The following is a 72,089-nucleotide window of genomic DNA, read 5'->3' on the forward strand; positions in this document are numbered from 1 at the left end:
AGTCGTGTGAAACTGTTCTAAATACAATTGTTTCAGATGGGGAAAAGGATTCCCTTCTCCGGGAGGACATTGTAGAGGAGCCATTTGGAGGAGAATTTAATGGTCTGTAAACTCTCACATCTGTTGACAGCATCTCTGTGTTGGGAAAGGAGAAAGGGAAATGAGAGGAAAAATGGCCTTGAAAATCATTCTATCAAATGATTAATTACAACTAGACACCTCACCCAAATGCCGCTAAATGGAGAGCTGTCCACTGAGTGTGTGATAAAAGGCTTCTGTGTCCTTGGCCCTGCTCAGACTGATGCTCCCATTATGTCCCTAATACATTTTGGCAAAGGTTCTCATGCACCCTTCCCCCTCTTCGGGTCTGGGTGTGTTGTGTGGATTCACTTCTCCACCCAGGAGAGGACAATTGTGCTAAATGACACAAGCAATCAAATGTTGGTATTTATTGCATGCTTATCTGTTCACAGAGTGCTGTATTTAGCACTTAGAAGAGCCCAATACAGTGGACAGATACGATCCCTGCCCTCCAGGAGCTCTTGTATTTTCATAGCCCTTTCCTTATGCCATAGTACTTTCATATGAATTGTCTCTGAACATCCCTGTGAGGTAAGACAAAACAGAGAGTATCATCCCCGCTTTACAGATAAGAAAACTGAGGCCCAGAAAGGTTAAGAGACTTGCCCAAGGTCATACAGTGGACCAGCGGTAGAGCTGGGACTAGAACCCAGGTTGCTTGAGTCCCAGTCCTTCGCTTTTTCCTTCAGGTCATTTCCCGGCTCTCCTCCAACCCAGAGGCAACCCCTCCCTTTGTGGCATGGTGAATCAATCAGTGGTATTTATCGAATTCCTGCAGAGGGCAGAGCGCTATCCTAAGCACTGGTGAATATTATAGTTTCACAGTAGGCCACGCTGTCTCCCAGCATAGGGAATTCTGCCACTCTTATGCCCATAATGGATTCCTAATTACTTGTGATTTGATAGTTTCCAAGTGACTGGAAAAATAACGAGGCAGCCAAGTCAACTGATTTTGTACTAAGATTACACCAAAATGGCAGTTGGCGAATTATTAGATCAGTCGGTCAGTCGACAAGTATTTACTGAAAGCTCTCCGGTAAATAGCAGTGGGCTAGTTGCTTGGGGCGTGTGCAGAAAAAGGAAAGAATAAGCATGGTGGGGTGTGAGGGGGGAATGAATGTCGTGGAGGGTTCCCTGACAGCCTGGCAAATGTCACTTCCAGATGAAGGGATATTCACATGGAATTTGAAAAAAGAAGCAGAACCAGCATCAGTGCTCTTTGGCGAACGGGTGAGGCCAGCGCAGAAATCTGGATTTTAATAATGATTAATGATTATGGTATTTGTTCAGCACTTACTATGTGCCAAGCACTGTTCTAAGCACTGGGGTAGATACAAGGTAATCAGGTTAGACACAGTCTCTGTCCCACATGGAGCTCACAGTCTTAATCCCCATTTTCCAGATGAGGTAACTGAGGCCCAGAGAAGTCAAATGAATTGCCCAAGGTCACGCAGCAGACAAGTGGTGGAGCCTGGATTAGTACCCACATCCTCTGACTCCCAAGCCTCTGCTCTTGTCTCCTAGGTCTCAATCTGTGCATACCCACACTCCCCATGTAGGTGTTTTTTGAAGCAACACAGCAAGTTGCTAAGTCAATTGCTCCCGAGTTTGGATGCAAAAGCAGGGAGTTTTCTCTCCCCCCTCCACCAAAGTGGGAATATTATGATCATCAGTAGTTTTTACTGAATGTTTACTTGTGTGCAGAGCTCTGTACTGAGCTCCGGGGAGAGTCCAGTTTCCCAAGCAGGTCAGTGGTAGCAATCACATATATCTCTGGCTGCAGGGACTAAGGACACATTGGCTTCCATTAAAACCTTCCTTCTGGGTGGCCAGTCTCACACATGTACTGCGGTAAACCCACACTGTGCTGTTCCTGTTTATTGATAATTATCTCTTACATATCTGAGTAAGCTTGTGTTCCTGAAGGTGTAGGGAATGCCCTAGAGGAATAACTTGCAAAAATGAACACTTCACTGCACATCCTAATTAGGATTTAATTAGGGAATTTAAAAAATGCCGAGCACATGTTTTTAGCAAGTGCATAATCACTGACTTATTGCTTGTAGGTTTTTTACATATTTTTCATTGTAAATATCCAATTATAGTTGTCATTCAGGTCAAATTTAAAACATCCAAAATCCTATTCAAAAGGATGAGAATTTGTTTTTGTCCCGAAGCAAAATATCTCTACTGTAATTTTAAATTTCATTTTCAGATTCACAGTCTGGTCCCTGACCATAGTTTTCAAGACATTGCCTCACAGAGACACTCACGTGTAGCAATGTAATCTCACCATGAGTTGCGCCATCTTCAACAGTTCATCCAAGATGGGTGCTTTGACTGAACAATACGCCTAGAACGTCGGAAGAGAATTTCAAAGGGTTCATTTAGTGACATAAGCCTGTTTGAACCCATGATGCCATGATGTCAGAAGAAATGGTTGTGTGCATGCCTTTCAGACACGAGTACCAAAATGCAACGTTATTGTATTAGGAGAACTGGCTTTCCCTCTCTCTATCTCTCAGTGGTCAGGTGGCTTGGGGGATCTGGGTTCAATTCCCAATTTTGTCACTGACACCGGGCAACTCAATAAACCTCCCTGAAACTCAGTTTCCATATCTGTAAAATGGGGATGTTGTGAAGGTAGAATGAGATAATTGATGCAAAAAGTATTTGGTAAAATAAAAGTGTAATGCAGATTCCAGGTACTACCATTATCATTATATTAATAATAATAGTAATAAAATGAATAATAATAATAATGTTGGTATTTGTTAAGTGCTTACTATGTGCAGAGCACTGTTCTAAGTGCTCGGGTAGATACAAGGTAATCAGGTTGTCCCACGTGAGGCTCACATTATTAATCCCCATTTTATAGATGAGGTAACTGAGGCACAGAGAAGTTAAGTGACTTGCCCACAGTCACACAGCTGACAAGTGGCAGAGCTGGGATACAAACCCATGACCTCTGACTCCCAAGCCCAGGCTCTTTCCACTGAGCCACGCTACTTCTCTGCATAAAGTGATTCTCCAACATAGTATCTCAACTTCTATTTATGCATTTAGGAGAAAGTCCAGCCAGGAATTTCCCTGGCCATGTGCATTAATCACGTTTTGTCTTTAAACCTGTGCTACTATTAATACGTTTAGTGCTTAACTCAGTGGTTAGGATGGGAAATTAAATTCTAATTTGGAGCCGAGGGGAATAGAGCTACATTGGAGAGGAATCGGAGAAATCTGGGGTTTGAAAACTGCTGCCCTTTTTGACTCCAGTGGTGAAATGGGCTTGCCTCAACCCATTCTGGATAATTTCTTTTGACCATTCTAGTTATAAATATTTTGATGTCTACATTTCCCCTTTGGAATGATTGCTCTTGTGGGCAAGCATCACATCGTATCTTTGCTTTGTGCTTCCAAACTACTACTACCATTACTGATGCAACAATTACTACTAATCATAATAATAATAATGGTATTTGTTAAGCGCTTACTATGTGCCAAGCACTGTTCTGAGCGCTGTTCTGTTGCTATTACTACTGCTACTACTGCTATTACTACTGCTACTACCAATACTATCAGTCAGTGGTATTTATTGAGCATTTAATGTGTGCAGAGTGCTGTACTAAATGCTTGGAAGAGTATAAAATAACAGAGTTGGTAGCCACGTTCCCTGCCCACAAGGAGCTTATAGTCGAGAGACAAGCTTAGAGACTCTAGAAGCTCTCCAGCTCTCTCTATTTTACATGCCGGCTCACTCCATCTGCTTAGGGAAGCAGCGTGGCTTAGTGGAAAAAGTCTGGGCTTGGGAGTCAGAGGTCGTGGGTTCTAATCCCGGCTCTGTCACATATCAGCTATGTGACTTTGAGCAAATCACTTTACTTCTCTATGCCTCCGTTACCTCATCTGTAAAATGGGGATTAAGACTGTGAGGCCCACGTGGGACAACCTGATTACCTTGTACCTACCCCAGTGCTTAGAACAGTGCTTGGCACATAGTAAGCGCTTAACAAATACCATCATTATTACTTCCCATTTTACACCCTTACATCTTCCAAGTTCACCTACTTACTTTCCCTCACACTCACCTCTTCCTCTTCTGGTGCATTGCTCACACCCTAATCCCTTGACAAACACCAAAATTATTATTATTATTACCCCCTGCCTAGATCTCCCATCCTCCTGTCTCTCCCTGCTTCGGTCTATACTTCACTCTGCTGCCCGGATTATCTTTCAACCTTCGCATGAAGCAAAAACTCCTCACTATGGTCTTCAAAGCTCTCCACCACCTTGTCCCCTCCTACAGCCCAGCCCACACACTCTGCTCCTCTGCCACTAACCTCCTCACGGTCCCTCATTCGCGCCTGTCCCGTCGACCCCTGGCCCACGTCCTACCACTGACCTGGAATGTCCTCCTTCCTCACATCCGCCAAACTCTCTTCCCCTCTTCAAAGCCGCCTTCCCAAATTGAGCCCTCCCTTTCCCTCTGCTCCTCCTCCCCTCCCCATTTCCCCAACTCCCTCCCTCTGCTCTAGCCCCTTCCCCTCCCTACAGCACTTGTGTATATTTGTACATGTTTATTACTCTATTTTGTTAATGATGTGTAGATATCTATGATTCTCTATCTTTTTTAATGGTACTGATGCCTGTCTACTTTTTTTTGTTTTGTTGTCTGTCTCCCCCTTCTAGATTGTTGGGTAGAGATTGTCTCTATCTGTTGCCGAATTGTACTTTCCAAGCGCTTAGTACAGTCCTCTGCCCAGTCAGCGCTCAGTAAATATGATTGAATGAATGAATGAATCTCCCTTCCCATTCAAATTCACCAGACCACTGCCCTTCCCATCTCCAAAAATCTCTAGATTGTAAGCTCACTGTGGGCAGGGAATGTGTCTGTTATGTTGGTGTATTGCATTCTCCCAAGAGCTTAGTATAGTGCTCTGCGAATGGTATGCACTCAATAAATATGACGAACTGACTGATTGTCCCAGGGGAGGGAGGTCTGAGACTTTAGGTCCTATCCCCTGCCCCTGCTCTCTCTTGCCAATCACCTCTTCAATTGTGTTTATTAAGTGCTTACTGTGCACACTGGCATACTCACCTCTGTCTCTCCATTAGCTCTTCTGGACACATCTTTAAAAAAACTCTGTTCCTTCCCCCTTCCTGTAATTCATTTTTGTGTCTATCTCCCCCTCTATTTTCTTCAAGGGCAGGTACCGTGTTTCCAAACTCCATTGCCCTCTCTAGCTAATAATAAAGATAAATGTGATATCATTAGGGAAGCATCCTGGCCTAGTGGAGAGAGCATGGGTCTGGGAGTCAGGAGGATCTGAGTTCTAATTCTAGCTATGCCACTTGTCTACTGTGTGACCTTGGGCAAGAGACTTCACTTCTTTGGGCCTCAGGTACCTCATCTGTAAACAGGGGACTAAGATTGTGAGCCCCACCTGGGACAGGGACTGTGACTAACCTGATTTGCTTGTATATACCCCAATGCTTAGTACAGCACCTGGAATATAGTAAGTGCTTAGCACATTAAAAAAACAAACAAAAACAAACTTGTGCTTTTGGTTGAGTGCTTACTGTGTGCCAATCACTGTGTTAAGTTCTGAGGTAAATGCAGTCATATTAATTGAGCACTTACGGTCTGCAATCAATCAATCATATTTGTTGAGCTTTTACCCTGTCCAGAACACTGCATTAAGCACTTGGGAAAGTACAGTGTGGGAAGCAGGGTGGGAGCACTATGGGAAGCAGCGTGGCTCAGTGGAAAGAGCCTGGGCTTCGGAGTCAGAGGTCATGAGTTCGACTCCCGGATCTGCCACTTGTCAGCTGTGTGACTGTGGGCAAGTCACTTCACTTCTCTGTGCCTCAGTTACCTCATCTGTAAAATGGGGATTAATTGTGAGCCTCATGTGGGACAACCTGATTCCCCTGTATCTACCCCAGCGCTTAGAACAGTGCTCTGCACATAGTAAGCACTTAACAAATACCAACATCATTATTATTATTATTATTACAGTATAATAAAATTAGTAGGTTCATTCCCTGCCCACAAGGATCTTATAATCTACAGGGGGAGACAAGCACTAATATGAATAAATTAATTAGGGATATGTACATAAGTCTTGTGGGGCTAAAAGTGGGGTGAATAAAGGGTGCAAATCCAAGTCAAGTCCCTGTCCCACATGGAGCTCCCAGTTTAAGGGGGAGGGAGAACAACTACTGCTCTTGGTATAGTGCTCTGCACATAGTAAATGTTCAACAAATATGATCAATTGTTCAATTGATTGCTTTTGCCATTGTTCTCTCTCCTAGTTCCACAGTTTGTAAATAATTTGTTTCTGCCCATTTCTCCCTAGATTGGAAACTCCTTGACCAATTAATCAATCAGTTGTATTTATTGAATGCTTACTTCGTGAGGAGCACTGTACTAAGTGCTTATGGCAAGGAATGAATGTGTGGCTTGCTCCTGGCATACTCTTCCTTGGGCTTAGTACAAAGTAAGTACTCAATAAATGTCATTGATTGATGGTAGATCCCAAGGGGGGAAGTTTAAAGGAGGCAGGAACAGTACAGCAAGACATTAGAGACCAGAAATCCTCTTCCTTGGTGTCTTGCTGTATCAGTCAATCAATGATTAGGAATTTATTGAGTGCTTACCATGTTCAGAGCACTGTACTAAGTGCTTGGGAGAGTAAAATGTCAGAGTTGGTAGCCATGTTCCCTCCATGTCTTGCAAACAGGCCTCTGTGCAAGCACCATTTGGGGAAGGTCAGGTGGTCCGGGATTGGGAAAACAGATCAGAAAGGCTTTGGGAAGAAGCAGTTCTGGCCATTAGCTCCCTGCCCGGGGAATTTCTGGCTTTGCTCCTGGCTCTCCTGGCTTGGGAGGACGTTAGCTGGCCTGGAAGCAGCAGGGAAACTGGCTGAAGCCATCCTGGGAGTTCTAGGTTCTTCAGCAGATATTTTTTCCTCTGATACTTTCCTGCCTTCCCTGACTACGCCCTCATTTCCCCTCTCCACCTTCCCCGCTGCGCTGATCTGGCACTTGTCCATGTACTGCTGCTGAAACTGCCTGGCATTTTGGTGATATTTTTCATTTTCATGGTCTTTGTTAAGCGCTTCCTATGTGCCAAACTCAGTACTAAGCTCTGGGATAGATGCAAGATCATCAGCCAGTCAGTCAATTGGATGTATTGAGTGCTTTCTGTGTGCAGAGCACTATACTAAGCGCTTTGGAGACTACTATACAATATAACAGACACACTCCCTGCCCACAATGAGCTGACAATCTAGAAGGGGAGACAGACATTAATAGAAATGGATAAGGTCATCAGGTCAGACCACGGTCTCTGTTATTCGGTTATACTGCAGGAACCATTCAACTACTGGGGCTTATGTTTAGAGATCAATCGATCGTTTTGATTCAAAAGTCATTAATCATTAATGTAGACTATTTTCAGTACCCAGCAGTGTTTCCTTGTGAGAGGTCAACTACGTCTCAATGCAATTTTTCCATCAATGTTCAGGATCCCCCTCTTTATATGCCAGGCTGCCACTCTCCCCACCTTCAATGGCTCATTAAGGTCACATTTCCTCCAAAAAGCTTTCCCCAATTAAGCCCTCATTTTCCCGACTCCTTCTCTCTTCTGTGTAACCTGTGGGCTGGGATCTGTTCCCTTTGAGCCTATGGAATTCACTCCACCCTCAGTCCCACAGCACATATGTATGTCTATAATTTATTTATATTAATATCTGTCTACCCCTCTAGACTGTAAGTTCCCTGTGGTCAGGGAACATGTCTACCACCTCTGTTGTATTGTACTTTCCCAAGAGTTCGGTACAGTGCACTGCAGACAGTAAGCACTCATTAATTCCATTGATTGATTGATGACAGATGTACTCGACTATATTAATTGCAACAAAAATTCCTTACCATTGGCTATAAAGCACTCCCCCACCTTGACCCCTCCTACCTGACCTTGCTACTCTCCATCTACAACACAGCCAGCACACTTCGCTCCTCTAGTGTTGACCTTTACACTGTGTCTCGATCTCACCATTCTCACTGCTGACCTGGTCCACGTCCTGCCTCTGGCCTGGAACCCCCTCCCTCCTCAAATCCGACAGACAATCACTCTCCCCCTCTTCAAAACCCTACTAAAATCACGTCTCCGCCTAGAGGCCTTCCCAGACTATACCCCCTCTTTCCTTTTCTCCCACTCCCTTCTGCATTTCCCTGACTTGCTCCCTCTGTACTTCCTCCCTCGCAGCCCCACAGTACTTATGTACTTATCTGTAATTTATTTATTTGTATTGATGTCTGTCTCCTCCCTCTAGACTGTACTCTAGTTGTGGAGGGGAATGCCAGGTGCCTAGAATAGTGCTCTACACAAAATAAGTGCTCAATAAATATCATTGGTTGATTGATTAATTGACTGAGTTCCAAGGGAGGTTGTGAGTACTTAGGTGTGTTGGTGGTATGAAAGTCCTGACATGGGTTTTGGGGCAATTTAGGATGGAGAGATGAGAGATTAATCAGGGAAGTCTTCCTGGAGGAGATGTGATTTTAGTAGGGCTTTAAAAATAGGGAGACCAGTGGTCTGCCAGATGTGAAAGTGGAGGGAATTCCAGGCAGGAGGGTGGGTGTGAGCAAGAGGTCAATGGCGGGAAAGGTGAGAATGAGGAGCAGTGAGTGGGTTGACTTGTGAAAAATTTCAAGTGTGAGATGGTATGTAATTAGAGAAGAAAGTAGTTAGGAGGAGGGAGAGATCTACTGTAATAATAATAATAACAATAATAATGATGTTGGTATTTGTTAAGCACTTACTATGTTCCGAGCACTGTTCTAAGCACTGGGGTAGATACAGGGTAATCAGGTTGTCCCACGTGAGGCTCACAGTCTCAATCCCCATTTTACAGATGAGGTAACTGAGGCACCAAGACGTTGTGACTCGCCCAAAGTCATACTGCTGACAGATGGCGGAGCCGGGATTAGAACCCATGACCTCTGACTCCTAAGTCCGTGCTCTTTCCACTGACCAATGCTGCTTTCAGGAATGCTTTCAGGAACTGTGGCTTGATGGGGAGAGAAATGGACAAGTATTTCTTTTAAAGTTAAGAAACGTACAAGGGTGATACGTTAAAGAGGAAATGAGGAGAAGAAACTGGCTCATTGTGAATAGTGAAAACAGAATCAAAGTTAGGTCCTCAGCTTATTTATGAAAATTCCGAAAACCTCTCGCTCAACCAACACAGCCTACTTTTTACAAAATTGACTGAACATATTTAATTCACCATCTCTACCTCCCAAATCCACAATTACTCAGTATTGCCCATTTATCTCTGCCTTTTTCTCTCTCGTTCTTCATACCCTTTTTGCCTGCATCAACCAACTCAACTGCTCTTAGACGTTTTGTAGAAAGCAAATAGCAAGAATGGATTAATGCCATTAAGCTTCCAAAAAGCAAGAAATTATAACTAGTAGCTTGGTTATGACACAAACAGGCTTCTAAAAAGTATGTATAATAAAATAAAGCACTAGGCCATGCTGCTTCTCAGAAAAGCTATTAGGAAAGCAGCATGGCCCAGTGAAAAGAACCGTAGCCTGGAAGTCAAGTGACCTGGCTTCTAATTCTGTCTCCACCACTCACTTGCTGTTTGACCTTAGGTAAGTCGTTCAACTGCTTTTTGCCTCAGTTTCCTCATCTGTAAAATGGGGATTAAATACAAGTTCTCCCTCCTATGTAGACCATGAGCCCCATGTCAAATGGGGCTGCGTCTAATCTGATTATCTTGTATCTCCCCCAGCGCAAGTATGGTGCTTGGCACTTGACACACAGTAAACTGTTATTCCAAAACCATTATTTCTATCTACCACAGTGGTTAAGAATTACTCTAAACATTATTATCATTACTAGTAGGAGGAATGCAAGTGTGTGATTACAGTCTCTTTCTGGGCAAAAACATGCTGCCCCAGAAAAACTGCAAGTTTTCTGGATTCGGCTCTTCTTTTCATCTCTCTGGGCATGTCACTCCCCTTCTTAAAAACCTCCAGTGGTTGCCTATCAACCTCCGCTCAAAACAAAAACTCCTCACTCTAGGCTTCAAGGCTCTCTATCACCTTGCCCCTTCCTACCTCTCCTCCCTTCTCTCTTTCTACCACCCACCCCGCACGCTCCGCTCCTCTGCCGCCCACCTCCTCACCGTCCCTTGCTCTCGCCTATCCCGCCGTCGACCCCTGGGCCACGTCCTCCCACAGTCCTGGAATGCCCTCCCTCCTCACCTCCGACAATCTAATTCTCTTCCCCTCTTCAAATCCCTACTTAAAGCTCACCTCCTCCAAGAGTTCTTCCCAGACTGAGCTCCCCCCTTTTTTCCCTCTGCTCCCTCTACCCCCCTTCACCTCTCCACAGCTAAACCCTCTTCTCCCCCTTTCCCTCTCCTCCTCCTCCTCCCCCTCTCTCGTCCCACCCCCTCAGCACTGTACTTGTCCGCTCAACTGTATAGCTCTTCATCACCCTATTTATTTTGTTTAATGAGATGTACATCACCCTGATTCTACTTATTTGACATTGTTTTTGTGAGATGTTCTTCCCCTTGACTCCATTTATTGCCATTGTTCTTGTCTGCCTGTCCCCCCCGAATTAGACTGTAAGTCCTTCAAAGGGCAGGGACTGTATCTGTTGCCGATTTGTACATTCCAAGCGCTTAGTACAGTGCTCTGCACATTGTAAGCGCTCAATAAATACTATTGAATGAATCTCTCATCAGTTAAACAGTGGAGAAACTGCATGGCCTAGTGGATAAAGCCCAGGCCAGGGAGTCTGAGGACCTTGGTTCTCATCCCGGCTCTGACAATTGTCTGCTGTGTGACCTTGGGTAAGTCACTACACTTCTTTGCACCTCTGTTCCTCAGGGTGGGACATGTGGGACATGGATTGTGTCTACCCTGATTAGCTCATATCTATCCAGTGCCTGGCACATAGTAAGTGCTTAACAAATATCGTAGAAAGAATGAAACACTCATTGGACAACCTCCCTCTACGCAGCACAGAACAAAGTAATGTATGTTTACCTTCAAACACTTTTGAAAGAAAGAAGTTGGGGAAAAGGGAGAAGAGTGAGAATCTCCACCCCGGTCCTATACACAGGAAAATGGAAGTAAGCATACTGGTTCAGACCTAATGATGGTTTTATAAAGTCTTCATTTAGGGTAATTATCTCAGTTATGTTGAATAGCCCTTGAGTCTAGCTCTCCAATCATTTTGCCTAACATTGCTGCTTTTCATAGGAATTTCACTAGAGATTTGAAACTGTCAGAAATCTGCCCTGCTATTCTGATTTGTGCTTCAGAGACCTACAATTATTTCATGCCACCTGGGAGTTTGGAATTAAAGATGAATGAAAGGCTTTCAAAGGTCAAAAAGCCCTGCTAATCTGTTCCTGCCATCCAAATCCCTGGAGGCGAGAAAAATAAAATCTCCCTTTAATCAGAGGGCTGGAATCCTTTCCAAAAAATTTTCTGTTTGTCAGAGGTTCAAATTTGGACAAACAAGCTCGACGGTGGGTGAGAGGCCAGTTAGTGACCGAGAATGCCAATCAAATAGTTTCTCCAGTTACCTACTAGTTTCCTTTTTATGGGAATCTGCGTGGCCTAGTCGAAAGAGCATGTGCCTGGGAGTCAGAGGACTTGAGTTCTACCAATTGCTTGCTGTGTGACCTTGGACAAGTCAGTGAACTACTCTGTACCTCAGTTTCTTCAACCACAAAATGGGGATTCAATACCTGTTCACCTTCCTACTTAGACTGTGAGCCCCATGGAGGACAGGGACTGGTGTCCAACCTGTTTAATTTTTATCTACCCCAGCGCCTAAGACAGTGTTTGACACATAGTAGTCACTTAACAAATGTAATAATGATAATGATTTATTTTGTTTTGTGTGGTGTGAAGGCAGGGTCGGCTGTTCATATTCATGATGGCACCCTTCTACCTATGTGAACGGGTCGAAGGAAGGATGCCGAGATACCCTGCTGGGTTCCTTGACTTACCAGTGCTTCCTCCTCTGCTTGCTTTCCCATCTTTCCCTGCAGTCATTCCCAACTCAGGTGCTTTGCCCTTTCCTGAGCGTGCTTCCTCCCCTCTCCATCATTTCCTATTCCACACTTTTCTCCCTTCCTTCATTCTATAGAGGACTCCCAGAGCCCTCTGGGTCTGCCTCTCTGCCCCATTAGATTGTAAGGTCCTCGAGGGCAGCGACTGAGTCTTTTACTTCTATTGCTTTCTTCCAAAATGCTCTTTACCCAATAGATGTTCAGGACAGTGCTCTTTAGCCAGTAGCTGTTCAGTACAGTCCAATGCAACGGTGGAAGTTCAGTACAGTGCTCTGTACCAGTAGATGTTCAGTACAGTGCTCTGCCCCCAGTAGAACCATTAGGGAAAGTGGAGTTCATAGGCATGGCCTCAAGGGGGTGGGATGTGGAAGGGCCTCCTGTGAGGGAGAAAACATTCTGTAACCCTACCTGGAGCCTGGTAATGGGAGAAGAGGGATTGATCAGAGTTGAAGCCTGCCGGAGGCAAAAAGAATTCATTTAACTGCAGGACATGCTGGGGACAGAGGAGGGGGGGAAAGAGGGAACAGAGAAAATAGGGACAGGGAAAGAAGGAGGATAAGGAAAACGCTCTGCCACTTATATGCTGTGCAACCTTGGGGAAGTCACTTAACTTCTTTTTGTCTCAATTCCCTCATTTATAAAATGGGGATTAAGACTTTGAGCTAATAAGACTACCCATTCCATTCCTAGCTTGGGCAGTGGCTAGTGAGTAGAAGGCAACCTACTTCAAGTCAAAGCTTACCTATGCTGGGCAGCAGAGGCATGGGAGAGAGTCGAGGGTGGAGATTCGAGTTTGCTGCATGGTAGGCAGCAATGGTAAACCACTTCTGTATTTTTATCAAGAAAACTCTTTGGATACACTACCAGAATGATTATGGGGTGTTCTGGGAGAGATGTATCCATGGTGTTGCTATGGGTTAGAAACGATTTGATGGTATAAGACAAGACCTTAAAATTTAGTACAGTGCCTGGCACATAGTAAGCAATTAACAAATACCATTTAAAAGCAAAAAGATTTGACCCGTTAACGGGACAGAAGGTCACTGCTAGTCTGAATGCTTTTTCGTACTCCAGCTTAAAGTATTTTTGATTAATCCCTTGTTTCAGTCATACATTTTTAATATGTAGTATATCATAGGAGCAGAATGCATGGAAAAGCATGCCCTATGGTCCTGTATAACACTCTTCTGGATCCAGTATGTAAATTAGAAAGCTCTACTCCAAATCTCACAGACAGAACACTTATCTACATTTAATGTTGCCCATGTGGGCTTTCTTGTATAGAAACGATCCCAGTTTTCATGTGTTTCCACGAAACTAAAGTCCTTGTAATGCTGAAATGTATTCCATTTTTTGTCATAGAATCTGCAGCTAACTGAAAGTCCATTGGCCAGTAGTCCCTTTTAACTGTCAGGGTACTTCAAAGCTCATTTCGGGGGGCCCTGTTCTCCTCACTCTTTCCTTTAATCTCTTAAGATTAAAGGAAGACTTGCAGCAAATCAAGCAGGGCAGGAGCAATAACATCTTGCAGCAGCTCCTGACCCTGATGCAAGTGAGGTCGAAGGAAGCCTACTTGGTTATATGTAAATCCAGGAATGGCTCAAGCCTGATAGAGGTTGGGACACTAAAATGGAAGAGATGCAACCCAATCATGGTCTAGTGGCAAGAGCACGGACTTGGGAGTCAGAGGACATGGGTTCTAATTCTGGCTCCCCCACTCGTCTGCTGTGTGACCTTGGGAAAATCATTTAACTTCTCTGTGCCTCAGTTACCTCATCTGGATAATGATAATGAGAATCAAGACTATGAGCCCCGTGTGGGACAGGAACTGTGCCCAACCTCATTACCTTGTAGCTACCCCCAGTGCTTAGAATAGTGTTTGGCATATAGTAAGCGCTTAACAAATACCATAGCTATTATTAAATTACTTCATCACTGAAGGAGCTTCCTGACCCAGCCCTGTCAAGGACTGGGAAGCAGCATGGCCTGGTGGAAAGATGACCTGGGTTCTAATCCCGGCTCCACCGCTTGCCTGCTGCATGCCTTCTTTCTGCCTCAGTTACCTCATCTGTGAAATGGGGATTGAGACTCATAGCCCCATGTGGGACAGGAACTATGTCCAACCCAATAAACCTGTCTATACCCCTACGCTTAGTAATAATTACGGTATTTGTTAAGCACTTACCTGACTCTGTACTAAGCACTGGGGTGGATACAAGCAAATTAGGTTGGACAGAGTCCCTATCCCATGTGGGGCTCACAATCTTAGCCCCCATTTTACAGATGAGGAAACATAGGCACAGAGAAGTGAAGTGACTTGTGGCAGAGCCAGGATTAGAACCCATGAGCTTCTGACTCAGAGTTGCGGGCTCTAGCCACTAGGCCATTCTATTTCCCAAACCCAGTGGGTTGGAGATTTTCCTGCCACGCGGGATGAGGTGGTACTATCTCGGCTGAGTAAGGGTGAGACAAAAGGATGGCGATCCCCAAAATCACTTTTCATACCAATGGTTTTCATAGAACTCAAAACCGAATGTAATGATCGGCCTTTAAAGATAATAATAATAATAATAATAATGTTGGTATTTGTTAAGCGCTTACTATGTGCCGAGCACTGTTCTAAGCGCTGGGGTAGACATAGGGGAATCAGGTCGTCCCACGTGGGGCTCACAGTCTTAATCCCCATTTTACAGATGAGGGAACTGAGGCACAGAGAAGTTAAGTGACTTGCCCACAGTCACACAGCCGACAAGTGGCAGAGCTGGGATTCGAACTCATGAGCCCTGACTCCAAAGCCCGTGCTCTTTCCACTGAGCCACGATGCCATTTTCAATGCGTCTCACAGTGGGTTGCAACATCCAATATCTATTTCTAGAACTTTTGTTCTTCAGTTTAGTTTGTGGGGAGTACTAAAAATTTAAGCAATGGCAAAACAAAACAGAGGGCAATATTTAAAACCCAGTGCGTTACTGTAGGCACTCTTGTTTTGGAAACCAAGGCAATGTCAGACATTCAAAGCAAAGCAATTAAGATCTAGTGCTGTGCAGACTTTCTGTTTTTATAGCCAAATGTAGTCTATTTTTACAGTTTATGCTCTAAAGTATGGAAAGAAGAAAAACACAATTAAATACCTTGAACTAGTTCACATTTTCAGTTTATGTGCAGAACAGTGAACAAGAGAACCACAAGATACAATGGGGTATTGGTTCTGGAAAATGGGGTTTTATCATGAATAGCCCAATTTGGGGTAGATTTCCCATGAACTGACATGCCTGACTCCTCTCAGGGTTGCACTTGGAGAGTTTCCAGTACTCTATCAGTCTCGGCTATGGAAGGGAGAGTCAAGCAGAGGCCTACCCAATCCATTCCTAGATTGACCAGTAGCTAGCGAGTGGAAGGCAATCTTCTACAAGTCAAAACTCACCTGTGCTGGGCAGCGGCAACATAGGAGAGAGTTGAGGGTGGAGACTCAAGTTGACTGCACGGAAGGAGGCTATGGTAAACCCCTTCTGTATTTTTACCAAGAAAAGTCTATGGATACACTACCAGAACAATTGGAGATGGAGAACAGGGTGTTCTGGGAGAGATGTGTCCGTGGTGTCACTATAGGTCGGCAACGACTCGACAGCATAAGACAAGACATGCCTGAAATTAGAATCTCTTCCAGAACAGATTTAAAAACAACATGGCCTAGTGGAGAGAGCACAGGCCTGGGAATGAGAAGGACCTGGGTTCTAATTCAGTTTCCTCCACACTTCTGCTTTGTGATCTCGGGCAGGTCACTAAACTTCTCTGGGCCTCAGTTACCTCATCCGTAAAATGGGGACTAAGACAGTGAGCCCCATGTGGGATAGGGACTGTGTCCAACCGGATTAGCTTGCAGAACTTAGTTCAGTTCCTGGCACATAGTAAGTACTTAATAAATACCAGAAATAACAACAGCAACAACCTCTGGAAAAGTAATCAGAAATAAATGTATGTGTTCCTTTCTGGACTATATGATCCCTCTAGATTTTAAGATCCTTGTGGGCAGGGAAGGTGTCAACCAACTCTATCATACTATACTCTCTCAAGCATTTAGTACAGTGCTCTGCACACCTCTAGTGCTCAATCAATATGATTGGTTGGTTGATCTATTCTGTATTGATCAACAGCCCCAAACACGTTTTAATCTCTGGAAGTGTAATTTAAATCATGGTATTGAAAAGCAGAGGAAGAGGAGGGGAGGCTGGAAGAATGGTTTCAGGGAACAGGGGTGGGAAGGGAGGGAGCAGGGAGAGGGAGAGGCAGTTCTGTATAATATCCAATTTACAGCTGGGGAAAAGCCTCCTCAGAGCACGGGATTGGGAGTCAGAGGATGTGGGTTCTAATCCCGAGTCCACCACTGTCTTCTATGTGACCTTGGGAAGCCACTTAACTTCTCTGTTCCTCAGTTACCTCATCTGTAAAATGAGGTTTAAGACCGTGAGTCCCATGTGGGACAACCTGATGACGTTTTATCTAGCCCAGAGCTTAGAACAGTGCTTGGCACATAGTAAGTGGTTAACAAATACCATCATCATCATCCAGATAAAGAGACCGAGGGAAAGGCAGTGAGAGTTTCCAGATGTAGACATAGGAGCAGCTTGGCATAGTGGAAAGAGCACGGGCCCGGTGGGCAGAGAATATGGGTTCTAATCCCACCCTGCCACATGTGTGATGTGTGATCTTGGGCAAGTCACTTCATTCTCTGTGCCTCACTTCCCTCATTTGTAAAATGGGGATTAAGGCTGTAAGCCCCAAATGGGGCAGGGACCATGTCCAACCTGATTACCTCTGTATCTACCCCAGTACTTTGAGCAGTGCTTGGCAGACAGTAAGCACTGAACAAATACCATTATTATTATTAGATTTGCAGCAGGAACTAGAACCCAGGAATGCCAACACCTAGTCTTGTGTGAAAAGGGCAGTGAGGCTCTGCCCTGTATATTGTCAACTCCTTGTGGGCAAGGATTGTGTTTTCTAACTCTATTTTACTGTACTCTCTCAAGCACTTAGTATATGGCCCTTGCCCAATGTGGGAACAAATTCCATTAATTGATTGAATGAGCAGTGTGTTTTGTGAAAATCAATCCATCAATCAATCAGTTGTATCTACTGAGTGCTTACAATGTGCAGAGCACTGTACTGAGCACTTGGGAAAGTACAGCATAGCAGAGTTGTTAGATATGTTCTCTGCCCACAACAATCTTACAGTCTAGAAGGGGGACACAGATATTAGTATAAATACATGAATTAGAGATATGGACATAAGAGCTGGGGGTGCTGAGGGAGGGATGAATAAAGGGTGCAAATCCAAATACAAGAGTGACGCAGAAGGGATTGGGAGAAGAGGAATGTAAGGCCTTAGTCAGGGAAGGCCTCTTGGAGGAGATGTGATTTTAATAAGGTTTTGAAGGTAGTCTTTCAGGTGTGAAAAGGGGATTTCCAGGCCAAAGGCAAAATGTGGGTGAAAGGTTGGCAGCGAGGTAGACAAGATTGAGATACAGTGAGTAGGTTGGCATTAGAGGATCGAGGTGTGTGGGCTGGGTTGTAGTAGGAGAGGAGTAAGATGAGGTAGTAGGAGGCAAGGTGATTGACTGCTTTAAAGCCAAAGATGAGGAGTTTCTGTTTGATGTGGAGGTGGATGGGCAACATAGGCCGTGTCTCCCCTAGTAGACTGGAAATTCCTTGTGGGTAGGAATCACATCTACCAACTCCATCATATTGTACTTTCCCAGGAGCTTAGTAAGAACAGTGCTCGGCACATAGTACACACTTAACAAATACCATCATTATTATTATAGCGCTCTGGACAAAGTAAGCACTCAATAAACACCGCCGATCGGTGGAATCACCTTCACCACCCAATCCCTATTTTTCACAGAAGCAATTGTTGCCACTTGCCTGCCGCGTGATCTTGGGCAAGTCACTTAACTCTGAAATCCCTCTCTCGGACCATAACTTTCTCACCTGCCTCCTCTCTCACACTCCCCCTGCAAATCTGTACTACTCCCCCACAGAGACCTCCACTCTTTTGATCCCATCCATCTCTCCAAAAGCATCTCTCCCCACCTTGCCCCCCGTCCTCTCTTCCCACTCTCAATGATCAGGTTACCGCTCTCAACTCCACCCTCTCTACGCATCTCAACTCTCTCACCCCCCTTTCCTTCCGCCGCTCTCACTCCACTAACCCACAGCCCTGGGTCACTGCCTCTGTCCGCCTCCTACGCTCTTATGCTCGAGCAGCTGAGCGCTGCTGGCGAAGGTCCAATCACCAAGCCGATCTTATCCATTTTAACTTTATCCTTTCCTGCCTTAACTCTGCCCTCTCCTCCTCCAGGCAAAACTTCTTTTCTTTCCTCATTGACACCCATGCCCGTCACCCCCGCCATTGTTCCGGACCTTTAATTCTCTTCTCAGGCCCCCTCTTCCTCCCCCTCCCCCATCCCTCACCCGCAACGATCTGGCCACCTACTTCATCACGAAAATTAACACAATCAGGTCTGAGCTCCCCAAAGTCACCCCTCCCCCTCTTGCCTCCCCCCCGCCCCAACCCTCTCCCCTACTTTCCCATCCTTCCCTGCAGTATCCTCAGAGGAGATCTCCTCCCTCCTTGCAAGTGCCACCCCCTCCACCTGTGCTTCGGACCCCATTCCCGCTCACCTTATAAAAACCATCACCCCTTCCCTCCTCCCCTCCTTAACTTCTAATTTTAACCGCTCACTCTCCAATGGCTTCTTCCCCTTTGCCTTCAAACATGCCCATGTCTCCCCCATCCTAAAAAAAGCCCTCTTTCGACCCCACTTCCCCTTTCAGTTATCACCTTATCTCCCTATTACCCTTCTTTTCCAAGCTCCTAGAACGAGTCGTCTACACTCGCTGCCTAGAATTCCTTAACTCCCATTCTCTCCTGGACCCCCTCCAATCTGGCTTCCGTCCCCTCCACTCTACCCAGACTTCTCTCTCAAAGGTCACCCATGACCTCCTTCTTGCCAAATATAATGGCTCCTACTCTATCCTAATCCTCCTTGACCTCTCAGCCGCCTTTGACACTGTAGACCATCCCCTTCTCCACCACAGCTTATCTCACCTTGGATTCATGGACTCCGTCCGCTCCTGGTTCTCCTCTTATCTTTCTGGCCATTCATTCTTGGTCTTCTTCACAGGCTCCTCCTCCCCCTCCCATCCTCTAACTGTAGGAGTTCCTCAAGGGTCAGTTCTTGCTCCTCTTCTGTTCTCCACCTACACTCACTCCCTTGGTGAACTCAATGGCTCTCACGACTTCAACTATCATCTCTATGCAGATGACACACAGATCTACATCTCCGCCTCTGTCCTCTCCCCCTCCCTTCAGTCTCGTATCTCCTCCTACCTCCAGGACGTCTCTACCTGGATGTCTGTCCGCCATCTAAAACTCAACATGTCCAAAACTGCGTTCCTTATCTTCCCTCCCAAGCCCTGTCCTCTTCCTGACTTCCCTATCACCGTGGACGGTATGACCATCCTTCCCTTCTCTCAAACCCGCAACCTTGGTGTCATCCTTGACTCAGCTCTCTCATTCACCCCACACATCCAGTCCGTCACCAAGACCTGCCGGTCTCACCTTTATAATATTGCCAAGATCCACCCTTTCCTCTCCACCCAAACGGCTATCTTACTGGTACAGGCTCTCATAATATCCTGGCTGGATTATTGTGTCAGCCGCCTTTCTGATCTCCCTTCCTCCTATCTCTCCCTGCTCCAGTCTATTCTTCATTCCGCTGCCTGGCTCATTTTCCTGCAGAAACGCTCTGGGCATGTCACTCCCCTTCTTAAAAATCTCCAGTGGTTGCCTATCAACCTCTGCACGAAACAAAAACTTTTCCCTCTAGGCTTCAAGGCTCTCCATCACCTTGCCCCCTCCTACCTCTCTTCCCTTCTCTCTTTCTACTGCCCACCCTGCACACGCCGCTCCTCTGCCGCCCACCTCCTCACCATCCCCCGTTCTCGCCTATCCCGCCGTCGACCCCTGGCTCATGTCCTCCCACTGTCCTGGAATGCCCTCCCCCCTCACCTCTGCCAAACTAATTCTTTTCCCCTCTTCAAAGCCCTACTGAGAGCTCACCTCCTCCAAGAGGCCTTCCCAGACTGAGCTTCCCCTTTTCCCTTTGCTCCCTCTGCTGCCTCTCTGCCCCCCCCCCCCACCTTCACCTCCCCTCATTTAAGCCCCCTTTTCCTCCCCTTTCCCTCTGCTCCTCCCCCTCTCCCTTCCCCTCCCCTCAGCACTGTGCTCGTTTGTATATATTTTTATTACCCTCTTTATTTTGTTAATGAGGTGTACATCTCCTTGATTCTATTTATCGTGGTTATGTTGTCTTGTTTTTGTCTGTCTCCCCGATTAGATTGTAAGCCCGTCATTGGGCAGGGATTGTCTCTATCTGTTGCTGAATTGTACATTCCAAGTGCTTAGTACAGTGCTCTGCACATAGTAAGCGCTCAGTAAATACTATTGAATGAATGAATGAACTTAACTTCTCTGTTCCTTGGTTTTCTCAGCTGTAAAATGGGGATTAAATGCCTGTTTTCCTTCCACTTCAGATTCTGATTCCCCGTGTCTGATCTGATGCCACGGTATGCACCTCAGGGCTTCACACAGAGGCTTGGCACATGATGAGTGCTTAACAGATACCATTATTATTATCGGTACGCTGATCATTGCAGTATGATTTGTGGATAACAGAGTTGAAGTTGAGTTGAGTTGAGTTAGGGTAGTAATGAAGCACTCACTCAGTGCTAAGGGCTGAGATAGGTTCAAGACATCAAGGAATGTAATGTCAGTGTCATGGGTGAATTGCCTGTTCTTATCAAATTGTTGAAACACAAAGGTCTGCCTTTCCCAGACTCCCAATGTGCCAGAACCTGCAGGAGTCATGACCCAGAATATTCCAAGTAATGATCAGATTGTGATGACGTGCATCACCTTTAGTGACCTGTCAGAAGAAGGAGGCATGCTGAGATGGGTTGATTAGCTAATGCTCCTATTGGAGCACAGTCTCAACCATCAGCAGCAGCGTCCAGCATGGCCTAGTGGATAGAGAACGGGCCAGGGAGTCAGAAGCACCTGAGTTCTAATCCTGACTCTGCCACTTGGCTTCTGGATGACCTTGGACAAGTCACTTCACTTCCCTGGGCCTCAGTTTACCTCATCCATAAAATGGGGATTAAGACCTTGAGACCCATGTGGGACAAGGACTGTGTCCAACCCGATTTGCTTATATCTATCCCTGTGCTTAGAATGGTGCCTCACACATAGTAAGTGCTTATCAAATAGCACAATATTTATTTTTAAGCAGTATTGCCCAGTGGAAAGAACACAGGTTTGGCGGTCAGAAGACCAGAGTTCTGGTCCTGGCTCTGCCATCTGCCTATTGTGTGACCTTGGCCAAGTCATTTCATTTTCTGAGCCTCAGATTCCCCATTTATAAAATGGGGAATTCTATTCTCTCTTCCTCTTAGATCAGGTCAGGGATTCATTCATTTATTCATTCATTCATTCAATAGTATTTATTGAGCGCTTACTATGTGCAGAGCCCTGTACTAAGCGCTTGGGATGAACAAGTCGGCAACAGAGAGAGACAGTCCCTGCCGTTTGACGGGCTTACAGTCTAATCGGGGGAGACGGACAGACAAGAACAATGGCAATAAATAGAGTCAAGGGGAAGAACATCTCGTAAAAACAATGGCAACTAAACAGAATCAAGGCGATGTACAATTCATTAACAAAATAAATAGGGTAATGGAAATATATATAGTTGAGCGGACGAGTACAGTGCTGTGGGGATGGGAAGGGAGAGGTGGAGAAACAGAGGGAAAAGGGGAAAAAGAGGTTTTAGCTGCGGAGAGGTAAAGGGGGGATGGCAGAGGGAGTAGAGGGGGAAGAGGAGCTCAGTCTGAGAAGGCCTCTTGGAGGAGGTGAGTTTTAAGTAGGGTTTTGAAGATGGGAAGAGAATCAGTTTGGCGGAGGTGAGGAGGGAGGGTGTTCTAGGACCGCGGGAGGACGTGGCCCAGGGTTCGACGGCGGGATAGGCGAGACCGAGGGATGGGGAGGAGGTGGGCGGCAGAGGAGCGGAGCGTGGGGGGTGGGCGGTAGAAAGAGAGAAGGGAGGAGAGGTAGGAAGGGGCAAGGTGATGTAGAGCCTTGAAGCCTAGAGTGAGGAGTTTTTGTTTGGAGCGGAGGTCGATAGGCAACCACTGGAGGTTTTTAAGAAGGGGAGTGACATGCCCAGATCATTTCTGCAGGAAGATGAGCCGGGCAGCGGAGTGAAGAATAGACTGGAGCGGGGCGAGAGAGGAGGAAGGGAGGTCAGAGAGAAGGCTGACACAGTAGTCAAGCCGGGATATAACGAGAGTCTGTAGCAGTAAGGTAGCCGTTTGGGTGGAGAGGAAAGGGCGGATCTTGGCGATATCGTAGAGGTGAAACCGGCAGGTCTTGGTAACGGATAGGATGTGTGGGGTGAACGAGAGAGACGAGTCAAGGATGACACCGAGATTGCGGGCCTGAGAGACGGGAAGGATGGTCGTGCCATCCACGGTGATAGAGAAGTCTGGGAGAGGACCGGGTTTGGGAGGGAAGATGAGGAGCTCAGTCTTGCTCATGTTGAGTTTTAGGTGGCGGGCCGACATCCAGGTGGAGACGTCCTGGAGGCAGGAGGAGATGCGAGCCTGAAGGGAGGGGGAGAGGACGGGGCGGAGATGTAGATCTGCGTGTCATCTGCGTAGAGATGGTAGTCAAAGCCGTGAGAGCGAACGAGTTCACCGAGGGAGTGAGTGTAAATGGAGAACAGAAGAGGGCCAAGAACTGACCCTTGAGGAACTCCAACAGTTAAAGGATGGGAGGGGGAGGAGGCTCCAGCGAAGGAGACCGAGAAGGACCGGCCAGAGAGGTAAGAGGAGAACCAGGAGAGGACGGAGTCAGTGAAGCCAAGGTGAGATAAGGTATGGAGGAGGAGGGGATGGTCGACAGTGTCAAAGGCAGCAGAGAGGTCAAGGAGGATTAGAATGGAGTAGGAGCCATTGGATTTGGCAAGGAGGAGGTCATGGGTGACCTTAGAGAGAGCAGTCTCGGTAGAGTGCAGGGGACGGAAGCCAGATCGGAGGGGGTCTAGGAGAGAATGGGAGTTAAGGAATTCTAAGCATCGATTGTAGACGACTCGTTCTAGGATTTTGGAAAGGAAGGGTAGTAGGGAGATAGGGCGATAACTGGAGGGGGAAGTGGGGTCAAGAGCGGGTTTTTTTAGGATGGGGGAGACGTGGGCATGTTTGAAGGCAGGGATTGTGTGTGACCAGATTTTCTTGTCTCTACCCCAGGGCTTAGTACAATGTTTGACACATAGTAAGTGTTTAACAAATCCCCTAATTATCACTTTTATTCTTATTACGGGTTACTTGATAGCATTGCCTTTCATACCAAATGCTTAGTACTCAATAAAATACCTTTGCTGCACTGGAACACAAGCAAGTCTCCCTTTGCCTTTCCATTGCATGAAATAGGGTATGTGTGTTTGTCTGCCCCAAAGGCACATCTACAAATGTTTAATAAAAAATTTCAGCAGAATCCATTAGGAGTAAAAATTTATTGAATTCCCATTATTGGTTTAGTAACTAGTTTACAGGGTCGCCAACTAAGCCTCTTGATTCAAATAAAGAAAAGTGTGGTTTGAAAAGAACTCCCACTAGTGTCCTGAAGAACTTGAAAGTTTTAGGTTTTTTTTTTATCTGCAGCACAGTTTGAGTCAGTAGAGAGTTGTCTTTCATATTCAGACGAGGCTCCGGATGGTTAAATTCATGTGTGTATGTGTTTATGGGTGTGTGCTTGTGACTAAAAGGTTCAGTGTGGGAGCCACTGTCCCGACTACATTTTGCATGCGCACACACAGACACATTCACACTCTCCTAGGTTGTGCCGTTGTGTTTGTTGTTTGCAATCCCTGGCACTATTTTTGTTTCCACCTCCTTTCGATCAATTGACTTTTGAAGCCCTGCACCTTTCTCGATTGCAGTGCACCATGCTGAATTGAATAATGATAATGATAGTGATTTTGATATTAATAATACTGTTTTAGTGTTTACTATCTAATAGGCACTGGGGTAGATCAAGACAATCAGGTCAGAAACAGTCCCTATCCCACAAGGAGCTCACAGTCTAAGGGTATTGAATCTAAGGGTTAGGGTATTGAATCTCTAACTTAGTACAGGGTTCTGAAGATAATAATAATAATAATAGCATTTGTTAAGTGCTTACTATGTGCAAAGCACTGTTCTAAGCGCTGGAGAGGATACAAGGCAATCAGGTTGTCCCACAGGGGGCTCACAATCTTAATCCCCACTTTACAGATGAGGGAACTGAGGCACAGAGAAGTTAAGTGACTTGCCCAAAGTCACACAGCTGACAAGCAGATGAGCTGGGATTTGAACCCATGACCTCTGACTCCCAAACCCATGCTCTTTCCACTGAGCCACACTGCTTCTCATAGTAAGCTCTCAATAAATACCACCGATTGATTTTACAGATGAGGAAGCTTAAGCAAAGAGAAGTGAAGTGACTTGCCCAAGATCACACAGAAGGCAATTGGCAGAGTCCAGATTAGTCAGTCAATTGTATTTCTTGAGTGCTTACTGTGTACAGAGCACTGTACTAAGCACTTGGAAGAGTACACTATAACAGTTACAATAACAACAAGATTAGAGTCCTAGTCTCCTGACTGCTCTTTTCTCTAGAGTAGTTTTCTCCCAGTTGCCAGCTGAGAAAAAGTTTTAATTTATGCAGATACACGAAGCTACTGTTTAGGTGCGTGCCAGTCCTACATTTCCTAGTTCCATTCATTCATTCATTCATTCATTCATTCATTCATTCATATTTATTGAGCACTTACTGTGTGCAGAGCACTCTACTAAGTGCCTGGATAGTACAATTCAGCAACAGAGACAATCCCTACCCAACAACGGGCTCTCAGTCTAGAAGGGAGGAGAACCACGAAAGCCTTTCTGGGTTGCGGTAGAGCTGGAAAGATCTGTGACATTTCCTAGAGCCGCCATATTGTCTTCTGTCATGGTGCTGCTTTTTTTTACTGGTAGTCGATCATGACTGATGCTGCTTTAGCGTCTGTCCCCTGGCCTCCCTGTCTAGCCCAAACCTCAGCTCCAGGTGGAGAACGGAACCCCCTTGTCAATTATTCACTCATTCGATCGTATTTATTAAGCACTTATCGTGTGCAGAGCACTGTACCTAAACGCTTATGTCATCAAATCCCCACAGCAGTCTGAAATGATCCCGAAACCTGGAAAAAAATCCAGATCCCACATCGATCGTCAACTTGTGTGACGGGCAGGGAATGTGTTTGTTATATTGTTGTGTTGTACTCTCCCAAGTGCTTTGTACAGTGCCCTGCACACAGTAAGAGCTCAATAAGTATGACTGAACACCTTGCAGACTGTCTGGCCTGATAGGCCAGCAATTCAGACGGCTTTACTCAACCTAACTTTCAGTCAGTCAATCGATGGAATTTATCGATCACTGACTGTGTGCAGAGCACTGTCCTAAGTCTTTAGAAAACTACCATAGAGTTGGTAAACCTGATTCCCGTCCACATGAAGTTTACCTCTTGCTTTAATCTGCCTAGAAGTCTCACATGCTGTGGACAAAAAAGTGTTCACCCTCACTGTCATTTCCTCAATTAGTGGTATGTATTGAGCACTTACTGGGTACAGAGCTCTGTACTAAACACTTGCGAGAGTGCAGTATAACAGAGATGGTAGACAAGTTCCCTGCTCACAACAAGCTGTCAATCAGTGGTATCAAATGTGGATTCATTGTGTGCTGGGCACTGTACTAAACATTTGGGAGAGGGAGTAGGGGAAATGAGGGCTTAGTTGGGCAAGGCTTCTTGGAGGAGATGTGATTTTTGTAAGGCTTTGAAGGTGGGGAGAGAGGTGACCTGTCATATATGAAGGGGAGGGAGTTTCAGGCTGGAGGGAGGATGTGGGCAAGGGTTGGCAGCAGGAGTGAAAAGAAGGATGTTCGGTGAGTACAGGCTGGGTTGTAGCTAGGTAAGGTAATAATAATAACAGTAATGGTGGTATTTGTTAAGTGTTTCCTATGCACTGAACACTGTTCTAAACACTGGGGTAGATACAAGGTAATCAGGTTGTCTGACGTGGGGCTCACAGTCTTAATCCCCACTTTACAGATGAAGTAACTGAGGCACAGAGAAGTTAAGTGACTTGTTCAAAGTCACATGGCTGATAAGTGGCTGAGCCTGGATTAGAACCCATGACCTCTGACTCCCAAGCCCGTACTCAGGTAGGAGGGGGGGCGAGCTGGTGGAGTGATTTGGAGACGATGCTACGGAGTTTCTGTTTGATGCAGAGGTGGATGGATAACAATGGGAGTATGGTGATGTGGACTGGACAGTTTTATAGAAAAATAATCCGGGTAGCAGAGTGAAGTATGGACTGAAGTGGGAAGAGTCAGGAGGCAGAGAGGTCAGCAAGGAGGTAATTGCAATAATCAAGGCAGAACAGGGTAAGCACGAGAATCAGTGTGGAAGCAGTTTGTATGGAGAAGACAAGGTAGATTTTAGGGATCCATCAACCAACTAATAGGAGGTATTGAGTAACTACTATGCGTGGAGCATTCAGAAGAGTCTCCCAAAGACCTTGTGGTCTAGTGGGAGAGAGGGACAAAAATCATTTACAACTCAGAAGGAGAATTGTTCAAGGTTTGAAGTCTGGAAATTGATACGTTGAAATTTCAACAACAGGTTTTAAGTGCCAAAGTGCTTAATTGGTGCTGAGCCGCTGAGAGGAGAGTAGAGAGTACATATCCTGGAGGGGAGAAATATTAAATCAGAGAAGGCTTCCTGGAGAAGGTGCGATCTCAAAGAGCTTTGAAGTTGGGGAGAACGCGGTCAGGAGGATCTGAACGGGGAGAGAGTTCCAGGTGTTCAGTCATCCCATTAACATTGTCTCCACAGCAAAAAGCTCTGCAGGATCCTGGACAGGAAGTATTTGGGCCATCAGGCACCTTTGAACCAGAAAGGAACCTAGAGGGAGCCAAGGTGGTGGCTCCACGCCTCACCTGAGGGCAGGGTGAACTCAAGCTATTCTCATCCCCCTCCAAACTTCACGTGCCGCCCACCTATAGCAAGCGGCAGAGATCTACTCCTGCACTTGGCTCCTTCAGTCCAGGCTAAGGATATAGTGGCACCGGAGGCAGGGGAATTGACCAGTTGACCTCTGGAAGTCACAGCTGGGGGATTGTATACATTTATGAATGGACCTAGGAGAAAGCTATCTTCCAGAAAGTTCCCTGGGAGACCATTTTGCAGTACTTGGACTCAGAATTGTTTCCCATTATATACAGCTGCTGCCCAGAAAACTCCCTGAGCACAGATCTTCTGGGTGTGCTTGCTGTAAAACCCAGTTCTTTGGCCTAGTTAACTGAGTTCTCTAAGACCTCAGCTAATTATCTCATGCAAATGTTCGTTTTTCATGGGCTTTTCAATGGAAACCGCACCAGGACCGTGAATAAAACTCTTTTTAATCACATTTAAACTTGTAGGACCAATAGGCAAAAGCCCATTGTGACAGCAATCATATTACAAGATTTTTATCACTTTCAGTGCAAAAACTGTGGGTAAGGGATCTGTGGAATTAGCCAAATAAATATGGGCTGGCTGTATGTTCGTAAGGAAAAATGAATGTATCAGTGAAAGAAATCAAGAGCAGGAGGTTAATTGCCAATAGCAAGGGGGAATTTCAGAGAATGAAAAACAACTTAGGTTGGAAGTATATAGAGAGCAAAATTGTGCAGAGTTCCCATTTGAACATAGGAGAAGAGAAGGATAATTGAAACCAGAGGGATACTGTGGAATAAATCTTCATTATACACCTCATTCAGATATCATTTGGTTACTAGTGCCATAGCGGCACAGCTTTGTGGGATACCTAGAAAAACAATGATTTTAGTAAGCAGTAAACAGTAGAAAGTCTGGATGGGTAAAGTAAATAATAATAATAATAATGTTGGTATTTGTTAAGCACTTACTTTGTGCAGAGCACTGTTCTAAGCGCTGGGGTATATACAGGGTAATCGGGTTGTCCCACGTGAGGCTCACAGTTAATCCCCATTTTGCAGATGAGATAACTGAGGCACAGAAAAGTTAAGTGACTTGCCCGCAGTCACATAGCTGACAAGTGGCAGAGCTGGGATTCGAACCCATGACCTCTGACTCCCAAGCTCGGGATCTTTCCACTGAGCCACGCTGCTTCTCTAAGTAAAGACTTGGTACAGAATCTCCTGCTGGAAAGGAATGTGCTGTGGTTATTCTTGGCTGCTGGCAAGACCAGTCGAATTTATTTTATTGTCGTTTTCCCCCGTAGACTGTAAGCTCCTTGAAGGCAGGGAATGGGTCTACCAATTCTGTTGTACCTTACTCTCCTGAGCTCTTAGAACAGTGCTCCGCACACAGAAAGTGCTCAATAAATACCACTGATTGATTGGTTGCTAGACCGTCAAAACCCACGTTAGGGTCAGCTTGGGTAGGGGTCCCGTGTCTGATGCCACCACCCAGAGACTCACCCGTGAAACTTCATCAATTATCGTTCAGACACTGAGCCGAGTTGCAACCACATGGTAATAATGGAGGTGTTTGTTAAGTGCTTCTCCGTTCCAAGCAGAGTATGGTGCACTGGGGTAGATCTCTGGACCATGAGCTCATTGTGGGCAGGGAATGTGTCTGCTTATTCTTGAATCATACTCTCCCAAGTGTTTAGTACAGTGCTCTGCACACAGTAAGTGCTCAATAAATACGATTGACAGACTACAGGATAATTAAGGTAGTGACAGTCCTGGCCTCACATGGGGATCACAGTCTGTGGTGTAGGGAGAAGAGGTATTGAATCCCTCTTTTATAAATGAGGAAACTGAAACAAAGAAGTCAACTGACTTGCTCTACGTCACACAGCAGGCAGGAGGCAGAGCCAGGATAAGAAACCAGGTCTCCTGATTCCCAGACCCAGAATCTTTCGCAGCATGGCTTAGTGGAAAGAGCACGGGCTTGGGAGTCAGAGGGCATGGGTTTTAATCATGGCTCTTCTATTTATCAGCTGTGTGACCTTGGGCAAGTCCCTTAACTTCTCTGGGCCTCAGTTACCTCATCTGTAAAATGGGGATTAAGACTGTGAGCCCTACGTGGGACAAACAGATTACCTTGTATCTACTGCTGCTCTTAGAGCAGTGCTTAGCACAGAGTAAGCGCTTAACACATACCATTATTCTTCTTCTTATTATTTACTAGGCCAAAAACAGAAATTCCCTGATTCTCTAACAAGGTTATAGCCAAAATACCAAATGAAAACACCCATCGTGGCAGAACTGAGTGTATTTTACTGTATTGCACCTGCAATAACTGGCAGAAAAACACGAGTCATCTAGACTTAGAAAGAGGGAGACAGGAGCAGACATGGGCAATCAATCAGCTATCTTCCCCTGCCCCCCGGGTCTCCCACCTTTCCCTGTCCTTCTCTCACTGCATCCTACCATTCACTCTTTTCTCTTCTAACACCAACCTCCTCTTTTTGCCTCATTCAACTTTCTCTTTCCATGTACTCCCTCTTTCCCACATGGAACTCTTTCCCTCTTCATATCCAACAGATCACCACTCTCCTCACCTTCAAAGCTCTAGTAAAATCACATCTCCTCCAGGAGGCCTTCCCTGATCATTCTCTCATCCCTGCCAATCATATCCCTCCCAACTACTACTTCAGCACTTCATGTGAAACCTAAGTACTTAATTAACTCCAGTATATTCTCCCAAATTCTTACTACTGTGCTCTGTGCACAGCAAATGCTCAATTATTGTTGTTATTATTTCTTCTTCTTATTATAGTATTGGTTAAGCCCTTAGTATGTCAATCAGTTGATCAATCAATCGTATTCATTGAGTGCTTACTGTGTGCAGAGCTATGTACAATATGACAATATATCAGAGTTGGTAGAAACATTCCTTGCCCACAACAAGCTCACAGTCTAGAGGAGGAGACAGACAATAAGATAAAAAATAAATTATGGATATGTACATAAATGCAATGGAACTGGGGAACAAATCAATACAACACAGAAGGGAGGGGGAGAAAAGGAATTAGGGCTTTGTCAGGAAAGGCCTTTTGACAGAGATGTGCCTTCAATAAGGCTCTGAAGGTAAGGAGAGTGATTATCTGATGGATATGAAGAGAGAGGGCATTCCAGGCTGAGACAGGACGTGGGCACGAGGTTGGTGGCAAGATAAAGGAGACTGAGGCTCAGTGAGTAGTTTGGCATTAGAGGAGACAAGTGTGTGGGCAGGTTTGTAGTAGGAGAGCAGCAAGGTGCATTTGTTGGCTGTGTGGCCTTGGGCAAGTCACTTCAATCATATTTATTAAGTGCTTACTGTGTGGAGAGCACTGTATTAAATGCTTGGGAAAGTACAATACAACAATAAACAGTGACAATCCCTTCCCCAGATGAGCTCACAGTTTAGAGGGGGGCAGACAGACATCAATACAAGTAAATGAAATTATATATACCTAGGTGCTGTGGGGCTGGGGGGTGGGGCATGGGGAGATCAAAGGGAGCAAGTAAGGGTGACGCAGAAGAGAATGAGAGATGGGGAAAAGTGGGGCTTATTCTGGGAAAGCCTCTTGGAGGAGTTGTGCCTTCAGTAAGGCTTTAGGGGTGGGGGGGAGTAATTGTCAGATTTGAGAAGGGAGGATGTATTCTCTTTGCCTCAGTTACCTCATCTGTAAAATGAGAATCAAGTCTGTGAGCCCCACATGGGACAGGGACTGTGTCCAACCCAATTTACTTGTGTCCACCTCAGCACTTAGTACAGTGCCTGGCACATAGTAAGCACTTAACAAATGCTACAATTATTATTATTAGGATGGGGCAAGATGATTGAGTGCTTTAAAGCTATGGCAAGGAGTTTCTGTTTGATGTGGAGGTGGATGGGCAACCACTGGAGGTTCTTGAGGAATGGGGAAACATGGCCTGAATGTTTTGTAGAAAATGATCGGGACAGTAGAATGAAATATGGACAGTGGTGCGGAGAGATAGGAGGTAGGGAGGTCAGCCAAGAGGCTGATTTGGTAAATGAGGCATAATAGGATAAGGGCTTGGATTAACATAGTAGCAGTTTGGATGGAGAAGAAAGGGTGGATTTTAGTGATGTTGTGAAGGTTGAACCAACATGATTTAGTAATAGATTGAATATGTGGGTTGAATGAGAGAGAGGAATTTAAGGATATCTCCCAGGATACAGGCTTGTGAGACAGGAAGGGTGGTGGCGCTGTCTACAGTGATGGGAAAATCAGGGGAAGGATAGGGTTTGGGTGGAAATCTAAAGAGTTCTGTTTTGGACATGTTAAGTTTGAGGTGTTGATGGGACAACCAAGTGGAGATATCTTGAAGGCAGGAGGAAATGTGAGACTTCGGTTGGGGAAAGAAATCAGGGTGGAGATTTGGTGGTTGAAGCCATGGGAGTGAATGAGTTCTCCAAGGGAGTGGGTGTAGAGGGAGAATAGAGGACTCAGAATAGAACCTTGAGGAACTCTAACATTTAGGGGGTGGGAGGCAGTGAAGGAGCCTGCGAAAGGGACTGTAAATGAGTGGCCAGAGAGATGAGAACCAGTAGAAGACAGTGTCAGTGAAGCCAAGGTTGGATAATGTTTCAAGGAGAAGGAAGTGGTAGACAGTGACAAAGGCAGCTGATAGGTCGAGGAGGATGAGGATGGAGCAGAAGCCGTTGGATTTGGCAAGAAGGAGATCATTTATGACCTTTGAGAGGGCCATGGCCTGTGTGTCAAGCCCTGTTCTAAGCACTCAGAAAGATAGAAATTAATCAGGTTGGGCATTCATCCATTGATTCAATCATATTTATTGAGTGCTTACTCTGTGCAGAGCACTGTACCAAGCACTTGGAAAGTACAATTCAGCAATAAAGAGAGACAATCCCTGCCCTTACCGGGCTTACATTCTAAAAAGGTGGAGACACACATCAAAACAAGTAAACAGGCATCAATAATAATAAATAGAATTATAGATATATACACATCAAAACAAGTAAACAGGCAATAATATAAATAAATAGAATTCTAGATATGTACATATATACACAAGTGCTGTGGGGTGGAGGGGGCCGGTAGAGGAAAGGTAGCAAATCGGAGCGACAAGGCGGGGGGTGGGGGGCGTGGCAGAGAGTTGAGGAAATGGGGGGCTTAGTCTGGGAAGGCACAGTCCCTGTCCCACATGGGGCTCACAGTCTAAGTAGGAGGGGGTAGGATTTAATCCACATTTTACATTTGAGAAAACTGAAGTGCAGAGAAGTCAGGTGACTTGTCCAAGATAACACAGCAAGCAATTGGCAGTACCAGGATTAGAATCCATGTCTTCTGACTCCAAGGTCCATGCTCTTTCCACTAGGCCATGCTACTTCTCAAATCAAGAAATACCACCGATCGAGTGCTAGTGACAGGGAAAGACAAACGTGCAAAGAAAGACCACTTATTTCCCAATGTTAACATCCTCACGGTGGAGGAGATAAGAACTCCACCTCTAATCTCCCACACCTGAGAGCTGTAGACAGGGCTCAGACCTTTACCATGGCTTGAGTCCTGCTCCCAACAGTTAACTGTGATGGTCATCTTGAGGCAATGGCAGGACAGGGGTAAACACTATTAGTTTCTCCTGCCACTCATCCTCTGCTTCTTGTTGGGCTACCAGTGACCATCTGGGTGACCCACAAGATAGTCAAATAGGACAGAGTCCCTGTTCCCTATGGGCCTCACGATCTCAGAGAGAGGGAAGCAGGTATCTTACTCCCATTTGACTGGACACTAGGCCCAGAGAGGTTCATTGACTTGCCAGAGGTCACACAGCGGGCCAGTGGCAGATCCTAGACTAGAACTTGGGGGTCTACTTGTCTTGTCATGCCATCGAGTGGTTTCTGAACCATAGTGACACCATGGACACATATCTCCCAGAACAACCCACTCTCCATCCACAATCATTCTGGTAGTGGATCCAGAGAGTTTTCTTAGTAAAAATCCAGAAGTGGTTTACCATTGCCACCTTCCACGCAGTAAACCTGAGTCTCCACCCTTGACTCTCTCCCATGCCATTGCTGCCCAGCATGGGTGAATTTTAACTTGTAGCAGATTGCCTTCCACTCGATAGCCACTGGCCAAGCTAGGAATGGAATGGGTAGGCCTCTGCTTGACTCTCCCTCCCATAGCCGAGACTGGTAGACTACTGGAAACTCTGTAGGTGCAACCCTGAGAGGGGGGTGTATTCTTACTTCCAGTCGTATGATCTGACCACAGAGCCCCAGCTCCTCCCTTCCCACACTTACCATCCATTGGGAAGACAGGATCCCAGCAGAGCAGGTATTGGAATTCAGTCAGACAACCTGCATCAAGTCAGTGCTCACCACATCTCACCTCCTAGGATTAGATGTGTGATGGATAAGAGCAGGAGAGGCAAACACTTGCTTTGTGGAGAGTTGAATGGGGATAACTGTCAACAGACCAGACTGAAGAGGGGCTGTAAAGACACAATGAACCAAAGCTGCAGATTTCCAGACTAGAGAGGCAGTGTGACTTGGTGGATAAGCACAGGGCTGGGAGTCAGGAGACCTGAGTTCCAAAGCTGGCATTGCCACATGCTAGGAATTGTGGGTAATAAATGCAATAGGGCAGCAAGAGGCGATGTTAACTGGCACAGGATGGGGAAGAGATCATCAGACATCCATTGGCCTTTCCAGCCATTCATGATGCATCCCGATCACTCAACCATTCAACCAATGGTATTTATTGAACGCTTACTGTGTGAGGAGCACTGTACTATATGCTTGAGGGAGTACAGTGAAATAGTGTTGGTAGACACATTCCCTGCCCACAAGGAGCTTGTGGTCTCGAGGGGGAGACAGACATTAATATGAATAAATTATGGATATATACATAAATGCCGTGGGTTTGATGGTGGGGTGGACAAAGGGTGACACAGAAGGGAATGGGAGATGAGGAAATAAAGCTCATTATGGGCAGGGAACATGTCTGTTATCTTGTTATACTCTACTCTCCCAAGCACCTAGTACAGTGCTCTGCACACAGTAAGCGCTCAGTAAATACGACTGATTGATCAAGGGCTTAGTCGAGGAAGGTACCTCAGAGGAGACGTGTTTTTAAACTCTGGTAAACTCTCACTGGGAGTGACATCATCTGGGCACCTGACAGACAGATTGATCGATTGATAGGTAAACAGATAGGTTCGTTAATAAGAAGGGCCTAGTGATGCATAACCAGTTGCTTCCCTTCATAATAATCTGATTACAGAATAGTAACATGATAAATGATGGGATAGGTAATTATACTTTGGGATTTGCAATTAGAGTTGTGTGTTAATTATTCTGATCTGGGGAACTCTCTCTATGCAAATCCTCATCAAGAACAAAGACTAAGTGATACACTGTGCTTTTCATTAAATGGTCTCGGGAAATGAGAGCGTAGCCATTGCCCTCCCAGCAACAGAAACAAATCTTTCATATTTTCCCTCTCCGTCTTTTCATCTTCTTTGAAGCCATCTTGCAAGCTGCCGCCCTGGATTTTTTTTCCCACTGGGCATACTAACATTACTCTATAGGAGTGTTGGATGGTCGCTCCTTCTGTTCAATCGAGTCAGTGAACGTATTATCCTTGTGAAACGAATGCTGGTAAAGGTGTTGTAAGAGAAGAAAGGAAAGGTGGGTAGGCAGCATGGTCTGATCAATGGAAGGTGTAACACTGTAAATAGATCAGAAGATCCAGCCAAGTTCTTGTGGCATACAAAGGGAGGGGTGAGAAAAATCAGTAGATGATGATTTGCTAGAAAAAGAGATCTGACGGCTCTCTGTAATTTCACAGACAGAAAGAAACTAGCAGAATGGTGGGCACGGCTGGCATGGAGTAATTAAGATTTGGAGTTGTTCCAGAACCTAGCCAAGCCATTTATGAGGGTCTAGGCATGTGGGGCTCTTTCAGCTTCAGACACTGGGGGTTGACCCCAGAATCACACTTCTTTCATCTTTTCAAGGAGAACAGCCTATCCTTTTGTGCCGTTCATCTTTGGAGCAGCCCAGGGTACAGATATGGGAAAGTGCAGCCACTTGGTAAGTGAGGAGATGGTGATAGTTCATGGTGATCTATCTGTCCCTTTTTCCAAGACGGATAATTCATTCATTCATTCATTCATTGATTCAATAGTATTTATTGAGCGCTTACTATGTGCAGAGCACTGTACTAAGCGCTTGGGATGAACAAGTCGGCAACAGATAGAGACAGTCCCTGCCGTTTGACGGGCTTACAGTCTAATCGGGGGAGACGGACAGACAAGAACAATGGCAGTAAACAGAGTCAAGGGGAAGAACATCTCATAAAAACAATGGCAACTAAATAGAATCAAGGCGATGTACAATTCATTAACAAAATAAATAGGGTAACGAAAATATATACAGTTGAGCGGACGAGTACAGTGCTGTGGGGATGGGAAGGGAGAGGTGGAGGAGCAGAGGGAAAAGGGGAAAAAGAGGGTTTAGCTGCAGAGAGGTAAAGGGGGGATGGCAGAGGGAGTAGAGGGAGAAGAGGAGCTCAGTCTGGGAATGCCTCTTGGAGGAGGTGAGTTTTAAGGAGGGTTTTGAAGAGGGAAAGAGAATCAGTTTGGCGGAGGTGAGGAGGGAGGGCATTCCAGGACCACGGGAGGACGTGACCCAGGGGTCGACGGTGGGATAGGCGAGACCGAGGGACGGTGAGGAGGTGGGCGGCAGAGGAGCGGAGCGTGCGGGGTGGGCGGTAGAAAGAGAGAAGGGAGGAGAGGTAGGAAGGGGCAAGGTGATGGAGAGCCTTGAAGCCTAGAGTGAGGAGTTTTTGTTTGGAGCGGAGGTTGATAGGCAACCACTGGAGTTGTTTAAGAAGGGGAGTGACATGCCCAGATTGTTTCTGCAGGAAGATGAGCCGGGCAGCGGAGTGAAGAATAGACTGGAGCGGGGCGAGAGAGGAGGAAGGGAGGTCAGAGAGAAGGCTGACACAGTAGTCTAGCCGGGATATAACGAGAGCCTGTAGCAGTAAGGTAGCCGTTTGGGTGGAGAGGAAAGGGCGGATCTTGGCGATATTGTAGAGGTGAAACCGGCAGGTCTTGGTAACGGATAGGATGTGTGGGGTGAACGAGAGAGACGAGTCAAGGATGACACCGAGATTGCGGGCCCGAGAGACGGGAAGGATGGTCGTGCCATCCACGGTGATAGAGAAGTCTGGGAGAGGACTGCGTTTGGGAGGGAAGATGAGGAGCTCAGTCTTGCTCATGTTGAGTTTTAGGTGGCGGGCCGACATCCAGGTGGAGACGCCCTGGAGGCAGGAGGAGATGCGAGCCTGAAGGGAGGGGGAGAGGACGGGGCGGAGATGTAGATCTGCGTGTCATCTGCGTAGAGATGGTAGTCAAAGCCGTGAGAGCGAACGAGTTCACCGAGGGAGTGAGTGTAAATGGAGAACAGAAGAGGGCCAAGAACTGACCCTTGAGGAACTCCAACAGTTAAAGGATGGGAGGGGGAGGAGGCTCCAGCGAAGGAGACCGAGAATGACCGGCCAGAGAGGTAAGAGGAGAACCAGGAGAGGACAGAGTCCGTGAAGCCAAGGTGAGATAAGGTATGGAGGAGGAGGCGATGGTCGACAGTGTCAAAGGCAGCAGAGAGGTCAAGGAGGATCAGAATGGAGTAGGAACCATTGGATTTGGCAAGAAGGAGGTCATGGGTGTAATGACCTACATGAGTAATGGATAATTCCAAGATGTAATGACTATCTTGCATCTAATACTACTAATGCTTAGGAATGTGGTATTTATTAAATGCTCACTATGTGACTTGCAATGTGCTGAGTGCTGGGGTAGATACAATCAGATTACTGTACTCTCTCAAGCGCTATGTGTTCTGTTCATAGTAAGTGCTCAGTGAATATAAGTGATGGATTGATTAGCCATGGGCTTTGTCCTACATGGGGCTCACAGTGTAGGGAGAATGGATATTAAATCTACATTTTATTGATGTGGAAACTGAGGAACAGATAAGTCAAGTGACTTATCATTACCCTATTTATTTAATGAAATGTATATCGCCTTGTTTCTATTTAGTTGCCATTGTTTTTACGAGATGTTCTTCCCCTTGACTCTATTTATTGCCATTGTTCTTGTCTGCCTGTCTCCCCCTATTAGACTGTAAGCCCGTCAAACGACAGGGACTGTCTCTATCTGTTGCCGACTTATTTCATTCCAAGTGCTTAGTACAGTGCTCTGCACATAGTAAGCGCTCAATAAATACTATAGAATGAATGAAAGGTCACCCAGCAGGGAAGTGGTGGATCTGAAATTAGAACCCAGGTCCCTTGATGCCCAGTCCTATGCTCTTTCCACTTGGTCATGCTGCTCCTCTACCACCATACTTAGCACGGTAAATAGGCACATTGTACGTGCTTAATACATATTCTAATTATTCATAATTTGCCATTATCTTCTCCTGAGTCAGAACACTCAGCCTTGCTTTCCTACCGCATTTTCAAGTGGGATAACTGGAAGATGATTTCAGCGGCAGCCGGATATTTGATCCATCCATTGGTCCAATTCCCTCCCTTCTGCCTCTTGAACCAGACACAAAAGCCAATGGCAAAAGGAAAAATGACCAAAACAAGACAACAAACATGTCGTTTTGATCATTCCATGAGTCTAATATTTTGGAAGGTTGGCAGAGAAAAGGTGATTGAAGTTCCGGGGGATGCAAAGAGAGCCCCTTTACATAATTCAGAGAAGTAAACGTGGTTGAAGGGCTGGTTCAGCACATTTTGTCATTCCGGATCAAAAGAAACCATCTTGAGCATTGCCAAAGTTTGGGATTTCCTGATTGGGGCACAAAATCTTTTCAGCACTCAAAGGCAAATACAATGAAGATTTTTGTTTTGTCCAGTAACCATGGCTCTAGCCCTGGTGTGGTATTAGTAATAATAGTATTTATTGAGTACCCACTGGATGCAGTGCATTGAAGTGAGTGTTTGGGAAGTATTAAACAAAGAAGTGATGTCCCTGCCCACAAGGAGCTTAGACTCTAATGGGGGAGTTGTACATAAACTCTTTACAAAGCAAGTGGTCAAGATGAATAATTGAATATACAGTTGAATTAGTGACAATAGAAAAGGGTTGAGGGCAGGTCTAAATAAATACAGAAATGCTAGAGATGGCTGATGAACTGGTATGATTTTGAGTCTAGGGAATTAATCAGGGAAGCCTTGTGGGAGGAGGTGGGCTTTCAGGAGGGTTCTGAATATGGTGAGAGTGCTAGTCTGACAGATGTGGGGAGGGAGGGACAGGGTTTAACGTCTGTATTGATGATGATAATAATTATAATAAGGAAATTTCTTGAGTGCTTACTATGTTTCAAATGCTGTTCTAAGCACTGGGGTGGATACAAGATAACCACATGGGGCTCACAGTCTAGAAGGGAGAACAGGCATTGAATTCCCACTTTGCAGATGAGGAAACTGAGGTCCAGAGAAGTTAAGTGACTTGCCCAAGGTCTAACAGCAGGCACCTGACAGAGCCAGGATTAGAAACCAGGCCTTAAAAGTGCTTTTACGCTGGTTGCCCTGATTTTCTTTTCTCTCTCAATTTCCCCCTCAGTAAAGTTGCTTATGCACAAAAATGTGAATGGGCCTGTTTGAGTGGGATGGGTGTATGTGTGCTTGAGTGTGTATGTGTGTGTGTTTGAGAGAGTTGGCTGGTGGTGATAGGTTTCTGGCATCGCCATCACCCACATTGATTCCACTGGACTGAAAGCTTGTTGTGGGCAGGGATCATGTTTACCAGCTCTCTTGTCTTGTTCTCTCCCAAGCTCTTAATACAGTGCTCTGCACACATTGATTGATAGATTGGTTGAAGGCTAAGTACCACAGGTCAGTCAGTCAATTGTATTTATTGAGCACTTACTGTGTGCAGAGCACTGTACTAATCTCTTGGGAGAATACAATACTAAAGACACATTTCCTGCCCACAGAGCCACAGAGAGCTTACAGTCTAGAGGTTCAGAGCACTGGCACTGCCAATATTGTGCCAGGGGCACTGGTGAGGGTCAGAGGCCCAATCTGAGGGCATCTTCTTCAGCAGGATGTGGCTATTGTGCCTAGATTGTCCTCTCGGGATTGTCGGTCTCTCGCCAGACAGCTGCCAATGGAGGACCACACACCCTATCTGCCTTCCTTGTTCGTCTCATTACAGCTGCCTTTCCTGTGGCTGTTTCACTCTCCAAATTTCAGTATATACAATAATCCAATTGATTAATTCATTCATTCAATCGTATTTATTGGGCGCTTACTGTGTGCAGAGCAACAGAAAGAGACAGTCCCTACCCAACAACAGGCCCTCAGTGTAGAAGGGGGAGACAGACAACAAAACAAAACAAGTAGACAGGCATCAATACCATCAAAATAGATAAATAGAATTATAGCTATATACACATCATTAATAAAATAGAGTAATAAATATGTACAAATATACCCCATTGCTGTGTGGGGAAGGGGGTAGAGCAGATGGAGGGAGAAAGGGTGATGGGGAGGGGAAGAGGAGCAGAGGAGAAGGGAGCTCAGTCTGGGAAGGCCTCCTAATAATAATAATAATGTTGGTATTTGTTAAGCACTTAATATGTGCAGAGCACTGTTCTTAGCGCTGGGGTAGATACAGTGTAATCAGATTGTCCCACGTGAGGCTCACAGTCTTAATCCCCATTTTGCAGATGAGGTAACTGAGGCACAGAGAAGTTAAGTGACTTGCCCACAGTCACACAGCTGACAAGTGGCAGACTCAGGATTCGAACCCATGACCTCTGACTCCCAAGCCCAGGCTCTTTCCACTGAGCCACGCTGCTCAGTAGGGCTTTGAAGAGGGGAAGAGAGCCAGTTTGGCAGATGTGAGGAGGGAGGGCATTCCAGGCCAGAGATAGGACATGGGCCAGGGGTCGATGGCGGGACAAGCGAGAACGAAGCCCAGTGAGGAGGAGGCCCAGTGAGGAGGTTAACACCAGAGGAGCGGAATCTGTGGGCTGGGCTGTAGAAGGAGAGTAGGGAGGTGAGGTAGGAGCAGGCAAGGTGATAAAGAGCTTTAAAGCCAACAGTGAGGGGTTTTCGCTTCATGCAAAGGTTGATAGGCAACCACTGGAGATTTTTGAGGAGGGGAGTGACATGCCCAGAGCATTTCTGTAGAAATTGATGCTTTTCTCAATAGCTAAAAGGGTGTCTGAAATCACCACAGTAGAGATAGTAATAAAAAGATATTACAAATAATAGCGCGGCCGAGAAAAACAGTATGAAACTTTTAGGATTCTACAAATCCTATAGCTATGCTATGTTATGCTCTGGAGTATTAGGATGAATCAGATGCATTCCAGTGTTTAAAATTTCACCAAAATAGAAAACTCCACATTCTCCAAATTGTTCAGGAGATACTGAGGAAAGTTCCTGCAAAGGTAGATCACACCAATTTCTCTACTCTTCCATATATTTAGCTCTTCCATCATTAATGTTATTGAGCTCCTTGTGGGCAGGGAATTAAGTCTACCAAATACGTTGTATTGTACTCTCCCATGTGCTTAGTACGGCGCTTTCTATACAGTAAATGCTCAATAAATACCATCGATTGGTTGATTGATTATCATTATTTGTATTATTGTTATTGCTGTAATTATTAATAGAGGTAGTTGAGCGCTTACTTTGTGCATCTGACCTGAAACTCTCTCCCCCTTCGTATCTGTCAGACCACCATTCTCCCACCTTCCAAACCTATTAGAACAGTGCTTGGCACATAGTAAGTGCTTAAAAAATACCATCATTATTATTATCATTATTATTATTAAAATCACAACTCCTCCAAGAGGCCTTCCCAACTAAGTCCTCATTTCCCCTACTCCCTTTCCCTTCTGTGTCATCTATGCGCTTGGATCTATGCACTTTAAACCCTTGATATTCACCCCATCCTAAGCCCCACAGCTCAGCATGTCCTTATATCCAGGATGTCCAAGTGGAAAAAGCACTGGCCTGGGTGTCAGAGGACATGTGTTCTAATCCTGGCTCTGCCACATCTGCTGTGTGACCTTGGGCAAATCACTTAATTTCTCTGTTCCTCAGTTACCCCATATGTAAAATGGGGATCAAGACTGTACTGTGAGCCCCATGTGGAACAGGGACTGTGTCCAACCTGATTATCTTGTATCTTTCCCAATTCTTAGAACAATGCTTTGAAAATAGTAAGTGCTTAACCGATACCACAGTTATTATCATTATTCTTGTATCCATAATTTATTTTAATGTCTGTCTCCCCTCTCTAAACTTTAAACTCTTTGTGGGCAGGTACTGCATCAACCAACTCTGTACTCACCATGATAAGTACTAAATAAATACCATTGACTGATTGGGAATGATAATAATAATGATAATAATTGTGGTATTTGTTTAGCATTTACTATGAGCCAAGCACAGGACCACCTTTATTCTGTTGCTCAAATCTGGGTGAGAGTTCAAGACACCAATGCTTTGTCTGACAGACGTGACGGACTTGAACATGGCAGATGATAATAACAATAATAATTATAGAATTTCTTAAATGTCTACTCTGTGCCAAGCACTGGGGCAGATACAAAATAATCAAAACCCACATGGGGCTCACAGTCTAAGTAGGAGGGAGAACAGGTATCAAATCTCTATTTTAAAGATGTGGCAACTGAGGCACAGGGAAGTGAAGTGACTTGCCCAAGGTCACACAGCAGATAAGTGTTGGAGCCGAGATCGGAAGCCAGTCCTTCTGAGTCTCAGACCCGTGCTCTATCCCTGAGCCATGTTGTTTCTCACTGCATCCACCAGCCTTGGGTTTTTAGGGGGTGGAATTATAAAAGAACCGTTGGAGCTGGAAGGGAGTTTTGAGATAATTCTGGGACCTGTATGTGTTACCAGTTTTCTCTATCCCCACTATTCTCAGGTTGTGATCCCTTTGTGAGTCAGAGGTCATGGGTTCTAATCCTGCCTCTGCCACTTATCAGCTGTGTGACTTTGGGCCAGTCACTTCAATTCTCTGTGCTCCGTTACCTCATCTGTAAAATGAGAATTAAGACTGTGAGCCCCACCTGGGACAACCTGATGACCTTATATCTATCCCAGCACTTAGAACACTGCTTGGCACATAGAAAGCGCTTAACAAATATCATCATCATCATTTGGGAGCCAGATACCTTCTTTAATTCCCATCTGAGTGCTTTTTCTTTCCACTCAGGACAGTGCTTTGCACACAGTAAGGGTTGAATACTACCACTATTCATTCATTCATTCATTCAATAGTATTTATTGAGCGCTTACTATGTGCAGAGCACTGTACTAAGCGCTTGGGATGAACAAGTCGGCAACAGATAGAGACAGTCCCTGCCGTTTGACGGGCTTACAGTCTAATCGGGGGAGACGGACAGACAAGAACAATGGCACTAAACAGCGTCAAGGGGAAGAACATCTCATAAAAACAATGGCAACTAAATAGAATCAAGGCGATGTACAATTCATTAACAAAATAAATAGGGTAACGAAAATATATACAATTGAGCGGACGGATACAGTGCTGTGGGGATGGGAAGGGAGAGGTGGAGGAGCAGAGGGAAAAGGGGAAAATGAGGCTTTAGCTGCGGAGAGGTAAAGGGGGGATGGCAGAGGGAGTAGAGGGGGAAGAGGAGCTCAGTCTGGGAAGGCCTCTTGGAGGAGGTGATTTTTAAGTAAGGTTTTGAAGAGGGAAAGAGAATCAGTTTGGCGGAGGTGAGGAGGGAGGGCGTTCCAGGACCGCGGGAGGACGTGACCCAGGGGTCGACGGCGGGATAGGCGAGACCGAGGGACGGCGAGGAGGTGGGCGGCAGAGGAACGGAGCATGCGGGGTGGGCGGTAGAAAGAGAGAAGGGAGGAGAGGTAGGAAGGGGCAAGGTGATGGAGAGCCTTGAAGCCTAGAGTGAGGAGTTTTTGTTTGGAGCGGAGGTCGATAGGCAACCACTGGAGTTGTTTAAGAAGGGGAGTGACATGCCCAGATCGTTTCTGCAGGAAGATGAGCCGGGCAGCGGAGTGAAGAATAGACCGGAGCGGGGCGAGAGAGGAGGAAGGGAGGTCAGAGAGAAGGCTGACACAGTAGTCTAGTCGGGATATAACAATAGCCCGTAGCAGTAAGGTAGCCGTTTGGGTGGAGAGGAAAGGGCGGATCTTGGCGATATTGTAGAGGTGAAACCGGCAGGTCTTGGTAACGGATAGGATGTGTGGGGTGAACGAGAGGGACGAGTCAAGGATGACACCGAGATTGCGGGCCTGCGGGACGGGAAGGATGGTCGTGCCATCCACGGTGATGGAGAAGTCTGGGAGCGGACCGGGCTTGGGAGGGAAGATGAGGAGCTCAGTCTTGCTCATGTTGAGTTTTAGGTGGCGGGCCGACATCCAGGTGGAGACGTCCCGGAGGCAGGAGGAGATGCGAGCCTGAAGGGAGGGGGAGAGGACAGGGGCGGAGATGTAGATCTGCGTGTCATCTGCGTAGAGATGGTAGTCAAAGCCGTGAGAGAGTACCACTAGTACTGGAGGGCCCAGGGAAGCCAGGAGGTAAGGTGAGATTCAGATTCCTTTCTCTGGGATCATGGGAAAAATCCCACAAAATCAAAACCAGGACAAGAACCCTGATTGCCTAATTCTCGTGTGCTGCTAACACACCTGCTATGCTCTCTGTTTCTTTTTGATATATAACAGAATTTAGCAAAAACCAACATTTGGGACCTTCTCAGGTTATTCTCCGTCTTGTTTTACCTCCGCCGTCTCCCCTGCCGCCCAAGAGCCCAATCCTTACTCCTTGTTCAACTGTGTTTTGGGTTTTTTCCTGGGCTCCCTTTCTCTCTCCGCACTCCCTCTCCCCATCCTGATGCCTTCTTCCCTCTCCTCCATCTCCCTCCTTGCTCCCTCTTGCTCCTCACTCCCCATCTATCTCCCTCTAAATCCATTATTATTATCATAATCATTATTATTATTAGATATACCATATTATAGAATGATAATAACACCACTATATTTAATATTTGAAACTATGAAATCCCTGTTTACCCCTCCTACTTAGACTGTGAGCACCACATGATACAGAGACTGTGTCAGACCTGATTACCTTATATCTATCCCAGTGCTTAATACTGTGCTGGGCACATAGTAGACGCTTAACATGTTTTCATTATTATTATTAGTCTCATTATCATTATTGTTACCATTACTATTACCATCATCATCTGCCATATTCACATCCATCAGACAAAGCACTGGTATCTTGAAGCTTCTTCCAGATTTGGACGAGAGAATAAAGGTGGCCATTGTTGAACCAAAGGTCGTCATCTTTCCACACTCAGGCAGTGGCTGCGTACCTGTTCTGCTCCAAACTAAAGTCTCTTCGTGATATCTCTACTTCACCCAATTTCCCAATCATCCCCCTTGTCACCTCCCTTTTCATGTCTAAAATGAAATTGACGAGTTATTCAGCCCCATTTATTTGGTACTCATGAAATCAACAATTATGAAGATTTTCTAGTTTTCTCTCAGTGATACAGGCAGTGCTAGGATTTACTGCTCACATCATAAAACCTCAAAGATTCTAGGGCTTTCCATGCATTTCTCCTCTGGGAATGATCATTTACAATTCAAATGAATCCAAATGCCTAAGCACCAGTCCTTTACTTCAGTGAGCCAAAAATTCCCCTTAGGAAAGAGAAACATGTACTTTTTATTGGAATGGATTAGATATGATGCCTTTTAGTCCTCCTCATGCCTCAAATGCTCATTATTGAACTGAACAAACTCTGGAATTCCCAATTTATCATGAATTCTGAACTTTTGACAACAGGGCTCATTTATCCTCCTTGGGGTTAACCTTGAGGTCGATGATTTCTTCACTGTACCGCCATCCAGGATTGATGTGACTGTGGAACCCAAATAGTAGTAGTTCAATACATTTTTTAGAGATAGAAATTTTCCCATAGAAGTGAATTCCAGATCAAATGAACATCTCATCTTCCCTAAAATCTGGCTTTCTCTCCTCAATTGTGTAGCTATTGTTAACAATCTTTCCTTTCTTGAGAAGCAGCATAGCCCAGTGGAAAAGAACATGGGCCTGGGAGCCAGATGACCTGGGTTCTTGACCTGGCTCTGCCAATTGCTCTGCCAGTTGCTTACTGGGTGACCTTGGACAAGTCACTTCACTTCACTTCTCTGTGCCTCAATAACCTTAACTGTAAAATGGGTATTCAGTAACTGTTTTCCCTCTTACTTAGACTGTGAGTCCCATGAGGGACAGGGAGTGTGTCTGATGGAATTAACTTGTACCTACCCCAGCGCTTAGAACAGTGTTTGACACATAGTAAGCACTTAACAAATACCATGAAATAAAAATAAATACATGAAATAAATGAAAGCAATAGACATCTGTGTATGATACTGTGAAACAATCTTTAAGTTTCACGGAATTGTGGTCTCAACTAATAATAATAATAATTGTGGTATTTTTTAAGTGCTTAATATGTGTCAGGCACTGTACTAAACTCTTGGGTGGATACCAGAGAATTGGGTTGAACATAGTTCCTGTTCTACATGGAGCTCCCAGTGTTTATCCCCATTTTCCAGATGAGGTAAGTGAGGCCAAAGAAGTGAAATGATTTGCCCAAGGTCTCACAGCAGACAAGTGGCAGAGCCAGAATTAGAACTCAGGTCCTATGGGGCTAAGTACAACAGGCCCCCTCTACCTGGAAAGTAGTGGCTTTGTATTTGTGTACAATTATAATGATGATAAAATTATAGTAATTATTATAATATGCTAATAATTGTATGGGCCAAGGCGTGTGCTAAGCATTAGGATAGATACAATACAATCAGATCAAACATTTGGGATTTATTGAGCACTTACTGGGTGCAGAACACTACACTGAGTGCTTAGGAGAGTGCAATACAATAGACCTGGGAAATGTGAGTTGAAGGAGCTTGAAGGATCATGCTTTGAAGGAGTTTACGATCAAGTGGTACAGATAGTAAAATAATTTACAGATAGGAGAGGGAGCCAGGTTTGGGAATACGTACATAAGCACAGGGGAGCTGGGGACAGGGTGATTATCAAAGAGCTTAAGAGCTACAGATCCAGGTATGTAGGTGACAAAAACAAGAAGGTGAATAAAGTGGGCAAAAGAGAGGCTAACTCAGAAAGGTTTCTGGAGGAGATATGACTTTGGTAGGACTTTGAAGGTGGAGAGACTAGTGTTCCGTAAGGTAAGAAGGGCAGGGAGCTCCAGGCTGGAGGGAGGACATGGACAAAGGGTTGACAGATGGATAAATGGACACATGGACATATGGGCAGCTTTTGGAGGTTTTTGAGAAGTGGGGATATGTGTACTGAATTTTTTTAAGAAAAGAGATCCAGGCAGTAAAGACTAGAAAAGGGACAGACAGGAGGTAGGGAGGTCAGTCAAGAAGCTGATGCATTAGACAAGGTAAAATATGAGATGTGCTTGGTCTAGCATCGTTGCAGATTGGATGGAGAGGAAGGAGCAGGTTTTAGCAGTGTCCTGAAGTGATCTGGAATTCACTTCTATGGGAAAATTTCTGTCTCTAAAAAATCTATTATTCACTGCAAGGTACAGTGAGTAATTGGTGTTAGATGAGCGAAGTGCGTGGACTGGGGTGTAGTAGGAGATTATTCATTAATTCAATAGTATTTATTGAACGCTTACTATGTGCAGAGCACTGTACTAAGCACTTAGAATGAACAAGTCGGCAACAGATAGAGACAGTCCCTGCCGTTTGACAGGCTTACAGTCTAATCGGGGGAGACAAACAGACAAGAACAATGGCAATAAATAGAGTCAAGGGGAAGAACATCTCGTAAAAACAATGGCAACTAAATAGAATCAAGGCGATGTACAATTCATTAAAATAAATAGGGTAAAGAAAATATATACAGTTGAACAGATGAGTACAGTGCTGAGGGGACGGGAAGGGAGAGGGGGAGGAGCAGAGGGAAATGGGGGGAAAAGAGGGTTAAGCTGCGGAGAGGTGAAGGGGGGGGTGGTAGAGGGAGTAGAGGGAGAAGGGGAGCTCAGTCTGGGAAGGCCTCTTGGAGGAGTTGACTTTTAAGTAGGGTTTTGAAGAGGGGAAGAGAATTAGTTTGGCGGAGGTGAGGAGGGAGGGCATTCCAGGACCGCGGGAGGACGTGGCCCAGGGGTCGACGGCGGGATGGGCGAGACCGAGGGATGGTGAGGAGGTGGGCGGTAGAGGAGCAGAGCGTGCGGGGTGGGCGGTAGAGAGAAGGGAGGAGAGGTAGGAAGGGGCAAGGTGATGTAGAGCCTTGAAGCCTAGAGTGAGGAGTTTTTGTTTGGAGCGGAGGTTGATAGGCAACCACTGGAGTTGTTTAAGAAGGGGAGTGACATGCCCAGATCGTTTCTGCAGGAAGATGAGCCGGGCAGCGGAGTGAAGAATAGACTGGAGCGGGGCGAGAGAGGAGGAAGGGAGGTCAGAGAGAAGGCTGACACAGTAGTCTAGCCGGGATATAACGAGAGCCTGTAGCAATAAGGTCATTGCAGGTCAGTGGTAGGATGTGGGCCAGGGGTTGATGGCGGGACAGGCAAGAACGAGTCACAGTGAGGAGGTTAGCGGCAGAGGAGCGGAGTGTACAGAGTGGGCTGTAGAAGGAGAGAAGGGAGGTGAGGTAGGAGCAGGCAAGGTGATGGAGAGCCTTGAAGCCAAGGGTGAGGAGTTTTTGTTTCATGGGAAGGTTGATTGGCAACCACTGGAAGTTTTTAAGGAGTAGAGTGAAATACCCAGAGTGTTTCTGTAGAAAGATAATCTGGGCAGCGGAGTGAAATATAGACTGAAGCGAGGAGAGACAGGAGGAGGGGAGATCAGAAAGGAGGCTGATGCAGTAGTCCAGTCTGGATATTATGAGAGATTGTACAAACAAGGTAGCAGTTTGGATGGAGAGGAAAGGGCGGATCTTGACGATGTTGTGAAGGTGAGACCAGCAGGTTTTGGTGATGGCTTGGATGTGTGGGGTGAATGAGAGAGCAGAGTCAAGGATGACTATTTCTACCCCAAGAGTCGTTTAAGATGCTGGAACTATGAAATATTCAGGAATGAGACTCTGTGGTTCTCCAAGGATCTTTTGAAAGCCCATCACCTCCATGAAACCTTCCCTGATTAATCCTCATTGGCTCAAGTTACAGCAACTGAACTACTATCCTGAGAAATTATGAATTTACACTAATACTCAGGACATATGGATGTTTTGGAAACCCTTAGTAATTAATAATAATAATAATAATAATAATGATTGTGGTATTTGTTAAGTGCTATGTGCCAGGCACTATATTAAATGCTGGGATGGATAAAAGCATATTGGGTTAGACAGTCTCTGTAACATGGGGCTCACAGTCTCGATGCCCTTTTTAGAGATGAGGTAACTGAGTGAATTGACTTGCCCGAAGTCACACAGCAGACAAGTGGAGGATCCAGGCTTAGAACCCATGACCTTCTGACCCCTAGGCCGGGATCTATTCATTAGGCCAAGCTGCTTCTAATTTGAATAGCTACTCAGCACTTAGATACACACACACAAACACACCCACAGACATATATTATATATATATATACACAAACAACTACATTCAGATAGAAAATACAGTGGAAAGAATACAGGACTGGAGTTAGAGGACCTAGGTTCTAATCCTGGCTCTGCCACTTGCCTGTTGTCTGACCTTGGGCAACTCACTTAACTTCCCTGTGCCTCAGTTTCCTCATCTGTAAGATGGGGATTCAAGACCTGTCCTCCCTTCTTCTTAGACTGTGAGTCCCCTGTGGGACAGAGACAGTGTCCAACCTAATAATCTAGAATCTACCCCAGCACTTAGTACAAGACTTGACACATAGTAAGTGCTTAACAAATACCACAATCATTATTATTATTATTTATTTAAACAATGATTTTATATATGGTTTATACTGTATTTTTTTCTTTCTCTCCATATTTGATTGTATACTCCTCGAAGGAAGGAAACATGTGTCTTGCTGCTCTTTTGCTCATTCATTTATTCAATCATATTTATTGAGCACTTACTGTGTGCAGAGCACTGTATTAAGCGCTTGGGAAGTACAATTCAGCAACAAAGAGAGACAATCCCTGCCCACACTGGGCTCACAATCTAGAAGATGGTTGTTAATGATTTGTCATCTCATTCATTCACTCAGTCATATTTATTGAGTGCTTACTGTAGGCAGAGCGCTGTACTAAGCACTTGAGAGAGCACAACAATAAGCAGACCCATTCCCTGCCAACAACAAGGTTACAGTGTATGTGTGTGTGCACATATATATGTTTATATATGCTGTGGAGAGAAGCAGCATGGCTCAGTGGAAAGAGCATGGGCTTGGTAGTCAGAGGTCATGGGTTCTAATTCAGGCTCTGCCACTTTCAGCTGTGTGACTTTGGGCAAGTCACTTAACTTCTCTGTGCCTGTTATCTCATTTGTAAAATGGGGATTAAGACTGTGAGCCCCATGTGGGACAACCTGATTACCTTGTATCCCCCCCCCCCAGTGCTTACAACAGTGCTTGGCACATAGTAAGTGCTTAACATATGCCATTATTATATATATGAAGGAGGGAAGGGGAGTGTGTATGTTGAGGGGAGAGGGAGAAAGAGTTGCCCTTTATGCTTAAAGGGGGCACCAAAAATGGAAGAAATTCCCCTTGGGGTGCACATGTGATTTAAATATTCGCTGAAGAACTCTGGGCAGGGTCAGGCTGGGAAATTACTGCCAGGTTTGTCTAGGGCTAGGGCCGCTGGACTGTATTCACTGCTCACCTCGCCCAGAAATCCGAGGCCCCTCCTGATACTCCTGGTCCCGGCAGCTCCTTCGGGATGGCTGCCCGTGAGCAAGTCTGACATGCCTCCCTCCTCACCGCCGCCAATCTAACTCTCTTCCCCTCTTCAAAGGGGCAAGGTGATGTAGAGCCTTGACGTGGCCCAGGGGTCGACGGCGGGATGGGCGAGACCGAGGGATGGTGAGGAGGTGGGCGGTAGAGGAGCAGAGCGTGCGGGGTGGGCGGTAGAGAGAAGGGAGGAGAGGTAGGAAGGGGCAAGATGATGTAGAGCCTTGAAGCCTAGAGTGAGGAGTTTTTGTTTGGAGCGGAGGTTGATAGGCAACCACTGGAGTTGTTTAAGAAGGGGAGTGACATGCCCAGATCGTTTCTGCAGGAAGATGAGCCGGGCAGCGGAGTGAAGAATAGACTGGAACGGGGCGAGAGAGGAGGAAGGGAGATCAGAGAGAAGGCTGACACAGTAGTCTAGCCGGGATATAACGAGAGCCCATAGCAGTAAGGTAGCCGTTTGGGTGGAGAGGAAAGGGTGGATCTTGGTGATATTGTAAAGGTGAAACCGGCAGGTCTTGGTAACAGATAGGATGTGTGGGGTGAACGAGAGAGACGAGTCAAGGATGACACCAAGATTGCGGGCCTGAGAGACGGGAAGGATGGTCGTGCCATCCACGGTGATAGGGAAGTCTGGGAGAGGACCGGGTTTGGGAGGGAAGATGAGGAGCTCAGTCTCGCTCATGTTGAGTTTTAGGTGGCGGGCCGACATCCAGGTGGAGACGCCCTGGAGGCAGGAGGAGATGCGAGCCTGAAGGGAGGGGGAGAGGACAGGGGCGGAGATGTAGATCTGCGTGTCATCTGCGTAGAGATGGTAATCAAAGCCGTGAGAGCGAATGAGTTCACCGAGGGAGTGAGTGTAAATGGAGAACAGAAGAGGGCCAAGAACTGACCCTTGAGGAACTCCAACAGTTAAAGGATGGGAGGGGGAGGAGGCTCCAGCGAAGGAGACCGAGAAGGACCGGCCAGAGAGATACGAGGAGAACCAGGAGAGGACGGAGTCCGTGAAGCCAAGGTGAGATAAGGTATGGAGGAGGAGGGGATGGTCGACAGTGTCAAAGGCAGCAGAGTGGTCAAGGAGGATTAGAATGGAGTAGGAGCCATTGGATCTGGCAGAAGGAAGTCATGGGTGACCTTAGAGAGAGCAGTCTCGGTAGAGTGGAGCAAGGTTAGGTAAAACGGAATGAGCTGATTGAGTGCCTTAAGACAGTTTCATGTGGAGATGGATGGGCAGCTATTGGAGGTTTTAGAGGAGTGGGGATATGTGGACTGATTTTTTTTTAAGAAAAATGATCCAGTCAGTAAAGTAAGGACTGGAAAAGGGAGAGACAAGAGGCAGGGAGGTCAGTCAAGAGGCTGATGCAGTAGACAAGATAGAATATGAAAAGTGCTTGGTCCAGCATGGTTGCAGATTGGATGGAGAGAGAGGAACAGGTTTTAGCAATGTTGTGAAGGTAGAACTGATGAAATTTGGGGGCAGCTTTAATATGTGGTTTGAATTAGAGATGAGTAGAAGGTAAAGCCAAGATTAGAGGCATGTGAGACACGGATGGTGGTGCTGTCTACAGCAATGTCTACAGTACAGTAATGTGGGGAAGAGAGGGTTCAGGTGGGAAGAAGGGAAGGTCTCCTTTGAAAATGTTAAGGGTTTCATGAGTACTCCATCACTTTGCCCCCTCCTACCTCACCTCACTATTCTCCTACTACAACCCAGCCTGCACACTTTGCTCCTCTAGTGCTGACCTTCTCACTGTGCCTCCATCTTGCCCATCTTGCCACCAATCCCTCGCACATGTCCTGCCTCTGATCTGGAATGCCCTCCCTTCTCAAAACTGACCGATGGTTACTCTCCCCCACTTCAAAGCCTTATTGAAGGCACACCTCCTCCAGGAGGCTTTCTCCCCCCCCCCGGCCCTTTCCTCTTCTCCCACTCCCTCTGCATTGCCCTGACTTGCAACCTCTGATCCTCCCCACTCCCATCCCCACAGCACTTAATGTACATATCTGACATTATATATATATATGTATATATAAATGTCTCTCCCCCTCACTCTAGACTGTAAACTCACTGTGGGCAGGGAATATGTCTGTTTATTGATGTATTGTACTCTCCTAAGTGCTTAATACAGTGTTCTGCACACAGTAAGCACTCAATAAGTACAGTTGAATAAATGAATGAATGAGCATGTTTGAAAGCAGTGGGAAAGAAGCCATTGGAAAGTGAATGGTTGAAAAAGTTAGAGAGGGAACAAGGAAGGGGACACGTGTTTAAATAAGCCATGTAGCTTAATGTAAAGAGCTTGGGCCTGGGAGTCAGAGGGGCCTGGGTTCTAATCCTGGCTCCACCACTTAGCTGCTGTATGACTTTGGGAAAGTCACTTAACTTCTCTGTGCTTCAGTTTCCTCACCTGTAAAATGGGAATTTAATATTTCTACCTCCTACTTAGAAGGTAAGTCCCATGTGGCACAGGGACTGTGCCTGACCTAATTATCTTGTATCTACAAGAGCACTTAGAACAGTGCTTGACACAGAGTAAGTGCTTATTAAGAATAGTAAAAATAATAATGTATGAAGGGATAGGGTCAGAGGTGCAGGTAGAGGGAGTAGATTTTAAGAGAAGGTGGGAGATCTCTTCTTGAGATACTGGGATGGATGAGAGAGTCAAAGAGGAAGCAGGAGGAAAGTGGGACTGGAGATGAGTAAAGGAGATTTTAGGGTGGTCACACCTGATAGTTACAATTTTATCAATGAAATAGGTGGCTAGGACATTAGGGGCAAGGGATAGGAGGGTGGAGGGAGAGGGGCTTTGAGGAGGGAATTAAGTGTCTGAAACAGCAGATGGTGGCAATGTGCATGGGAATCATTAAGGATGGAGGGGGAACTGTTGCTGAGCAGAGGGGAGGGCAGAGTTAGAGCAGGTGAGGATGAGTTTCTGATGGATGAGATCGACTTGTGGCCTGGATTTCTGCCAGCAGTGCTTTGCAGCTGCATCTCAAGAACATAGTAAGTGTACTGTGGAGGTGATACAGAAACAGAAAATGTTATTCCATTTAATAACCAAATTGTGACTAAAGGATTTTCTCCCTTCATGTCTTTATATATAGCTATATCTATCTATATATGTACATATATCTATCTATAGATAGATATTTCAACCCATATCTTGTCCTGATGTCTATGGATTTTGTTTTCTGTATTTTCTGACATTTTAGGTCATTGACAAATTGCCATATTTAACAGTACACTTCAGCCCAGTTTAGAGTCCCTAAATACTAGATTTTTGGCAGTTACAAAGGGTACCTCTACTTCCTGTCCTGTATGCTACACATTGATTTCTAGATTTCAGAGCAATGATATTGAGCAGACTGATCAGATTCAGTGAGGAATGAAATGTCATTACACAATCTTGTGGGATGTATGTATAGCCTCGCTTCAGAAGAAGTATTAAGAGGTGTTGCGAAAAGGAATATTCCCTTTCTTCCTTTTTGAGAGTGATCACCCCCGCCCCCCCAAAGGAAGTAAACTAAAATTAAAAAAAAATAATAATAAAATGAGGCCCATGCCTTCCTTACACACACACACACACACACACACACACACGAACATGTGCAGGTAGGCACATTTACACACACAATAGCAGGAATGACTGTGTTTATTTCAACTGAAAATCCCTCCAGGAGTAGTAGAAGTGGGGCTTTTAAAAGACATGGGAGACTGTCTCCTGTAGAGAAACATTAACCTTGCAGAGGAACAGAAACATCTATAACTTAACAGTTCAGAGTAATAAATGGAAGAAATCAAATAAACTAAAGCCACTCTTTAGTGGTTTGGCACACAGTAAGCACTTAACAAATGCCAATGTAATTATAAATATTACTCTTTTGTACGGAAAGTTCACCATTCCTCACCTTTCAGTAAAACCAAGGTTTTGATATAGAATACATCAACTAATTGCAAATTTAATGATAATGATGATGGAGTTGAATGAGTACTTACTATATGCCAAGCACCATAGTAAGGGATGGTGTAGACCCAAGATAATCAGAGTGAACTCGGTTCCTGTCCCACATGGAGCTCACAGTTTTATAGGGAGTGAGAAGAGGTATTGAATCCCCATGCTATAGATGAGGATACTGTGGTCCAGAGAAGTTAAATGACTTGCTCAAGGTCACACAAGAAAATGGCAGAACTGGAAAACTGTACATGAACTGACTGTAATCATGTCTAAATGATATAACAGGTATGATCAAAGATGACACTACGGATGGTGCAATTTTATCAGTTTTTGTAACTGTGAATGACAAGACCAATGTATGACTGATACTCTTATGAAGCTAGCCCCTTACTGCCTTTTTGGGCTTTATACCCACAGACCCTGGCACCTTTTCCATTTATCCCTTGCTGTCATCTTCTTTTTAAGGCTTGTACTGCATGATACCACAGTAAGCACTCAATAAATATGATTGAATGATTTATTCACCCCCTCCCCGTCCCCAGCCCCAAAGCACTTATGTACATATCTGTAATTTATTTATGCATATTACTGTCTGTCTCCCCTTCTAAACTATAAGTTTGTTGTGTCTGTATCTGTTTATAGTTATTTTGTACTCTCCCAAGCACTTAGTACAGTGGTCTGCACACAGTAAGCACTCAGTAAATACAATTGACTGACCAAACGTAAGTGCTGCGGGGCTGGGGGTGAGATGAATATCCAGTGCTTAAGTGGTAAAGATCCAAGTCCAGGCAACTGTCAGAGTCTTAATTAGAACCCAGGCCTCTTGACTCCCAGTCCAATACTTCCAGGGTCCCAAAAGTGCACCAGGAGTGGAGAAACTTTTTTCTACCTCTTGCCTACTTTTGCATTATTGGGCAGCACAAAATTTCAACAAAGGATCACCTGTTCAGACTCAGGGTAGTCAAAATAACCGATTTGTTAAACAATTATTGTGTGCAGAGCACCTTAATATGTGCTGGAAAAGAATACATGGGTTCCAAATGAGACACGGGATCCTGTCCCTCAAGGCGATCACACTAAGAATCTAAGAGGGCAGAGGGAACTGGAAACAGACATATAAGGAATGATGAAACAATAAAACGGTAAAAGAAAACATGAAAGACAAGAACAAATAAGAAAAATAGCCCTTATGATAATCTGGCTAGAGGATCTAAAGGATCTCCTTGGATTATACATGCTATAAATTTGAAACCATCTCCCATGCAAGGGAGTGAACAAATTCAAATTGCTATTTCAGGATGAGACCATTGTATCAACCTCCCCACTGCTCTCCCAGCCTCCAGCCTCTCCCCACTTCAGTCAATGCTACATGCTGCTGCTTAGATCATCTTCCTAAAATGTCACTCAGCATGTATCTCTCCACTCCTCAGGAACCTCCAATGACTATCCATTTCCTTCTGCATCATGCAGAAACTCCTTATCATAAGGTTCTGTACCAACTGCTGTGTGACTGTGGGCAAGTCACTTAACTTCTCTGTGCCTCAGTTCCCTCATCTGTAAAATGGGGATTAAGACTGTGAGCCCCACGTGGGACAACCTGATTCCCCTATGTCTACCCCAGTGCTTAGAACAGTGCTCAGCACATAGTAAATGCTTAACAAATACCAACATTATTATCTTATCTCATCTTGTAGGAAGAAGTGTGGCCTAGTGGAAAGAGCATAGGGCTGGGAGTCAGAAGATCTGGGTTCTACTTCCAGATATGCCAATTGCCTGCTGTCTGACATTGGGCAAGTCACTTAACTACTCTGGGTCTCAGTTTCCTCAGCTGTCAAATAGAGATTCAGTACCTGGTCTCGTTCCCACTTGGACTGTGAGCCCCCATGTGGGACAGGGTCTGAGTCCAACCTGACCTGAGAGTCAAAAGGTCATGGGTTCTAATCCTAGCTCTGCCACATGTCTGCTGTGTGACCTTGGGCGAGTCAATTCACTTTTCTGTGCCTCAGTTATCTCATTTGTAAAAAAGGGATTGAGACTGTGAGCCATATGTGCGACAGGGACTATGTCCAACCCGATTTGCTTGTATCCACCCCAGCACTTAGTACACAGCACAGAGTAGTATTTAATGAATACCACAATTATAATAATAATTATTATTATTATTCATTCATTCATTCATTCAATCAATCATATTTATTGAGCGCTTACTATGTGCAGAGCACTGTTCTAAACACTTGGAAAGTACACTTCAGCAACAGAGAGAGACATCTATTCCAGTACAGTGCTGGGCAAATAGTAATTGGTTAGCAAAGACCATTGCTAGTATTATGATCATCATCATTATTATTACATAGAATCTCTCGTCACTTTCTTCTCTGTGGCTCGTACTCTTTGTACCTGACCCTCTCATCTTCTCACTGCATCTTTCCCTTGACTCTCCCAGCCCCTGCTCCTTTCTTACGCTGTTCTTTCTATGGGAATTGCTTTCCCCTTTCAAATAATAATTATGGTAACAATAATGATAATAATTATGGTATTTTCAAGTGCTTACTATGTGCCAGGCACTGTTCTAAGTGCTGGGGTAGATATAAAATAATCAGGTTGGACACAATCCCTGTCCCACATAGGGCCCACAGTCTTAATTCCAATTTTACAGATGAGGCAACTGAGGCACAGACAAGTGAAGTGATTGACCCAAGGTCACACAACAGACAAGTGGTGGAGCTGGGATTAGAACATGTGACCTTCTAATTCTCAGGCCCGTGCTCTATCCAGTAGGCCATGCTACTCCAAAGGCATTGGACAGACAACAGCTCCCCTCATCTTCAATGCCCTAGGCTAAGGGCTCCTGAGGGTATAATAGTAGTAAGAAACATGCTCCTGCCCTCAAGCTAACAGTCGAATGGGGGAGATGTGCATAGACTGGGCAAGGCTGGGCTGAGATGAGGCACAGGTATAATTTCTAGGAATTCTAGGCCTACAGGGCAGCTCACTCTAAAGGCTTCCAAACACTTCCAGAAAGAACCCTTTCCTAGATCCTGGATGAGGCAGCTCCACTCTGCTCCCATCTGTATAATTCTTGGGGTAGAGAATCCTGCCCCTTGGAGCTGCAGTGGAAGAATAGCTCATCGAATACTAAGTGCGATTCTTCCATTATTCATAACATGCAGTTCAGAAATGTGCTATGCACCAATCAATGATTTATACTCCAAATAACAACAATGAGTGACCCCACCAGGAGCAGACCTTAGATGAAAAGGCAAAGGTATTTGACGCTAAGAGTATTCATCAGGAATCGAATTCCTTAAGTGAAAGGGGCTTAGGAGTGCGGTTGAGATACAGGAAAGGATCGACTGATATAACCGTGAAAAGGGGCTATCGCAATGAGATATCATCTTGGAATGGGAGTTAATGAGGTAATTCCTTAAGGGAGAGGCAGACTTTAAAGAGCTAGTGGGAGCTTCAGGGAGCCATTTTAATTCTCTCCAGGAACCAAATGACACCTGCGTTAAAGGGGGTGAATGGGATTGAGGCTAAATACCTGTGGGTGATAACAATAATAAAGATAATAATGGTATTTGTTAAGCGCTTACTATGTGCCAAGCACTGTTCTAAATTCTGAGCACTGTTCTAAGCACTGGATGATAGAACTGTTTTGCTTGATGGTTTGCTTTTATCCCCAGGGGGAACATGTCATCAGTCATTCGATCAGTGGTATTTACTGTGTGTGGAGCACTGTACCAAGCACTTGCGAGAGTACATTGCAATACATTTGGTAGACATGATCTCTGCCCTCAAGGAGCTAACAATCTAGTGGGAGTTACAAAGATTAAAATACATTACGGGGAAGCAACAGAGTATAGTTTGCTTTCAGGACATCTCTACATGGATGTCCCCCCAATAATAATCATGATAATGATAATAATTGTGGTATTTGTTAAGTGCTTACTATGTCCCATGCACTGTATTAAGCACTGGGGTGTATACAAGCAAATTGGGTTGGGCACAGTCCCTGTCCCATGTGGGACTCAAAGTCTCAATCCCCATTTTACAGATGAGGTAACTGAGGCCCAAAGAAGTAAAGCGACTTACCCAAGGTCACACAGCAGAAAAGTGGGGGAGCCAGGATTAGAACCTATGACCTTCTGACACCCAAGCCCATTCTCTATCCACTATGCCATGCTTGTCCAAAACAGAACTCCTCATCTTCCCATCCAAACCCTGTCCTACCCCTGACTTTCCCATCACTATAGGCAGCACCACCATCCTCTTGTCTCACCAATTTTTGAGGAGCAGCATGCCTATCAGATAGGTCATGAGGTTGGGAGTCAGAAGGACCTAGGTTCTAATCCCAGCCCTGCCACTTGCCTGCTGTGTGACCTTGGGCAAGTCACTTAACTTCTCTCTGCCTCAATTACCTCATCTCTAAACTGGGGATTGAGTCCCATGTGGCGAATGGACTGTGTCCAACCTGATTACCTTGTATCTACCCCAACTCTTAGAACAGTGCCTGGTATATAGCAAACACTTAACAGTTATTATAAAAAGCTTTGCAACCTTGACATTATCCGTAACCTAACCCTGTCATTCAACCCACTTATTTGATCAGTCACCAGATCCTCTTGGTTCAGCCTTCAAATATCACTAAAATCTACCTTTTCCCCTCCATCCAAATTGCTCCATGTTAATCCAAGAATTTATCCTGGCCTGCCTGGATTATTGCATCCGCCTCCGTGCTGATCTCACTGCCTTCTGCCTCTCCCCACTTAAGTCCACACTTCACTCTGCTGCCCAGATCATTTTTTTACAGAAATGTTCAGTTCACATTTCCCCACTCCTCAAGAACATCCAGCGGTTGCCCACCCACCTCGGCATCAAACAAGAAACTCCTTACCTTAGGCCTTAAAGCACTCAATCACCTTGCTCCCTCCTACCTTACCTCACTGATTTTCTACTTCCACCCAGCCAGCACACTTCACTTCTCTAATGCCAATTTATTCACTGAACCTCAGTCTCCTCCTCTCAGGGCCACACCTGGAGAGTTTCAGTAGTCTACCAGTCTTGACTTAAGGAGGGAGAGTCAAGCAGAGGCATACCCATTCCATTCCTAGCTTGGACAATGGCTAGCTAGTGGAAGGCAATCTGCTACAAGTGAAAACTCACCCATGCTGGGCAACAGCGGCATGGGAGAGAGTCAAGGGCGGAGACTCAAGTTTACTGTGCGGTGGAGGTGATGGTAAACCACTTCGGGATTTTTACTGAGAAAACTCTCTGGATCCACTACCAGAATGATTGCAGATGGAGGTGGGGCGTTCTGGGAGAGATGTGTCCATGGTGTCTCTATGAGTCAGAGTCGACTTGACAGCATAAGACAAGACCTCAGTCTCATATATCCTGCTGCTGAACACTCACCCATGTCCTGCCTCTGGCCCGGAACACCCTTCCACTTCATATCCAACAAGACTATCACACTTCCCCCATCCAAAGCCTTGTTAAAAGCACTTCTCTTTCAAGGGGCCTTGCCCAGCTAGGCCCTTTTTTCTTTTTCTCCCATTCTTTCTGTGTCACCCTTGCACTTGGATTTTCATCCTTTAATCACCTCACCCTCACCCCCATTGCCCTTATGTATCCATACATAATTTACTTATATTAGTGTCTGTCTTTCCCTCTAGACTGTAAGCTTATTGTGGACAGTCAGTCAGTCAGTTTTATTTTTTGAATGCATACTGTGGGAAGAGCACTGTACTAAGTGTTTGGAAGAGTACAGTCAAGCAATATAATAGACACTTTCCCTGCCAACAGTGAGCTGACAGACTAGAGGGGGAGACAGACATTAATATGAATAAATAAAATTACAAATACATATGTAAGTACTCTGAGTCTGGGAGGGGGATAACTAAAGGGAGCAAGTCAAGGCAGAGCAGAAGGGAATTGGAGAAGCAGAAAGGGGGGCTTAGTAGGCGAAGGCCTCTTGGAGGAGACGTGCCTTCAATAAGGGTTTGAAGGTGGAGAGAATATTTTTTTGTCAGATATGAAAAGATGTGGTGCTCCAGTCCAGAGGCAGGACATGGATGGGAGGTCATCAGCAAGACAGACCAGATCGAGGCACAGTGAGAAGGTTGGCATTAGAAAAGTGAAGTGTGTGGTCTGGATTGCAATAGGAGAGTAGCTAGGTGAGGTAGGAGGGGGCGACGTGATTGATTGCTTTAAAGCCGATGCTGAGGAGTTTCTGTTTGATATGGAGGTGGGAACGTGTCTACCAACTCTATTATATTGGACTCTCCCAAGCATTTAGTACAGTACTCTACACACAGTAAGCACTCAATAAATACAATTGATTGGTCTGTATAGAGCGCGGTGCTGGTGAGGGTACCTAAGTGCTAAGCAGGTGAGGACTCAAGTGCGTAGGTGACTCAGAAGGGAGGGTAGGTGGGGCAGGAAGATGAGAGAGTAGTCAGTGGTGGTTTTCTGGAGGAAATATGATTGTAGTAGGGTTTTGAAAAGAGGGGGAGAGTGGTGGTCTGTGTCATATGAAGAGAAGGCGGCACTGAGATAGAATGGGACTAAACCAGTATATTCAAATCTCCTGAAGAGGTCTGGCAAGGTGAGGGCCAGAAAATCCGACATAACATGAATATTTCAGATTCCGATCACCTGACGGGGTGGGGGGGGGTTAGTGGACATTCATGTAATGGGTAAGTCCCTTAGGCCTGCTGGCTAACCTTAGACAAGTCACCAAACCTCTCCTGCCCTCAATCTCTTCATCTGTAAAATGGAGACAGTGAATTTATGTGCTGGAGGGAGGAGTTAAAGGTTACAAAGTGGTCTTCAGAAGGAGTTAGCCTGGTACAAGGTGATTTAAGAAGAAATCCTAGCTGGAAAAATACCTCATTAGAGTTGAAGAACCACTAATAACAATAATACTAAAAGTGTTTGTTAAATGATCACTATGTACAAAACACTGTTCTAAGTACTAGAGTATATAGAAGTTAATCAGGTCAAACACAGTCCCTGTCCCACATGAGGCTCATGGTCTAAGTAGGAAGGACAAGAAGTATTGAATCCCTCATTTACAGATGAGGAAACTGAGGCAGCAAAGAGTGAAGTGATTTGCCCAAGGTCACCTAGAAGGCAAGTGACAGAATTGGGATGAGAGCCCAGTTCCTCTGACTCCCAGGTCTGGACTCTTTCTACATGATCACGCTGTAGGGTGATATTACAGTCAGCTTCCTGCAGGGACTCATCAACATATATTTATGTATTTAATTAAGAGAAGCAGCATGGCTTAGTGGAAAGATCCTGGGCTTGGGAGTGAGAGGACGTGGGTTCTAATTCTGGCTCCACCACTTGTCTCCTGTGTGACCTTGGGCAAGCAACTTAACTTCCCTGTGCCTCAGTTACCTCATCTGTAAAATGGGGATTAAAAGTGTGAGCCCTTCATGGGACGACCTGATTACCTGGTATCTACCCCAGTGCTTAGAACAGTGCTTGGCACATAATAAGTGCTTAGCAAATATCGTAATTATTATTATTATTATTTATGTATGTAAAGTGGTTATTATGGTTTGAATAAATTGCATATGGATTAAAGCATAATTTACTGATGTTAATCATCATAGTCTATGGTAGGTAAAAAAATGTAATACTATTTTTCCTGCAGTTCAGGAACATATCCTGAATTATACTTTGTATATCTATGGGAAAACAAACCCCATAATGAAACCATTCTGATTCAACCACATTTTCAAGGAATACATACAAAATGTATTGTGGGATTGCCCATATAACTTTTTTTAATTTCTATTATTCTTATTTTTATTTTTGTAACCAACGAAGAAATCATAGCCCCATTTCTTTTATTATTGCTGAATTCAATCTTGGTAATGCTGATGCTTAAAGTAAATCAACAAAATATACAATTTGACCTTTTTTGCTCCATGCTAATGAAATCTACACTGCATCAGTGTATTAAAAACTATAGCCTCAGCTAACTCTTTGAGGATCCTGAATAAGGATATTGGATTATTCAAAGGCAACTTTACCTTTGGGGAAAATAATAATCTATGGTATTTGTTAAGAACTTTATGCCAAGCATCATGCTAAGCATTGTTTTAGATACAGTAAAATCAGGTCCAACACGGGGCTCACAGTCTAAGCGGGAAGGAGAAAAGGAAAAAAAAAAATCCCATTTTACAGATGAGGGAATTCAGTCCCAGAAATTAAGCTACTTGTACAATTTCACACAGCAGGCCAGTGTTCGGACAGGATTAGAACCCATGTCTCTTGATTCCCAGTCCTGTGTTCTTGTCTCCAAGACTCATTAGAACGTTGATACCGATGAAAGTAGAAATTGACCCAGGAAGTGCACTTCTCGAGATGATGATCACACAAGTAGAAATACATCAACCTGGCTTTCAGTTCTCAAGATGACAAGTTGAGGGAGCATTATATAGCATTATCATGCCTAGCTATTTCCTAATTATGAATTAAATAGAGGCTCCACGAGTCTCAGTTTTGACATATTTACAATCACTTTTGGAAAATGATCCACTGGGTGGCCTCTTGTTCGGTATTCTTCCATTCTTCTGTGTCTCAGTAGTAGGTAGTAGATGCAAGATGAAAAATTGCATTAATTTTGTTTTCCCTTGAGAGTACATGAACTTGATTCCTCTGACATGCTTTTATTTCATCAGGATTTTCTCAGGAAGCATGTTCTCCATAGGTTGTTGTTGATTATCACATTATGTGTGTTTGATTTTCTGATGAGACTTTTTCATTTTCACTCATGCTCTCTCTCCCTCTCTTTCTCTCCTTCTTTTGCATACTTTGCCCAACCTCTCCCCCTCCAGAAAAAGAATTGAATAAAAGAGGTTATGGATGTGCCAACATATAAAATATGCATGTTAATTCAGAACCCTGAGAAAAACAAAAAGGAACATTTTGGTGATTACCATAGCAACTGTAGAATTGTATAGGCACATTCACACCTCTAAGGGGGAAAAAATTGTATTAACAAAAGATACATTATCAAAACAAATGTTTTAATAAGAGTCTTTAAGAAAAGCCAGAGAAAGAGACTGAATTTGGCTCCCAGGATGGAAAGCAAAGGAGAACTCTGTAAAATAATCCATTATAATTAAGAATAAATCAACTGGGAGAATAAAATTTGGAACTGTCCCAACCTCCCTACTTGTAAAAAAAACCTGAATGGAATTTTCTGAGACAGGGCTCGTTTTTCTTTTTCCTGAATAGCTCACACCATTTCCAGTGGACACAAAGAATGAGTCCAAATTATATTAGAGTCAGAGAGTCCTGAATTGGTCAAGGACACCATTGGGTCCTATAATAAATCATCTAAAATTAACTGTGAATCATTAGTGTTGACATATCACCATGGCTAATGTTAATTCATCAATGATACAAATGCTGATCAAAATGTTGAATTGTTAGTTTGGATTCTTATGCATTTATACCTACCTTTGGCATGTATGTGTATATGTTAAGTTGTAATTGTGTTTATTAGATAGAGTGAATTAGGATGGATTGATTCCCCACTGCTTTCAAACATGCTCATGTCTCCCCATCCTAAAAAAAACAAACCTCCCTTGACCCCATGACTTTCCCCAGCTATCACCCTGTCCATCTGCCTCTTATCATTCCTCTCCAAGCTCCTTGAGCATGTTGTCTACACCAGCTGTCTCAAGTTCCTCTCCTCCAATTCTCTCCTTGACCCCCTCCAATCTGGCTTCCAACCCCTTCACTATACAGAAACCACCCTCTCAAAGGTGATAAATAATCTCCTTGCCAAATCCAAGCCTCTACACCATCCTAATTCTCCCTGACCTCTCAGCCACCTTCCACACCGTCGACCACCTCCTTCTCCTCAAAACATCATCCAACCTCAGCTTCACTAACACTGTCTTCTCCTGGTTCTCCTCCTGTCTCTCTGGCTGCTGATTCTCAGTCTCTTCTGTGGGCTCCTCTTCTGCCTCTCATCCCTTACCTGTGGGGGTGCCTCAAGGTTCAGTTCTGGATCCCCTTGAATTCTCCACCTGCTCCAACAGTTTCAATTGCCAGCTCTATGCAGATGATTCCCAAATCTACATCTCCAGCCCTGATCTCTTTCCCTCTCTGGAGTCTGTTGTGTCACGTGAAATTCAGATTAGGAGTAGAATTAGCTAGCTGGAGCTATGCACATTCTTAGGATTTCATAAAAGTGGGAGCAAGTTGTAGCTGCCAAATAAAAGCATAAGTCGCATTGAAGTATAGCACCTATATAGTCCATGAAATGCCTACTTTGAAGCATTTTATAGAGGCCCTTGGTTGGAAAGAAAAGGACGGGCATCTGGATTCACATCCAAATTGAGTCATTTTTTTCTATAACTCTTTAGGAGGTAATTAATTGGTAGATCTCATATAAAGGTGATATCAAAACTCTTGCTATTTGTAGATAGTGCTGTTCATAACTGGTTTATCAAAAATTTCCTGGGTTCCAAGACAGAATATCACCTCTCAGGATTTTTTGATTGCCTACTGTGTGCAGAGCTGGCCGGCTTCTGGGGATGATGATGATTAGGGTATTTACTTACTCTGTGCCAGGAACTGTACTAAGCTCTAGGGTGGGTACAAGCTAATCAGGTTGGACACGATCCCTGTCTCACATGGGACTCACAGTCTTGATCCCCATTTTACAGATGAGGTTACTGAGCCCCAGGTGCACCATCCAGGGAATGGTAGACTTCCTCCTCTTCAGCTTCTGGCCCCCAAATCTCACGACATGGAAGTGGCCATGACCACGAGTGCACCATCAATGGAAGACTGCTGAAAGTTGTTTTCATTTGATAAGAAAAAAAATTCATGCAATTTTACCAAAAGATATCAAGTTAATATACTGTGACTTATTCCTAGCTTGGGTTTCTGTTTTTTTCATAGGTAAGGAATTACCTCTTAGGATCACGTAACTCTTTATTTACTCAGAAGCCAAGAGACACCTCTAAATTTTCAGACTGGAAACTGTTTCCTGCTGTATTTTTTACTTCTTTTACTTTTGTTTCCTATGACAGTAAGTGACGATTGAATCATTGCAAATAATAAAGAAGCACATCAAATCATTTTCATTTCAGAGCAAATGAAAGAGCTTATATTGACAAAGTCAGAGAATCTGTGTGTAGTTTTGGTCTTTTCCATACTGGAAGCTTGTTATTCTCCGTAGTATTGTAAATCTGACTCTCCCGGATTCGACAGGATAAGCATGAAGATGAGCCCGACCGTTCGTAACTCTCCTCAACAGAGACACATCCACAGGGATCTTCCGAAGGCTTGAGACAGCTTTATTTCTTGGATTTATTATGTTCTCATATGGCTTCCCTTAATGATTTCACAAACTTGCCATGAAAAGCACACAATGGACACAATGTCAAATTCAAACTCCTCCATGAGAAATGCATACTGCTTATACTTGATTTCCTCTGAATTGGGAACACAGACTTTACTGCAGTGATGTGATGAGTCTTTCAAACTCAGAGTCAAAATTGCGCTTCAGATTCTTTAAGCATAGCTCCCTCCATAATCCTCGAAGAACAGATGTGTTTTGAGGGTATAATTTTAGTAGCAGCATGGCCCAGTGGATAGAGCACAGGCTTGGGAGTCAGAATGACCTGGGTTCCGATTCTGCTGTGTGACTTTGGGTAAGTCACTTCACTTCAATGGGCCTCAGCTACCCCCTCTGTAAAGTGGGGATTGGGACTGTGAGCCCCAAGTGGGACAGGAACATCCCAGTGCTTAGAAGAGAGCCTGCCACATAGCAAGCACTTAACAAATAGCACGATTATTATTATTAACAGTAGTAGTAGTAATAAGGGTAGTGTTTTGGTGTCCACTTGGTGTAGAACCCTGTATTAGGCCTTGGGAAATAGAAGAATAAAGAAGAGACACATTCTTTGCCCACAAAGAGCATACACTCTTTAATAGGGGAGACAAACAGAAAAATAGGTTCAATTTGAGGGATCAAAATAAAGACTGGCGCATGCATATACACGTGAGTGCTACGTTATTTTAATATGGATTTTGCTATTTTCTGTTTTTTACTTTGTAATATAGAGCAAATGAGATTTACGCCATCTAAATCACTAGCTATCGTGCTCTGTGTAATGGGAGTCATTGAGAAAAGCCCTCTTACAGTGTGTCAGACCATGGTAAAGATTTTTCTAAGTGGAGATGTATGACAACTGCAATGACTGTTAAGCTGCTTGGACTCGTGGGCAAAATCTTTGAAATCATTCTCTATGTGGAAGTTATCCATACCGGTGTTCTCTGTGACAGTGCATTACTCTGCTTTCATTTTGGATGTGTGCTGCTGCTACAAAGGTAAAGTGAGTGAGAGAGAGAGAGAGAGAGAGAATGCAGTTCAGATCAATACACAACCTAGCTGTCATTTGGGTGTAGATTGCTCTGACATCCTTGTGTTCTGTGTAGAAATGCAAGCTGATGTTTCCTAACCAAGAAAAGAGTACACAGAAAATGTTGTTTGGAGGATTTTTTAATAGCCGTGTCTGAATTTGAAAGCGGTATATTGGTATTTACTTCGTTTTTTGGCCACTCACTGTCTTGAATGAGATAAAGTAATGTCTCGTTCTTCCAGTCAAAAACTAATGGACACCCACTGGGATAAGCCCATTTGAAATCTTTGCAGACATTCTGTGGGCTTTAGTTCTATGTTGATTTCTCTGGTGCCCATTCATTGCCAATTTACTCTAGCCCAACCCCTCTCAGCAGAAAACTGGTGGATTGAAAAATGCATACTCTTCCTGGTGGTTAATCAATGCTTGGCAGGCCTGTGCCACCCTGGTTTCTGGAAAAGATCATTCCTCTTTTAGACATGTTTATTAATCATGATGAGAAGCAAGGGTGAGACTTGGGATTCAGTAGATGCTATTGGGGTAAGCAGAAAGAAAAGCACTTTTTAGGCTTGTCACTTTGAATACTGCCTATAAGACATACTGCCAGGGATGGAAAGCTTCACTGGAGGTATTCCAGGTTCCCTTGTTTGGGTGATGTTTTGCCACTTACAGGCGCCTTTGCAGTTGTGTATTTCATTCAATCCTATTTATTGAGCACTTGCTGCGTGCAGGACACTGTATTAAGCACTTGGGAAAGGTCAGCATAACATTGAACAGTGACATTCCCTGCCCACAGTGAGCTCACAGTCATGGGGGGCAGGGGAGACAGACATCAAGACAGATAAATAGAATTACAGATATATACATAAGTGCTGTGGTGCTGGGAGGGGGAAAGAACCTCTCGCTAAACTGGAAGCCAACTTGATTATATCAGACTCTCCCAAGCGCTACATATAGAGCTCAATAAATACCGCTGATTGATTGATACAGTGCTTGGTACATAGTACTACTAATGGATCCTCAGCTCCCGTGCATAGATTTCAGTCATCTTTAGCAATTCTGTAACAATATCCCCCTCATCAGCACTTAGTCTATATCCTTATTTAATAATAACGGTGTTGTTAAGCACTTACTACATGCCAGCACTCTTCTAAGCACTGGGCTAGATACAAGGTCATCAGGTGGGACCCAGTCCCTGTCCTGCATGAGGGTCACAGTCTAGGTAGGAGGGAGTAGGATTTAATCCCTATTTTATAGTTGAGGAAACTGAGGCACAGAGAAGTTAAGTGACTTTTTTGACATTGCCATTTGCTTTTCCCAGTAGACTGTAAAATCCTGGAAGGGAGGGGCTGTGCCTTTCAATTCTGTTGTTGCTCTATTGTCTTTTATTTCTATTATTTCTTTTTCTACTGTTCTCTCCCCAACACTCAGTCATAACAACAGTAGCAATAATAGCATTTATTGAGCTGGGTGCAATGTACTGTTCTAACTACACAGTTAGTTAAAGCAGCGTGGCATAGTGGAAAGAGCCTGGGTTTGGGAGTCAGAGGTCATGGGTTCTAATCCCAGCTCTGCCACTTGTCCGTTGTGTGACCTTGGGCAAGTCATTTAACTTCTCTGTGCCTCAGTTCCCTCTTCTGTAAAATGGGGATGAAGACTGTGAGCCCCATGTGGGACAGCCTGATTACCTTGTATCTCCCCCAGTGCTTATAACAGTGCTTGACACATAGTAAGTGCTTAACAAATACCAAAAAAAAGCTCCCAAAAACCAAAAAACTACTTGGGAAGTACAGAGCAAACAAGCACCATGGCTCAGTGGAAGGAGCACGGGCTTGGGAGCCAGGGGTCATGGGTTCGAATCCCTGCTCTGCCACTTGTCAGCTGTGTGACTGTGGGCAAGTCACTTCACTTCTCTGGGCCTCAGTTCCCTCATCTGTAAAATGGGGATTAAGCCTGTGAGCCTCACATGGGACAACCTGATGACCCTGTATCTCCCCCAGCGCTTAGAACAGTGCTCGGCACATAGTAAGCGCTTAACAAATACCAACATTATTAAGTAACACATTCCTGCCCACAGTGAGCTCACAGTCACGGGGGGCAGAGGAGACAGACATCAAGACAAATAAATAGAATTACAGATATCCACCTTGCACTTGGATTTTAATCCTTGAAGAGAGAGAGAGACATAAAAAAAGATTTCAAAACATAGCAATTAAGATAAAAACACAACATACCCTTTAATAGTTATATATAAACACATGCTGAGGACTTATGAACTCATAGTTACCCTCCTTATCACTCAGATGTATATATAGGTAAGTATATATTTTTATGCATATTTTTATGTGTCCCCCATTAGAGTGTAATTTCCCTGTGGGCAGCAGGCGTGACAATTTAGTGCATTCAATCATATTTACTGAGTGCTTACTGTGTGCAGAACACTGTACTAAGCGCTTACTTCTACTACTACTGCTTTTACTATTAGTACTAGTACCTATTACTGCTCCTGCTTCTCCTACTGCTACTACTAGTAATTCTCCTACTTCTACTATTACTACTGCTCCTCCTCCTCCTCCTGCTACTCTTACTCCTTCTGCTACTAGTAGTACAGCACCTACTCCTGCTGCTAATTATAATAATTCATAATAATTATGGAATTTGTAAAGCACTGTACTAAGTGCTGGAGTAGATACAAGGTAATCAGGTGAGGCTCACAGTATTAATCCCCATTTTTACAGATAAGGGAACTGAGGCACAGAGAGGTTGAGTGGCTTGCCCAAGGTCACACAGCAGACAAGCAGCAGAACTGGGATTAGAACCCAAGACTTCTGATTCCCAAGCCACTAGGCTATACTACTGCTAGGGATTGTCTCTATCTGTTGCTGAATTGTACATTCCAAGCACTTAGTACAGTGCTCTGCACATCATAAGAGCTCAATAAATACTATTGAATGAATATTACTGCTCCTACTACACTACTGCTCTCCTCTTCCTCCTCCTCCTCCTATTACTACAGTTATGACTACTGAGAAGCAGCCTGGCCTAGTGGAAAGAGCATGGGCCTTGGGAGTCAGAGGACCTGGGGTCTAACTGTGGCTCCATCATGTACCTATGTGTGACCTTGGGCAAATCACTTAACCTCTCTAGGCCTCAACTCTCTCATCTGCAAAACAGGAATTCAATACCTGTTTTCCCTCCTTCTTAGACTGTGAGCCCCCTGCGGTACCTTACATTCTTGTATCTACCCCAGTGATTAGAACAGTGCTTGATATATATAGTAAGTGCTTAAGAAATGCCACAATTACAACTACTACTATTACTTCTACTGCTACTCCTTTTCCCACTACTATTGATACTGCTATTACTACTAGCTCTGCTACTACTATTATTACAAATATGACTTCTACTATTACTCCTACTCCTCCTCCTGCTGCTACTACTACTACTAATAATAATAATGTTGCTATTTGTTAAGTGCTTACTATGTGCCAAGCACTGTTCTAAGTGCTGGGGTAGATACAAGGTAATCAGGTTGTCCCACATGGGGCTTATAGTCTTTATTCCCATTTTACAGATGAGGTCACTGAGGCACAGAGAAGTGAAGTGACTTGCCCAAGGTCACACAGCTGATGAGTGGCAGAGCTGGGATTAGAACCCATGACCTCTGACTCACAAGCCCAGGCTCTTTCCACTGAGCCATGCTGCTTCTCGTTGCTGCTACTACTATTACTAGTACTACTTCTACTATTTCTCCTTCTAGACTGTGAACCCACTCTTGGGTAGAGATTGTCTCTATTTGTTGCTGAATTGTACTTTCCAAGCCCTTAGTACAGTGCTCTGCACATAGTAAGTGCTCAATAAATATGATTGAATGAATGCTACTATTACTACTACTGCTACTCCTACTCCTACAACTGCTACTACTATTACTATCACTTAGTGGAAAGAGCCCAGGCTTGGGATTCAGAGGTCATGGGTTCTAATCCTGACTCCGCCACTTGTCTGCTGTGTGACCTTGGGCTTCACTTCACTTCTCTGTGCCTCAGTTACCTCATCTGTTAAATGGGGATTAAGACTCTGAGCCCTATGTGGGACAACCTTGCATCTACCCCAGCACTTAGAACAGTGCTTGGCACATACTATGTGCTTAACAAATGCCAACATTATTATTATTATTATTACTTCTACTTCTATTGCTACTACTACTCATAATTAAGGTACTTGTTAAGCACTTACTCTTGTGTCCAGCATGTTCTAAGTACAGGGGTAAATACAAGTTAGGTTGGACACAGTCCTTATCCCACAATGGGATCACACTCTTAATCTCCATTTTTTACAGATGAGGTAACTGAGACACAGGGAATTTAAGTGACTTGCTCAAGGTCATACAGCAGACAAGGGGTAGAGTTGGGATTAGAACCCCTGACCTTCTGACTCCCAGGCCCGTGTTCTATCCACTAAGTCTCGCTATTTCTACTACTATTACTACCACTACTTCTACTATTTACTACAACTCTTTTAAAATGCACAGAATCCATTTTCTCAAATAATTGCTTCCACTGCTTATTTCCCCACCCTGATTTTTGAGAGACAATAAAATATCATTTTTGTTCTCCATGACTGCACATGGAGGAGCAGAATCAATTCATCAGTCATATTTATTGAGTGATTACTTTGTGCAGAGCATTGTTCTAAGTGCTTGGGAGAGTTCAACGCAACAAAATAATAATAATAATTCCCTGCCCACAAAGACCTTACAGTGTAATTATAATGATAATAATCGTATTTGTTAAGCACTTGCTCTGGGCCAAGGATTGTTCTAAACACTGGGGAAGATACAAGGTTATCAGCTTGTCCCATGTGGGGTTCACAGTCCTTAATCCCCATTTTACAGATGAGGGAACTGAGGTCCACAGAAGTGAAGTGACTTGTCTGAGGTCACACAGTGGATGGGGTGAAATACGATTGAATGAAGAACATGGGAACATGGGGTTGGTAGTGGAGGTGTTAATTTTTTGAATGCCTATGGTATACAGCTCTTGAGGGAGTGCATTAATAAAAGTAAGAGATGCAGTTTCAACTGGCTTCTGGTCTTCCTCCCATCCTGTATTCTTCCTTTTTTTTCCTCCTCCCCTTATTGCTAGACTTAGTTCTTGTATGCCCAACATAACAGCCTCGGGCCTGTTTTATTATCTTCAAACAATATGCCAAAAATTGAGATAATTTATTCAAGTAAATATGGCAAGTTCTGAAAAGAATTGGTGAGTACAGCTGGGGGTCTGGGGGCTAAATTGGGGAAGGCTTCCTGGAGGAGGTGGGGTTTTAGGAGGATTTCAGTTATGAGGAGACCTGGGGTCTGACAGATTTGGGAAGGGTGGGAAGGAGGTAGGAAGGAGGTAGTTAAGACTGGGAGAAGAGCAAGAGTGAAGGGACAGTGGCAG

At 44.8% G+C, this 72,089-nt stretch overlaps 2 non-coding genes across 2 annotated transcripts; one reads left to right on the forward strand and one right to left on the reverse strand.

Annotated features, from left to right (window-relative positions):
* Positions 1–33,432: 33,432 nt before the first annotated feature.
* LOC114806688 lies at positions 33,433–33,570 on the reverse strand. Its single transcript, XR_003754750.1, has one exon. It is a non-coding gene; the product is annotated as a small nucleolar RNA SNORA7 (small nucleolar RNA).
* Positions 33,571–59,266: 25,696 nt separating this feature from the next.
* Positions 59,267–59,403, forward strand: LOC114807219. The gene has a single exon (XR_003755271.1). It is a non-coding gene; the product is annotated as a small nucleolar RNA SNORA7 (small nucleolar RNA).
* Positions 59,404–72,089: the final 12,686 nt, after the last annotated feature.

This window comes from Ornithorhynchus anatinus, chromosome X1, assembly GCF_004115215.2.
Source record: "Ornithorhynchus anatinus isolate Pmale09 chromosome X1, mOrnAna1.pri.v4, whole genome shotgun sequence".
NCBI lineage: Eukaryota > Metazoa > Chordata > Mammalia > Monotremata > Ornithorhynchidae > Ornithorhynchus > Ornithorhynchus anatinus.